Source organism: Muscardinus avellanarius, assembly GCF_963383645.1.
Source record: "Muscardinus avellanarius genome assembly, chromosome: 21".
Taxonomy (NCBI): domain Eukaryota; kingdom Metazoa; phylum Chordata; class Mammalia; order Rodentia; family Gliridae; genus Muscardinus; species Muscardinus avellanarius.
Window position 1 is genome coordinate 21,884,848 of NC_137807.1, and position 71,527 is coordinate 21,956,374.

The 71,527-nt window shown below is 49.5% G+C and overlaps 1 protein-coding gene across 2 annotated transcripts; it reads left to right on the plus strand.

Moving 5' to 3' along the window:
• Positions 1 to 3,968: 3,968 nt before the first annotated feature.
• Positions 3,969 to 51,609, plus strand: WSCD2 (WSC domain containing 2; the record flags this gene model as incomplete). 2 transcript variants are annotated; one of them, XM_080717378.1, is made up of 8 exons in its annotated part: positions 3,969 to 4,338; positions 12,037 to 12,181; positions 16,148 to 16,332; positions 28,028 to 28,149; positions 31,184 to 31,358; positions 39,981 to 40,145; positions 43,648 to 43,848; positions 51,257 to 51,609. In XM_080717378.1, the coding sequence occupies 8 exons, from the start codon at positions 3,969 to 3,971 to the stop codon at positions 51,607 to 51,609; spliced, it is 1,716 nt and encodes a 571-aa protein (XP_080573504.1). The 2 variants fall into 2 exon arrangements, with proteins under 2 accessions (XP_080573504.1, XP_080573505.1); XM_080717379.1 differs by having other exon boundaries at positions 12,067 to 12,181.
• Positions 51,610 to 71,527: the final 19,918 nt, after the last annotated feature.

Sequence of the window (71,527 nt, forward strand, 5' to 3'; positions counted from 1 at the left end):
ATTAGTCTATTGATTGATATTATTATAGCTACCATGCTAAATATAACTATATTCTTATTCTATAACTATATATTATATACCATATTTAAGTTTTTATAGGTGTTCCACATCTGGGATGATGGGACCAAACAGGTTAGGTCAGAATGTGCGTTGTGTAGAAAGAACAGTGTATGTTCAAGGATATTATTAATATTAGTTGCCGTTCTGTGTCATGTGTGACTATGTGCACACACACACACACACACACACACACACACACACAGCGCCAACTACTGTGGGATTTGTTCTTGTCCATGTAACATAGTTATCATTATTTAAATTGCTTTCTTCTTGGTGGACTCTGAATTCTCTGGAAACAGACTCCGAGTGACTTACTCCTGCATTCCCCGCATGTACATGGTAGGCAATCAGATATGTTTTCAAATGAATAGAAAATAGATTGATGCCTGGATGTACAGCAAGATGGATGGATGGATGGATGGATGGATGAGTGGGTAGGAAGGGTAGATGGATGGATGGATGGATGGATGGATGGATGGATGGATGGATGGATAGATGGAGAGATGGATGGATGGATGGATGGATGGATGGATGGATGGATGGATGGATATATGGATAGGTGAGTGGGTAGGAAGGGTGGATGGATGGATAGATGGATGGATGGATGGATGGATGGATGGATGGATGGAGAGATGGAGAGATGGATGGATGGATATATGGATAGGTGAGTGGGTAGGAAGGGTAGATGGATGGATGGAGGGATGGATGGAGGGAGGGAGGGAGGGAGGGAGGGATGGATGGATGGATGGATGGAGAGATGGATGGAGGGATGGATGGATGGATGGAGAGATGGATGGATGGAGAGATGGATGGATGGAGAGATGGATGGATGGATGGATGGATGGATGGATGGATGGATGGAGAGATGGATGGAGAGATAGATGGAGGGATGGATGGATGGATGGATGGATGGATGGATGGAGAGATGGATGGATGGATGGAGAGATGGATGGAGAGATGGATGGAGGGATGGATGGAGAGATGGATGGATGGATGGATGGATGGATGGATGGATGGAGAGATGGAGAGATGGATGGATGGATGGATGGAGAGATGGATGGATGGAGAGATGGATGGAGGGATGGATGGATGGATGGATGGAGAGATGGATGGATGGAGAGATGGATGGATGAATGATTTGCCTCAAAGTGGCATACATTTTGCTTAGTTTGCTCACTTATCTTCTCCAAATGCCTCACAGGCGACTGATACAAAGTAGGTGCTTCATGCTTAGTTCCTGAATAAATGGGATGGCCAACTCTAAACCACAAATTCCCATGCTGCTCTCTGGATTAGGAAGGGCTGTCACAATACCGACCTCCCACTGGTGGAAAATTAACTCCCATGGCATTGGCTACTTCTGTTGGTAATGTGAAACAGCACTGCCCAAACAGAATCAACCAGTTTTCTCACTTATATTCTACTTTTCCTCCTGGCTGGTGATCCCGATCATTAACCCGGAAAGCAGTGCGGTTAGCAACCCTTTGTACTCATTACCGTCATGTGAGGGCACCTTGTTATGCCTATACCTGGAGGCTCCCCCTTCAACCAGCAGCAGCGCTGGTTGGAGAGGTGAGGAGTTTACCAGGCTTCCTGGTGATTCCGGATCTGGCCGTTCTCAGTACAGACGGGCTGCTGTTTTGTGGGCTGTCTCTGAATTCTCAGCCAATGTCCAGGTGGCATGGGGAGGTGTCAGAGTCATAAAGACAGCGGTTAAGAGCTGAAATCGGGGGTTTGAACCATCCTGGCTTCAGATTTCGTTCCATTACTCATCAGATGTTTGGGCCCTGTTTCCTCATCTATAACATAAGGAGATAGTCACCTCCCGTAGGAATCGCAAGAAGAATAGATGGTAAATATGGAGTTCTTAACACCATGCTGGGCATGCAGCTGACACTTAATAAATGCTGAATGAATGGATGTGTTGCCAGATAACCTTAGTTCTCTTCTTTCTTCTTTCCATCCCTGGACAGAGGAGTGGGCCTGTGGGTTTGGCTTCTGTCACTTGAATGGGAGCCCTGTGGACGAAGGGGTTTGAGCTCTGGGCTCACACTTTTATCTCCACACCTGGGACAATACTGGGTACATTGGCATCTCATTAGATATTTGTTGGGGAAAAATAAAGAATGAATTTGGTCAGATTCTGAATCAATCAAGCCCAAATGGATTTATGAATCTCTCTCTCTCTCTCTCTCTCTCTCTCTCTCTCTCTCTCTCTCTCTCTCTCTCTCTCTCTTTCTCTCTCCCCTCTCCTTCATTTCTCCTTCCCTTCTTTCTTCTTTCCTTCCTTCCTTTATTTCTTTCTTCTTTTCTTTTCTTGTTTTTTTTTTCTTTTTTTTTAGTACTAGGGATGGAAACCTTCTACCTCCAGGCTACACCCTCAGACCTTATTTAGTTTTCATTTGGCAACAGGGTTTCACTCAATTGCTGAGAGCCTCACTAAGTTGCTGAGGCTGGTTTCAAACCAGCAATCCTCTTGTCTAAGCCTCCCAAGTACTGGTATTACAAGCTACCACCACTGTACCCGGCCCAGTGGGTACTTTAGTAGGACACTTAAGGAAACTCACAAATCAGAGTAGAAAGTATAAAGCAAAGCTCAGATAGCCCTTCACATCTGCTAGTTCTGCATTCACAGATTCAACCACGATAAAAATAAATAAATCAATGAATAAATAAACAAATACTCTAAAAACCCAGGTACAGTGGCACATGCCTAGAATCCCAGCAATTGGGAGGCTGAGACAGGAGGGTTGTAGGTTCAAGGACAGCCTCAGCCTCCGCAACTTAGTGAGACCCTGTTTCAAAATAAAAAAATTAAATCGGTCCGAAGGTGTAGCTCAGAAGTAAGAATTCCCCTGAGCTCAGACCCTAGCATCCAAAAACCAAAAAAATACTAAAAAAAATGTTTGTATTGAACATGTGCTGACTTTCTGCTTGTCATTATTTCCTACACTGCTCAGTATAACAACCACTTACGTAGCATTATGCTCCGTGGGTAATCTAGAGATCGCTTAAAGCACAAGGGAGGAAGTATGTAGGAAATACCGCACCACTTTATAGAAAAGCCTTGAGCATATGTGTATTTGGGATCCATGGGCTGGGGGTGGGGAGGTTTCCTGGAACCAATTCCCCACAGATACTGAAGGACAACTTTACATCCCAGCCCATAAGAACTAATGCTCGGCTTAGATAAAGTTTGTTCTTGGACTAGGACCCAGTAGGAATCAAGCTCTCCAATTCCCTGTATTTACTTTCTTATTTATTTATATTTGCGGTACTGGGGATGGAACCCAGGGGCATTCTACCTCTGAACTACCTCCCCAGCCCTAGTTTTTATTCTTTATTTTGAAACAGGGTCTCACTTGAGACCCCTTTAAACCGTGTGCTTCGGTGAGGGGCGTCTCTCATGCCTCTGTCTCTGCTGTTTTGCAGATGGCCCTGGGCCCTGATGCTTGAATGGACAAAGGCCCACCACTGACATTTCTCAGAAGGTGGACAGCCGAGCCTGGTCCCCAGCCAGGGAGAGAAGCCGGAGTCAAGACCCTCCGTGGATAATCCAGCTCCCACCAGCCCCCAAAATTACCTGACCATCGGAATCCCCCCAATTGCTATTTTTTAGAGTTCTCTGGGAACTCTACAGTGATGATGAAGATGTAGGGAGATGGGACCACCTCCTGTGGGTCTTCTCTCTTGGTCCCAAGAAGCCCACCTTGGTCTTGGGTGGCTGGTAAGCCGTGTCAACCTTTGGCTTGACCTTGTCCCAGACTCGCTTTCCCACTCTGGTTTTGTTGTTCCATTCAGAGGGATAAAAGCTGAAACCCTCCAGAGAAAGCTGGAGAAACCAAGCCTTCCCCATTACCTTCCCACACCCTCCGTGCCCCAGCGAGCCAGTCCGGAATGATCCCGCTATGGCCAAGCTCTGGTTCAAATTCCAGCGCTACTTCCGCCGGAAACCTGTGCGTTTCTTCACCTTCCTGGCCCTCTACCTGACCGCCGGGAGCCTCGTCTTCCTGCACTCTGGCTTTGCCGGCCAGCCTGCTGTCTCCCAGAACCAGGCCAACCCTGCTGTCGCCGCCGCCGGAGGCCCAGCTGAAGGCGCAGAGATGGCCTTCGCAGGCAAGGGCTTCCGGGATGGCGAGGCCTCGAGCATCGCCCGCAGGTTGGGACCCTCGTTCAAGAACAAGGACTCCAGCAAGAGAATCAAGCTGGGTGACTACGGCGGAGCCTGGAGCCGAGCGCTCAAGGGGAGAGTCATCAGAGAGAAGGAAGAGGAGCGAGGTAAGAGCAGAGGACCCAGGCATGGAGGGGAATCGCGGAGACGTGCCGGCATCCTGTATCAGTATTTAATAGGAACCAGTAGGCCTAGACCCATAGCTGCACACACGTAGTAGGTTTCATTATCCACCTCATTTCACAGAAGAAAAATAGAAGCCCAGAGGGATTCTGCAGCTCGGGCAAGATCACACAGCTCGTCAGTAGTGAAGTTTGGATTTGAACCCCATGTCCCTCAGGACTCCCAGCTGGACCCCCACCCCAGGGAAGCCTTTGGTAAATAGGCCTGAAAATAAAATGAGCTAGAATGTAATGAGTATTTCAGTCCCAGGTACCGTGGTGAGCACTTTGCAGGTATCGGATGGTTACCCCCAAACTGTATGTGTTGCTGATTTTTTTTTAAACATGCACCAGGGGCCAACGTCGCCCAGCTGCTAAGCAGCAGAGCTTGGGCTACACTGCCTTGCCCCTGGCCCACCATCTTTTGGCCGTGGTGCCTCGTAGGACATCATTGACCTCGGCCTGTTTTGTCTCACTGTCTCAGCCTGTCGCCATCAAAAAAACAGCTTTTCTTTGATTTTCACTCAATTCCCCGGGCTTGAGTAAGGAACCTACAATCCTGTGCCCAGTTAACAGAGGTGAAACCGAGGCTTGGAGAAATAAAGATACTGGCTGCAGCTCAGTCAACAGTAGATTGGAAGTTCAAGGCCACCTGGCCTGAGCACGTGTCTCCCTTGGCCCTCTCCCCGAGTTGGCTGGCATTTGCCCTTCAGCCCAGCATGCTGGGTCAGGACCCACGACCCTGGAAACATGAGCTGATCGTGGTGAATGTTTCAGGAACCCAAGCCAGGTGCTTTGGGAGAATAAACCTCCAGTCACTACAGAAGGGAAAACTCACTAGTCTGTGAACCGCACTGCAATCCGGCCCTCAGAAAAGCCATGTCCCACCATGGAGAGCAGCGGGGCAATAGCAGGACATCCAAGGAGCCCATCCCCTGCCCAGTTCTACTCTGTGCCTGGCTCCGAGCCATCCGGAAATGCCACCCTCCGGCCATGCATGGTGGTGCAGCACCTGCAATCCCAGGATTTGGAAGGCTGAGGCAGGAGGATTGCAGGTTTGAGGACAGCCTCAGCAACTTAGTAAGACCCTGTTTCAAATTATAAATAAATAAATAAATTATGGGGGGTGTATGCTCAGAGAGAATGCCCCTGGGTTCAATCCCTAGTGCCACAAGAAAAGGAGAGAGAGAGAGAGAGAGAGAGAGAGAGAGAGAGAAAGAAGAAGAAGAAGAAGAAGAAGAAGAAGAAGAAGAAGGAGGAGGAGGAGGAGGAGGAGGAGGAGGAGGAGGAGGAGGAGGAGGAGGAGAGGAGAGAGAGAAAGAGAGAGAAAGAAGGAGGAGGAGGAGGAGGAGGAGGAGGAGGGGAGGAGGAGGAGAGAGAAGAAGAAGAAGAAGAAGAAGAAGAAGAAGAAGAAGAAGAAGAAGAAGAAGAAGAAGAAGAAGGAGGAGGAGGAGGAGGAGGAGGAGGAGGAGGAGGAGGAGGAGGAGGAGGAGGAGGAGGAGGAGAGAGAGAGAGAGAGAGAGAGAGAGAGAGAGAGAGAGAGAGAGAGAGCGCCACCCTTGGGCATTCTCCAGGCTTCTGCCTCTTCGAGACCCCGATGTCGATGGGGACAGGAGGAGGGGCCACTCGGGTTCCTGTTCCAGCTCCTCCCCAAGGCAAGGGGCGTCAGCTCCTCATGTCTCTCATTTGGAACCTGGGAACAGAAACAACAGCGGCTCCCTTGCTGGCAACCTGAGAGCTCAGTAAGATGTGCTCCCAAGAGTACACAGCCTGATGCCTGGCCGGGGTTAGTAAAGATGTTCAGAGTAAAGATGGGCCCTAGCTGGGGAGCCCATCTTGGAGGTATAGTTGAAGCCTGAGATCTGCATGGAGTGAGGGAAATCATGATAGGGCTCTCTCCTCTTTCTCTTTCTTCTCCTTCTTCTTCTTCTTCTTCTTCTTCTTCTTCTTCTTCTTCTTCTTCTTCTTCTCTCTCTCTCTCTCTCTCTCTCTCTCTCTCTCTCTCTCTCTCCCCCCCCCCAGGAGTTGAGCCCAGAGTACGTACTCTACCTCTAAGATACACCCCAGCCTTGTGTTTTAAATTATTTTTAAAACAAGGTCTCACTAAGTTGCCAAAGGTCTCACTAAGTTGCTAAAGGTCTCACTAAGTTGCTGAGGCTGGCTTCAAACCCGTGATCCTCCTGTCTCAGCCTCCCAAGCTGTGTGCCACCACACCCAGCTGATGGTGTCTCTTTCTATTCTCCACACATCAAGCTCCCTCTCACCCTGACCACTCCACACTCCCAAAGTCCCTTGAAAGCCCTAAAGTTTCACAGCCTGCACCTTAAGAAATGCTCCCCATCGTCCTTAGGACAGACCCTAGACTCCTGTGCTCAGCTCCTTCCCAACCTCATCTTGTAACAGTCCCCGTCCCTCACCACAGTCCGCCCACTGTACTCCCGCTGTCCATCAAACACCCACGCCTGTTCTGACACCAGGATCCCTGTAGAGGCCTTCGCTTCCCAGGGAATGCCCTAGATCTTTGGATGGCTCCCCTCTTCCCTTCCTTTGGGTCTCCATTCAAACCCTGCCTCCCCATAGGCGCTTCCCAGAGTATCCTACCTGGTCAAACCTGCACCGCCCAGCTTCATCTCCATCTCAGCTCACCACCACTGGGTGACATCTGTGTTCATCATCTGCCTCCCCCCGGGAGAGAGGGAGTGCCGCCCGTCCTCCTTGGTCTGCCCGTCAGCACCTGGGACAGAGCCTGGTGCAAGCCTGGGGGCTCTGCTCCTGCTTGTTGAATGGACGCGCAGATGTAAGAATAAGTAGCCCTCCGCTTGGAGAGCCTGTGCGGGGTCGTCTCCCCCTTCTGCATCAGCTCCGCTCAGCTCCGGGCCCCGCCCCTCCCAACGTGGCCCTGTCTTAACAGAAATTGCTAATGCTTGCTAGATCCTCTGTAGAGAATAAATGTGTGTGGCACGGTTGAGATGTCAACAATAATGCCCCTCATTTGTTAGGAAAATTAAATACAGTCAGTAATCTGTATCTGGAATTCCACTAACCATAGCTCGAAAATATGCAGACAAAAATATGTCAGTACTGAGCATGTACGTTTGTTTTCTTGTCTTTATTCTCCACACAGTGCAGTATGACAACTACTCACATGCTATTTACCTTGTAAGAAGTATTGTAAGTGATCCGGAAATGATTTAAGGTACACAGGAGGGCGTGCCTAGGTTCTACGCAGATGCTACGCCATTTTACAGATGGGACTTGAGCATCTACGGATGCTGGTATCCTGAAGTTCCTGGATCCAGTCCCCAAAGATACCAGGGGACCACCATACTGCTGCTGCCACTGTTACCATGACTACTAACTACCCTTTCTTAAGCATCTATTTCATGCCACTCGCTTTTTTTTTTTTCCTTTGCCGTACTGAGGATGGAACCCAGGGGCATTCTACATCTGAGCTACACGCCAGCCCTATTTTTCATCCTTTATCTTGAAACAGGGTCTCACTGAGTTGAAAAGGGCCTCACTAAGTAGTAGCTGAAGCTGTCCTCAAACCGCGATTCTCCTATCTCAGCCTCCCAAGTGCTGGGATTACAAGCATGTGCCACTACGCCCAGCTCCATATGTTTTTTTTTTTTTGGTTTTTTTGGGGGTTTTTTTGTTGTTTTTTGGTGGTACTCTGGTTCCTGGAAGCCCTTCTACCTCCGGGCTACACTCCCAGACCTATTTTATATTTTTTTATTTGGAAACAGGGTCTCTTAAAGCCAGCACGACTGGCTTCGAACCTGCGCGATCCTCCTGTCTCTGCCTCCAAGCGCGGGGATGACAAGCGTGCGCCACCACGCCCGGCTTCCATATGTTATCTTAATGGAAAGATGTACATCAAATACTTAGCCCATTTATTATAATAGGTTGCTTAGGAGTTGCTGTCAGTATTTTTAGTAGCTAATCTATCGATCACCCACAATGGGCTAGATCATGTGTGTTTCTTTCCTTATCGATCCATAACAGCTCGAGGTAGAGGCTACTATTACCCCCATTTCACAGGCAATAAAACTGAGGCTCAGAGAGAAATCGCTTGCACAGGTAGCTATTGGGTAAACTGAATTCTTAAACAAGGTCTGAAGCCGGGCGTGGTGGTACACGCCTGGGATCCCAGTATTTGGGAGGCTGAAGACAAGAGGATCACAGTTTTGAGGCCAGCTTCAGAAACTAGTGAGGCTCTCATCAACCTAGGGAGACTCTGTTTTAAAATTAAAAATAATAATGATACTACAAAAAAACAAAATTAAATTAAAAATAAAATAGGACTGGAGGTATAACTTGGAAGTAGAATGGCCCCTGGATCCCATCTGGATGCCTGGGTGCAGTGGGTACCTACGATGCGCCAGTCACCTGGCCGGGCCCTCCCTCTCACTCATCCCTGCCAGAGCCTGAGCTGGAAAGAGATCAGCCTTCCAATCCCAGTGCTACAACTTGCTGGCTGTGTAGCCTGGGGCCGGCCCCTTCCCCTCTCTGAGACTCGGTTTCCCCTTAGGGATAAAGGTGCTTAACATCAGGTGGCCGCCATGATGTTTCCAGAACAAGTCCAGTGTGGACTCTCTTAATGCCAGCCCCTGCTCAGAGGACTGTACGCCCATCGCTTCCCAGAATCCTTATAGCAACCAAAAGAGGAAGGCTCCCTATAACAGGGAGGAAACTCAGGCAGAGGTGTCGAGTAATTTGCCCAGGTTTCCCCAGCTGAGGGTAAAGCTGTATTTGAACCCAGGTGCTTTGAGTCATAACTCTATCCCTGAACCACCTCATCGCCTTGCTTCTAAGGGCACAAAAGCCATTTGCGCAGTCTGGCACACAGGAAGAGCTTAATGTGTTATATTGCTAGTACCCAGCTTTTGCAGAAGAAAGCAGGTAGAGGAGGTATCGTGACGTATGGAAGGTAAAGTCTGAGGCAGAGGCAGAGGCAGAATAAAAAACGACCTGGTTAGCCGGGCGCGGTGGCGCACGCTTGTCATCCCCGCGCTTGGGAGGCGGAGACAGGAGGATCGCGCGGGTTCGAAGCCAGCCGTGCGCGCTGGCTTAGGAGACCCTGTTTCCAAATAAAAATGTAAAAATAGGTCTGGGAGTGTAACCCGGAAGTAGAAGGGCTTCCAGGAACCCCAGGACCACCAAAAAAAAAAAAAAAACCGACCTGGTTTCCAAGCCTGTGATACCTTCATAGCCCTCACATCAGAGGGGCTCAGGCTGGGCGGGAAGAAGGACGCAGGCAAACTTAGTCTGCTACTCCGGAAGGGACACCGGGGGCACCCACTCCCCGCCTCCTCCAGCTCTGTGTCAGGGACTGCATCCACACTCGATCTCCAGCCTCCCTCGGATATGGATGCCTCACTTAGTCGGTGAAGAAACAGCGGCTCCGAGAGGTTAAACCACATGCCCAAGCTCACACAGCTGCTCAGAGGCAGAGCTGACGCCAGCGCACTTCTGAGCCCAAAGCCCTTATTTTAACCACAGAGCTACATGTCTCCTGCTTCAAAAAGATAGTGTCCAGCTCCATCTAGTCCTTCATTCTGTATTTTAATGCATATATATATATATATATATATATATATATATATATATAGTGTTTTATCCTCTGAAGAATATTCATAGCCCCTTAGAGGAAAAATATATAAATTTCACTTTAACAAATAAACCTTTCTCCCAATTATTAAAATCATATGCGCCCTTTGTAGAAAAATTGGAATATATTAAAGGTCTGGAAGTATGATTTTCCCACAGGTTAGAGGACAGCCTCAGCAAGTAGTGAGATTCTTATCAACCTAGTGAGACCCTGTTTCAAAAAATAAAATAAAATAGGGCTAGGGATGTAACTCGGAGGTAGAAGGCCCCTGGGTTCAATCCCTAGTACCACAAAAAAATAAAAAAATAATTTAATGAGATGTGCAGTGACCCTATTTCAAACAAGGCATCATTCTGAGATACTGGGGATTAAGACTTCCCTATATCTTTTTTTGTGTGTGGGGGGGTGGGGGTTTAGATGGCAAGGGAGACACAGTTCAACTCATAGCACCCCTAGAAGAATTTTTGTTTCTACTTTTCCGGTGGGAAAACCATACTTCCAGAGCTTGCGTGACATTTGGGGGCCCCTGTCTTGCTGTACCTGGGATTTGAACCCAGAACCGACTGACTGCAGTAGAGATGCTTCCGATGGCAGATCTATTCACAATCACTAAGAGGGGTACACAGGCCGGGAACAGCGGCGCACGCCTGTAATCCCAGTATCTGGGAGGCTGAGACAGGACAATCACGGGATCAGGGCTAGACTTAGCATTTTAGCCAGACCCTGTTTCCAAATAAAAAAGGCTGGGGGTGTAACTCGGAGAAAGAATGTCCCTGGAGTCCATCCCCAGTACCATAAAAAGGGGGGGCACATCGGTTTGTGTTTAGCCTTTAACGAATTGCCTTTATCAGAAAAAATTAACTACAATGAGAGAGAGAGAGAGAGAGAGAGAGAGAGAGAGAGAGAGAGAGAGAGAGAGAGAGAGAGAGAGAGCGCCTTATTACTAGGAGCGTTCATTTTTGTTTTGCTGAGGACCTCATTAAGTTGCTGAGGCTAGCCTCAAACCTGTGATCCTCCTGTCTCAGCCTCTCAAGTACTGGGTCTCCCATCCTCTTCCTGCAGGGTGAGTCCAGGGGGTGGAGATGCCTCCTTTCAAGCCGTGGCTAGTGCCGTGTGTGTGCGTGGGAAGGGGCAGCTTTGGCGTGGACAGGCTCACCTTGGATTTGGTCTGAGGTCCCCCCACTCCCACTCTGGGTGGATTCTGGCAAGTTACTGAGCTTGAGTATCTGATGTGTGTTGACCGGTGTCCCCCCTCTCCCCAAGGCAACAGGAAAAACACCTAGCCAGAGCTGGCTGACATTGAAGAACTTCGTCAGATCATGTCAAACTGCAGAAGGATCTCTGCTGGGCTGGATGTTATTGTTTTGTTTTGTTTTTTGTGGTACTGAGGGTGGAGCCCAGGGATGAGAGCTAGATCTGAAATTGTTCTTTGAATGGAAGCGTTTCCCTTGCCCCACCATAGAGACGAGCTGTAAAGCACCCCAGCCAGCACTGTGAGTGGCCAGGCTGGACACTATGGTACAGACATGTACACAGAGTGCCCCCTTCGGACCTTATTTTTTTACCCCACTAGAAAGAAAACTAGGTCTCCGATAGGTTCCCCAGGCCAGAGCTAAGGGTAGCCAAAGTAAACTGAGAAGTTAGGCCCTGAGATGCCTAAGCCTGGAGCCCTCTCACAAAAGGAGACCTTGAGGCAGGCTGGACCGTCGAGATGGCCCAAAGCTGCTACCTTTCAGGACACAGAAGTCCCCTTTATTGCTTGGGGAATGGCTGGGTCTTGGGTTCTGGGTGCCCCGTTGAGACCCCAGGGCTTGGCTGCAGCCCTTGCACAGAAGCCCGTCCTGCTGGTGTCCAAGAATGCAGCCCCCTCACTGCCCTCCACTGCCCTGAATGGCCCAGGTTCAGCCCAGGCCTGTGACCTTCAGCCTCTCGTTTCTGCCGAGAGGGAGGAATTGGAACGAGCGCTCACCAAGGCCACGCAGCCTGCAGCGCATGGCCATTTCCTGCGGTCACCCTTGGGTCTCCGTCCACAGCCACATCTGACTCTTCTCCTTTCTCCAAAGCCAAGTACATCGGCTGCTACCTGGATGACACCCAGAGTCGGGCACTTCGAGGTGTGTCCTTTTTCGACTACAAAAAGATGACCATCTTCCGTTGCCAAGACAACTGTGCTGAACGGTAGGGCCCCGACATCCCCAGACATAAACACGTCAACCCTTCCTTCTGATTCCTGCAGGGGAGAGTGTGTCGGGGGGTGAATATGTGACCACCGGGGTAGGGGCATACAAGATGTGTGTGCGTGTGTGTGTGCCTGTTTGCACATGCGTGTGTGGACACATGCATTCACGTGGACAAGCAGGATTGCTCAAGAGTTGGCCCATGGGGGCTTGTGACTGTGAGGTTGTGTCCAGGAGTGAGTGAGTTAGTAGTGCACATTGGGTAAAGTCAGCTGGCTTTTGGGGCGAGCTTAAAATCCACAAATATCTATAAATAATAGTGTGTGTGTGTGTGTGTGTGTGTGTGTGTGTGTGTGTGTGCTGGAGTCTCTGTGAGTGTGTGCAAGGTCTAGAACGGTATCTGTGCATGCTGGCAGCTGGCTGTATCATAGAACATGCGGCTCCATTTAAGAGTACACAAGGTTTTCAGGAATCACCCACGACTTGGACATGCACAACTGGATGTGCGTATGCCCAAGGGAGCAAGTGTACCAGCCTGGGGCTCCTGAGATGCCCTGTGGAGGGTGAGACAGGGCTTGGGCATCAGGGTATCTATGGTTTCTCAGCATAGGCGCCCATTGCTCTTCTTCCCAGGAGACCCTCACCTGTCATGTACAGAGAATGATGCTTTTGTTTGTGACAGGCACTGAGGGTAGGAGGTGGCTTTTCAAGAGCAGATGACTCCCCAAAAGGCCAGTGAGCAGGAACAGGACCTCCGGGGTGCCTTGGGGCTGGGCTGGCCTGCTCCTCCTCTTGTCCCCTGGGCCCTTTGACCGTATCCTGGCTCCAGAGGAGACCTCTAAGCCGCTCACCTCCAGACTCCAGCTGGCTGGCTCTGACGGTCATAAGCTCCACTGAACACATCAGCATGGTTAGTGCAGAAAGCGGTCAAAGGGCTGGCCATGGAAGAGACTCTTCCCGCCATGCCTGATGAGGAAACACTATTCCCTTTAAAATTAGCTGCCCAAGAAGCCTGGCATTGAAGCCATGAGCCCTGGATCCTGCCCCAACTTGGGACAGACAGCAAGTTCCAGATGGTGGGGATTTATTAGCAAAGGTGGATTCCACAGGGCCCTGCCTGTCCTCACGGAGCTAACAGCTTGGAAAGGAAGGCTGGTACAGCCAGGGTGGTGCAATCAGGTGAGGATTGCAGTGGCATTGCTGCAGGCAGCTGGAAGTGCCAGGTGTCGGGAAAGGATTTGTTGGCTGTCCACGTGTGCTGGTGATGTTGGGGCGAGGCAGCCACAGCCCTGCCTGCAGGGGCTCCCCAGCTGCTTGGGGAGATAGAGGCATAAGCAGGCTTGAGCTGTAAGACAACACTGACACCTAGGAATTCTTGCTTTGTGCCAAGCACTGTTCTAAAGTACTGTGCAGTTAGGATTAATTCTTTAATGGCACGGGCCCCTGTGAGCAGGGACGTTATAAAGCACATTCCACAGTAGAAGAGACATGAAGGACGATGGGTGCTGAGCTAAGGATGCCACACAAGGTTCAAGGGCTCCCCAAAGGAGGCGCGCATGGAGTTCTCAGGACAAATCACAGCGGTGAGACCGGGACCTGGGTTTTGAAGGATAAATAGAAGTTTTCTAAGTAGTTTTCTAGTTAGAGTAGTGCAGTGTAGAAGGGGAAAATTGTTTCTTGACCAGGAAAGAGAGAGAAGAGAAGAGAAGAGAAGAGAAGAGAAGAGAAGAGAAGAGAAGAGAAGAGAGAGAGAGAGAGAGAGAGAGAGAATCCAGGAGGGAGGGAGGGAGGGAGGGAGGGAGGGAGAGAGAGGAAAGACAGAGAGAGGAAAGACAGAGAGACAGAGAAAGGAGAGAGAGGGGGAGAGGGAGAGAGGGAGGGGGAGAGAGAGAGAGACAGTCCAGGAAAGCTGCTTTTATAATAGCCTTCTCATAGTTACTAGCAAGGGTCACATGAGAACTACCTGATGACCCTCTTAGTGGGCCCCAGTTCTTCCAGGTTCTACGACCTCCCAATACCTCCACCCTGGAGACCATGCCTTGAACACATGACCCTTGAGGGACATACAAGCTGTATTCAAATCGGAGCACCTTGGAAGGTACATACATCTGTGCTAGTCAGCTTCCTGTTGTTGTAGCAAAAGACCCAAGATGATTAACTTACAGAGAGGAAAGGTTTAGCTGGGCTCTCAGTTTGGGAAGTTCTAGCCCATGGTTGATTGGACACATTTCTTTGGCCCATCGTGATGGGAGCAGGTGATAAAGCAGACACATTCACCTCCTGGCCAAAAAAACAAGAGAGGAAGAGAAAGAAAATGGAGGTCCCACAATCCCCTTCCAGGCCATATCCCCAGCGTCCTAAGGTCTTCCCACTAGGCTCCCCCTCTTCAAGGGTCTGCCCCTTCTCAGCAATGACACCCTGGGACTAAGCCCTCTGGGGGACACTCGAAATCCAAATTATAGCACCAGCTGCGTCCCCACCTTCTATTCACCAGGAGCCACTAAGTCCAGTCCAAATTCCAGAGGAAGTGAGCTTAGCCCTAGCTCTTAAAGAAAGGCATATCTAAGAACCTGTGAACGCATTTTGGAACATTTAGAAGGCATATCCAAGAACCCGTGAATGCATTTTAGCTCCGGGCCTGGGAGCTCTCCTGACAGATCGCTCCTTCCTTGGCCCGGCAGCTATTAGGCTCTCTCCCACATGGGTCTCCTCACACCTCAGTTCTCCTCCACCCTGGGCTCCAGCCTCTCCACCCCTGAGGGATGGGCTGCCTCTTGCTTTGGAAGAGAAACACCTGCTGGACCCTTTCCTGGGGAAATACACCTCTATCAGCAGGTGCCATCACAGGAGAGGGGACCCAGGGGCACCCAAGAACCAGAGAGGGACTGAGGCGGGTAAAACCGGGAAGCTGGCATGACCCCAGGGTTTTTCTGGGGATTAAGCATCAAGATGCTCAGTGTGCATGAGTTTCTCCTGCCTCGTCTTCCCAGGTGAGCAGGTGGCCTGGGTCTGACTCTCCAGCCAGCACCCTGTGATCCAGAGAGACAGAGCAGCCGTGGCTCCCTGCGCAGCCCTCTGGCTCTGGAGAGCATCTCCGTGACCATACAGAGAGAAGAGACTGGGCAGGGTCCTCTTGTCCCCCTCCTTCACCCCCATCTCCTAAACCTGAGCCAGCACTGCTAGCTGAGTGTCCTTTTTAGGAAAAGATTCCATGAATGTGGAAAAAAAAAAAAAAAACAGTTGAAAATCTCGCAGTGCTCGGATTGTTCTGTTTAGGGGAAGGAATTTTTTCCTTGGCAGGATATGGAGCTTGGTTTTGCCAACTTCCAAAGGAGAGTGAATGTCCCTGCCTCCTCCCCTGGCGCCCACTCCTCTTCAGGGACAGAATGATGTCATTCCTGGGGGACATTTCCTGGAATAAAGGGGCTGGGCTCTGGAGAGATGACGTCTCATGTCTCTGGACCAGCAGGAGCAAGGCAGCTTTTGGAGTGGAGACCACAGGATCAGGGGCAGGTGTGTGCTAGGTGTGCCGTGTGCTGCAGGTGTGTGTGTGTGTGTGTGTGTGTGTGTGTGTGTGATTATGAGTGTGTTGTGTCTCTGTGAGTAGATAAAAATATAGCAGAGATGAGGACAGTCGGCTGGGTCTCCCCTGGGCTGTCTCAGCTCCTGGAGGACCCCTCCTTGGGGCTCCTGTCTCCCGCTCCTCCTCCCAGGCTCTCCAACTCCAGAGCCTCCCTGACTCCCCTGGAGTCCAGAGCCCCTCCCTTGGAGCATGCCTCTCCCCCAAATTCACCCCTGTACTCCCCTCCTCCTCTTAAGCTCCCCCTGTGCACCACCCACTGGGGCTCCCTTCTCCTATCCTTGGGCTCTCCCAAAGGCGCTTGTCTACGCGGTCTCTACACGGGGTGGGCACCCTGTCCCCGGGGTCCTGGTGGCAGCTGCCCCACCTGACGGCAGCCTCCCGCAGGGGTTACCTGTACGCCGGGCTGGAGTTCGGCGCTGAATGCTACTGCGGCCACAAGATCCAGGCCGCAAACGTGAGCGAGGCCGAATGTGACATGCACTGCAAAGGCGAGCGGGGCAGCGTGTGCGGGGGCGCCAACCGCCTCTCCGTCTACCGGCTGCAGCTGGCCCAGGAGTCCGCCCGCAGGTGTACGTGAGTCGGCCCCTCTCTGCAGCTCCTCTCCAGGCCTCAGCCCTCCTCGCCCGCCCAGCCCAAGAAGCTGATGCAGGTCTCATCCCCAGGGGTCTGCCCTGCACCTCCCATGGCTCCCCAGCACTCCAGGGCCACTACCGTCCTCCCGCAGCCCTGCATCCCACAGCAGTCTGGGCAGGGCCCTCTTGTTCCAGCGAGCTCAAACATTCTCTCACACACCCTGCTCCCACCCTGCCCACCTGCCCACCTGTCTTCCTCCTAATGAATCTGAGCCCACGTCTGAACTCCACCTGAGCTTCTCAGAGCAGATGGTAATGGTGACAAGAGTGAACCCTGGGTCTTTTTTTTTTCTTTCTTTTGCAATACTGGGGATGGAACTCAGGGGCATTCTACCTCTGCGCTACACCCCCAGCCCTATTTTTTTTATTATTCTTTATTTAGAAACAGGATCTCACTGAGTTGCAAAGGGACCTCACTAAGTAGCTGCGACTGCCGTGAACCGCAATCCTCCTGCCTCAGCCTCCCGAGTGCTGGGATTACAAGCGTGCGCCACCACGCCCGGCTTAACCCTGGCTCTTTTCCTGAGCCCCTTATGTGGTGGAGCACAGCTAATCTTCACGATGACCCTTGAAATAAATGTGCATGCGTGTCTACCTGTCCCTGGCGTGCAGATGAGGAAACGGAGCCTCAGACCTTGCAAGCAGCAGAGATTTAAATCAGCTCCAGGGCCTTCAGTGCTATTGTAGGATTCATGGGTTGGTGGGATGGCGGTGCTTCCAGTTTGAGGCTTATTGGAAAAAATACTTCCAGTTTCTAACGCAAGGAGAAGAGGAGATGGATAGGAGAGGACCCTCTTCTGTAGCCCTGTCCTGATACGGCCCCATGGTGTAGAGAGGAGGGTGCTTAATAACAGTCAATAACTGTCCACCAAGCATCTGCTGGTGTCAGGCACTGTACTCAGCCAAGTACCTTCCCTGCGACCCTTCCAGCTCATTGCCATGGTCAGTTACCCCCATTTATGGTTAGAAAGCTGAACTTTAAAGAACTTAAGCCCGACATGGTGGTGCAGATGTGTAATCCCAGGACTTGGGAGGCTGAGACAGAAGGATCGCGGTTTGTGGTCAGCCTCAGCTACTTAGGCCCTTTGCAATTTAGTAAAACCCTGTTTCAAAACAAAGAATAAAAAATAGGTCTGGGGTGTAGCTTGTAGGTAGAATCCCCCTGGATTAAACCCCCAGTTCTTCCCCGGGGGAAAGAACTTACGCAAACTTGCTTAAGGTCACAGTGGCTAACGCCAGATCACCTTCCAGTCCTTGAAAATGAGCTAATGGGCTTGATGTGGGGTGAGCGTTGGGCTTTCTGGATGTTATCCCTTCTACACGGTGGACCTAGAGGCAGCAACAGAAACTCATAACACTAGCCCGGCACAGTGGTGCATACCAGTAATCCCAGTACTTGGGAGACTAAGACAGAAGGATGACGGGTTCAAGGCCAGCCTCAGCAACTTATTGAGACCCTGTTTCAAAATTAAAAGAGGACAACTAGATGTGTAGCCCAGAGGCATAATGTCCCTGCGTTCAATTCTCAGTACCAAAAAAGAAACAAAAGGTAAAAAAAAAAAAAAAAAGCATCTTTGCAGTTCAGTACAAGAAGAACCCACAGCAGCTCTCAAACCCTTTGGCCCACGTTTGACCAAATTGAGTGTGCTGAGATTGCCCCAGGAGATCCGGTTAAAATGTATAATCTGATTCAGCCAGTTCATGAGTGTCTGCATTTTGTAAGTGCTCCAGGTAACGCTGGGCTGCTGATCTATGGACCAAATTTGGAATAAATAAGTCTAGATCTCAGTATATCTCGCCTAGAATATAATTCTGCCTGGATGGGTGAGCAGAAAGCTAATCCTTCTCTGTTTGCAGAGAAGGGCCTGTTCTGTATGAATTTCGTTTTTTCAAAAATGCATTGCTTGATCGTGTGTTCAGTGTTTTACATCCCATATTTTGGAAGCCCCATTCGAGCTTTGCTGTGCAATAAATAGATGTGCAAGCATGCTGGTTTCTACAAATTGATGACACCACCCGCCTTCCCTCAGTTATCCCATTTCGGGCCTGAAGGCCTGGCTGGCAGAGGGCCGAGGTGCGATGTGAAGTCCGGGCTGGAGGATGTCCACCTGGTGGGTGTCTGGTTATCATCCTCACAGTTACCCTGTTTGTGCCAATATTTGTTGATTTGATGGTAGCACTTTGACCATCTGAAGATGTAGCCTCAAAAGCCAGAGGTATTTAAAAAGGAAGCTGCTACCTCCATTAGTTTATGCTAATGGATGAGGCCAGACAGATAACAGGATTTGGCTTGTGCATATCACCAGCCGGATATAAGCCAGACTTCCCTTGGTTAATGTTCAATGTTCAATTCATTCTCTCTCCCTCTCTCTCTCTCTCTCTCTCTCTCTCTCTCTCTCTCTCTCTCTCTCTCTCCTCCCTCCCTCCCTCTCTCTCTCTCTCTCTTTCTCAAATACCCACACACTTATCATTATGATTAATACTTTCATGGGCCATCAAAGACTTTTCAATAGCTTAAATATAAAAGCCTCAGCACACGTAGATTACTAGACTCTATTACAGGAAGGTGTGTTGGCCCCTACAGCAGTAGGGGCGGGGTGGGTCTGGGTGGTGGTGGGACCGCACAGTTGCTGGACTGGCCGGTTGCTGTAAAGCTGGGGGGCTGCTGGGGAGCAGCCCTGGAGACTAGAAGGGATGCTGCCGCACCCCTTGGATGACTGGAATTGCCCTGAATGGGGTTTTGTGCCATCTGAGAAAACCATCTCTGCGTTCAGTACAAGAGGGGGAGTCTCAGTCATTTCTGGTGAGAGTAGAGTCCTGCATTCTCTAAGTCTACCATGGTTGCTCTAAGTTGGCACTATGCAAGGCTTGAAGCCTGGCACTTTCAGCTGGAGACTAAAGGAAAAGTCCAAGTCCTATGAACCTCGGGACTGTTGTGCCTGAGACGAGAATGGAGGTCGATGAATAAGAAGACAAACGTCGATGATGTGTGCTCTTGGGACTCCTCGTGAGCTCCCAGTTTATAGACAGAGTACTAGAACCTTTTATTTAACTTGAACACTTGATGAGCTCAGTGTGGGGTAGGCACAGTCCCTGCCTTCAAGGAGTTCACCACTTCCTGGGGCGGTAGACCCACTGCCAGCCAGATGAGTTCATCCACGGAGGGTGTGTGCAGAGGACTGCAGGGCACTGGCCTGCAGGAGCCATGGGAACACCATTTGAGCTGAAGGTTACTCTAAAGAGATTGCAAGTGAATGGGGAAGCCATGTTAAGTCTAGAGTCAGAAAAGATCATGCTCTGAGTACCATGTTGGAATCACCTTCCTCCCTGGGTGTTTCCAGTTCGTGCTTGTAGAAGCTGAGGCACGGGAAGCAGAGGTGACTCGACTGAATAGCCCTGGGGGAGGCACCGGAGAGGAGGGAGCACTTACCAAGGGCTTTGAAGGATGCGTATGTCTTTGTCTGGAGGAGAAGCGGCAGACACCCAGGCTCAAGACACTTCACCAAACGATGAGAGAGGAATCTAAGCAAAGCGGTTTGATCATGCTAAAGAGTAACAGGCAATTTCAGGAGACAATTGGCAAGAGTGACTTTCCCAAGGCTACATTGACTCTCAGGGCTTGAGCATAGGCTGGGCGCCAGGTCTCAGACTCTCAGCTGAGATGTCCACTCTCAACAGTAGTGTAGACACCCTGACTCCTTGAATGGGATTCAGGACCCCATCTCCTCTTTTTTATGTGGGGTAGCTCCTTAGCCCCAGATTAACTCCCTTTGTCCCAGTCCCTTGATCCTTTCTTCTGTGTTTTCTGCCTCTAAGCAATATGTCTTCTCTCCAACTCAGTGGTATCCTTGGTTTTCCATGCCAGGGATCTGTTTTATACATAAACAAATCAGAAAGGGATACCTTCCAAGTAACTGGCACATGTCTCTACCATACATTATATCTATTACATCAGGCAGGAAAGTGAATAAAGACTCCAGGAATCAGGTGTGGCAGAAGCCAGATTCCCTTCATAGAGACACTATTTGGAATTGATACTATTTCTAATATTATTCCCCTGCGTATGGGTACAGAACTCATTCTGATTGGGAAGATCCAAAGGGGACTTATTATAAGTGCTATAGTGATTGGGTCTCTGCTTTGGGTGGGGAGCCAGCCTATATGTCTCTGAGGTGATGGAAATGCTTCCATAGTAGCAAATGCATTAAAAGGTTGGCAGAGCCAACATATGCAGGCACCCTGCTATTCTGCCTTGATACAGACTCTTGGGCATGTAGATTCTTTGCCTTTGATATAAAAGAACCAAGAAATGGACTTCCTTCTTGGCTGGATGACATTTTTCACAGTTGTTTGCTAAATGTGTCAGCAAGGATAGCTCTCCTCCCAGAGGGAGGGACCCTATGGTGATATGAGAACATTACAACTTCATAGGAGATTGCAATATTCATAGGAGCCTTGCAAGATTCAGGTCACCAGGCTCACTAGAACTACGCTGACCTGCAAGTGGGCCCAATGGGTGGCTGTCCGTGGTTCTGAATCACACTTAAGTGAGACTCAACTCCAGATGACTGCAAATCCCAGGGTTCAGTACTTCCTTTTGGTTCTTGTTTTTGTTTCTGTTTTCATTCTACCCCGATAAAAAGCATTATGAATCCCATTTACCACTGGAAAAAATAGATTCCTGATGTGTGCCTTGCAACTTTTAAATAGATCACTGATGTGTGCTTTGCAACGTTCACAGTGGATTTTGTGCATTCTTGCCCATATCGGTGATTTTTTTCTTTTTATCTTGGAAAGTTAGGAGGATTTTGTGCAGTATTTGAGCTTATGTTCTCCTCTGCTAAGGGGAGCCTCAGATGATACAGGAAAATCTCATTTCCTTGGAAAGACCATATCTGGTTCCTTCTTTCCCAGGTCTCTACTTTTCCTCAATACATGTATGCAACTCCTGAATTTTATAATTTATGCAAGCTTCATGAGTTCCTCTGTGTAGGGCCAAAGAGTAATGGGAAAAGAAATTTCCTTCTGTATCATGATAGGGTACACACTTGATTTTCTCTTCTTCCCTAACCAAAATGCTGAAAGACAGGAAATTTTGGATGCAGTGTAGATTTAGGAATGAGATAGAGCTCATCCTTGCCTCAGCTCTCCCGCTGCCTTGCTGTGTTGACTGAGCAAGCCGCTGAGTCCCTCAGCCCCTTGGATGCTGCACTGGTAACGTGTGACGTTTCCAGCGCTTTGCTATTGCCGTGATCGCCAAGTGAGAGAAAGTCTAGAAAACACCCAGCATCGTGCCTGTTAGAGCGGGGCACCCCTTCTTCCTACTGTAGTCTCCCCTGTTTACTCTGAAAATCACCCAGTTGAAGCAATTTGAATTTCCAACAGCCCTCTAGAGCCTTTGCTGATGTCTAAAAATAGCTGGTGTGAATTCTCCTGCAACAGTTAGGCTCTTTGTGTAATTCAGTCTCCCTCTGATTATAGGTAGCTAGGCAGCCGCAAATGGCTTCCAGCTCACCGCTGTTTCTTCTCTCCAGCATCTTTAGTGCAGTGGACCTTGGCCTAATTACCCAGGGGGTGGTGGTCTCTTTCAAACCTAGGAGGACTCTTCCAAGCCTGCCTCTAAATGGATGCCTGGTGACATTTACCCCTCTTTTTTGTGAAGCCCCAGAACAAAGAGACGATAGGACTTCAGAGGCACTTGCGGCTGGTTCCGGGCTGGTCTTCGTCTGCCCCCAGCAAAGAAAGTCGATGAACAGCTGCTTTATGTGCCTCTTGCTAGTAAAGAGCCCAAGCTGCTGAGGTCAGGCACCATCCCAGCAATGAACAGCTGGCATTGTCAGAACATGGAGCATGGATGTCGGCAATCCTCGGGCTCCTACCCTGGAGGATTTCTGGAAAATGTGCGTGGCTGGCATTGGGTCTCTGGAGCCCTGCCATGTTAGAATTATACTGGCCTCCCATAAGTAGTAGTGAGGTAAAGAACTAGGTTGTGCTGTCAGATCCCAGCAAGGTGGGGGCCAAGTCCCAACTCTGCTCCCCACTGGCTGTGCAGGATTGGCTAAGTGTCAGGTTTTCTGCCTGTAAGACAGGATCACAGTGCTCATAGACTGTGGCAAGGATTAACTGAGATAGTATAAGTGCAACACATGTGATGTAGCTGTTATTATTATCACCACCATTCTTTTTTTTAAGGTACTGGAGATTAAATTTAGGAGCATTCTACCTTTGAACCACATTCCAAGCCCCTTTCTTTTTATTTCTTTTTTTTTTTTTTTTTTTTTGCGGGTCTGGGGATGGAACCCAGGGGCATTTTACCTCCGAGCTACAGCCCCTGCCCTATTTTTTATTCTTTATTTTGAAACCGGGTCTCATTGAGTTGCAAAGGGCCTCACTAAGTAGCTGGGGTTGTCCGTGAACTGCGATCCTCCGGTCTCACCCTCCCAAATGCTGGGATTACAAGCGTGCCCACCACGCCCGGCTTATTTCTTATTTTAAAGCAAGGTCTTACTAAGTTGCCAAGGATCTTGCTCAATTGCTGAGGCTGGCCTCAAACTTAGAATTCTCCTGTCTCAAGTTCCCAAGCACTGGGATTTCCAGTGTGTGGCCCCTGCTGGGCCTGTTGTTGTTCTTTGGCAGTGCTGACCACTGGGAAGATGCCTCAGGGCAGCTGACTGTGGAATCATGCATGACCCCAGGGATCAGTCACATGGTCTGTGAGCTGGGGAGTCAGTGACCCTGAACTTCATGAATTATTTTCCTTATGAATCAAAAATCCTCACCAGTCCAAGATGCTTTAAGTTGCATTTCCCTCAATACGAGGATGGGATGGTTGACTCGGGAGATGGTTCCAAGAGGCACTTGTAGAGGTGGAGAAATGAGAAAGGGAGGGGCCCTTAACAAAGCAGGTGACCACCGAGCCACCCAGAGCCTTAGTCCGCTGCGGAACTCTACAAAGTGGCACAGAATCAGGCTCAGTGGCATTGATGTGCAGGGCCAGGAAGCTGCGGTATTTGGTCACCACCTCAGGCTGTCTCTTGAAGAGCTTAACAGAGTGGCAGGTCCACCCTGTCCCTCACAAGCCCTGAAGCAAAGAAACATGGTCACCATCAGCCTGTCTTGATATGGAGCACGCACGTTAAAAAGCATCGACAGAATCTCCTCCAAAGCTCCTGGCCACTCTTCATGCACCATACACAAGGGATGGAGAAAGAAGCAGGAAGTGCCATTGAGCTTCTGTTATGCTTCAGTGGTTACCAATGCCATCCCCTGGCCTTCGACCCCAACGGTGCTGGATACATATAAAGATTCGTATTTACAGATAAGGGGAACTGAGACTCAGGGGAGTGAAGACGCCTGCCCAAGGGCACACAGCTAAGTGCAACCGGCTTAAGTTTTCTCTCCCTGCTGGATGCCACTGCATTCTTGCAGCAGGAAGGCAGCGCCTCGACTCTGGAATTCTTCATGGCATGACAGAGCAGCAAGAAGGTCAAGAGATTCGCCGGCCACTTCACTTTTAATTTTCAGATGGAAAGGCCGAGAAAGCTTCTTATCACTCCACCAGGTGGCCCAGATCACAGACAGAGCAAAGGAGAAAAGCGGGAAGAGCAGACGCCTTAGTCGCCATTTGTAATCTTGACTCTCGGATCACCAAGGCGTAGTAGAGAGAACTCGCAGAGAGAGATGGCCTCCAAAGGCTTTCTCAGATTCCTGGGAGTGGAGCGGAACCCTTCCCTTGATAGTTTAGAAAGTTCTCCAACTGCTGACCGAACAATGTCCTCCATCCAAGATAGGCTAGTCCTGGAAATGTATTCCAGATCTGTTCCCCACCACCACCACCATACCTGCAACTCCAGCACACTGCTTGACCAAAAAGAGACCACGGCAAACAGAGATCAGTCACTTCCGGTCACCATGAGCCCTCTGAGGCCTCAGAGAATCTCACCTTATTTGGTATTCAGGACATTCAATTTAGCCCTCCTCTCTGAGCTGAGACTCGGGGACTCATTAGCAGCTGTTTAAATGTCAAAGAGTGACCGATCTGAGCAGAGATGATGTCATTCTTTCTCCTCCGATGCATGCAGGGTGCAGGAAAACACATGGAGAAACATCAGGGGAGGGATGCCACATCCTTCCCCTTATTTCCTGTGGAAGGACAGCAAGCCAGGAGGCAGCCTCTGTCTCTTCCTCAGTGCCTAAGTTAACAAAGCTCATCCGTGTCCATCTCTGAATGGTCCACCCGGTTCTCAGGCCCCCATTTGAGAGATGAGAGCCTTGAGGCTCTGAAATGCAGGGAAACACCCCGTTCAAAGACAAGGGCAGATGCTGTTGCCCGTGGGTGCCACAGGAAGAGAACTGCTCATTTTAGAGGTGACTCTGCAGAGTTGCAGCAAGAAGCAGAGTCAGGGCTAGAACCCATGTCTCCTAACCACGAGTTCCCTGTGGCTCAGCCAAGGGCCTGTCCTGATCCTGTTGGTTCAGGGAAGCACTATAGCTTTCTGGTGCAGTGCCACCCAGGGGGCCCCTTCCAGAGCCCTGAGGTGGGTCTGGACCCTTCAAGGTCATCTGGCAATGTTAATGTGGCCCTGTCAGACTGAGCCCAAGAAACGGGTGCTAGGCTCGGGATGGCGGGGAGGGCAGCACACTTGGCCATCATGGCCCAATGTCTCAGTTACTAGAGGTCACAGCTGCGAGAAGGACCCTAACTGTCTGAAGCAAGCATGACCCCTAATAGCAAGCAATCTCTAACAGCAAGGGCGGCCCAACAGTAGGGGACCACAGGGACCCCTGAACTCTCCTCAGCTTTCACACTCCCAGAGGCACAATCACTCCTGCCCAGACTCCTGTGTGAGTTCTGCTGTGACACAGCCACCTGTAGACACCTGCTGTATTCCTGGCCGCGGCACCAGGCGTGAGAGTCCCGGTGCGCTTGGATTCCTGGGGTGGACACCAGCAGCATCCCACCCCTGTTGCTCTCCATGTGGCGTGTCAACTTGCACTGCGGAAATAAACATTTCATTCCAAGCAGGTGCCAGCTGCTGGGGGATTGTTGGGAAATGTCAAACTCCTGGAGGCCGGGAGCCGAGCGCAGCCTTGCCCTGTGCTAGGAAAGAGGATTCCTCTAGTCAGCTGACTACTTCCAGGCAACCCAGGAAGAGCCCTGGGGTTATTGTCTCCACGTGCAGAAACACCCTGAGTGAGACTCACGCTTTTGCAGGTCTGATGCCCACTGTTATCACAGAAGCCCTGTGCTCATAATACAGCTGTCGCCCATCTTCGGGAAGCCGGCCAGGCAGATGGGCATGCATCTGCCCACAGAGCCCACAGGGTCCCACTTACATCCTCAGAGTTTGACATTCTCATGTCCAAACAGGTGGATGGAAGCTCACATTGCCACGCAATATCACACACACGATGCGTGCACGGGATGTACACACTGGCACATACTCTTTTTTTTCACAGCCAGACGCACACCACACAGTGATCAACACCTTCTGTCTCATGTCCCAAACCCCTAGGAAGATGCCCTCTATAAATCAGGTCTTCAATGTGTCTATTACCTGCTGCCCATATTGGTGCTCTGACAGATACTCCCTCCCACCCTGCCCAAACATCCTTCAGCTACCACTTGGTCCTGTTCCTGGAGGGGGGCATCTCAGATCCCGACAGGATGGCAGGAGGGGCTAGGGAAGGATTCTCCTTCAAGGTTAAAAGTTGTGGACCATACCCTTGCCTCCGATGGCTGCTAAGAAGATGGAATGGATCCTAGGGACCCCGCATGGAGCCTGGCATCCAGGACAGTTTAGCAGATGCTGGTGGTGTCGAGAAGGAAAGCAGGAGGCCTTCCTGCCTCGTTGCCCTAAACATTCAGCTTCAGTCTTACTGCTCCCCCTGAACTCAGCTTGCACAGGACATCCTGTGAGCGTCAAAAAACATCCTCTGGCCAGGCGTGGTGGCGCACGCTTGTAATCCCCGCGCTTGGGAGGCGGAGACAGGAGGATCGCGCAGGTTGGAAGCCAGCCGCGCTGGCGTAAGAGACCCTGTTTCAAAAATATAAAAATAGGTCTGGGAGTGTAGCCCGGAGGTAGAAGGGACCCCAGTACCACCAAAAAAAAAAACAAAAAAAAAAAACGTCCTCCGGCCAGGCGTGATGGCACATGCTTGTAATCCCAGCATTCGGGAGGCTGAGACAGGAGGATCGCAGTTCGCGGACAGCCTCAGCTACTTAGGCCCTCTGCAACTCAGTGAGACCTGGTTTCAAAATAAAGAATAAAAAATAGGGCAGGGGGTGTAGCTCGGAGGTCAAATGCCCCTGGGTTCCATCCCCAGACCCACACACACACACACACACACACACACAAAAAAAAAACCATCTTCCGGATGGCCTCACGGGGCTTCCCTCTAAGCACTGCACACCAGAGAATGGTGTCTCTCCACCGGGTGCTAGGGGCATTTGTGCTTGGTGGCTTCATCTCTGGGGAGTGGGGGGCTTACCTACACAGAGCACATGCGTCCCTATGCCAGCGCTCCAAGTTCCAGTACAACCCCAAGACACTGAGACAAGCAAAGGTGGCTCCACGCTTCTTGATGTCCCTTTGATAGCAGGCATGAGAGTCCCTGAGTGGGCCAATCCCTGCTCCCCATTTGTAGGAGGGGAAACTAAGGCTGGGGTTCATCACAGCTCCTCTCCCCAGGCCAGGGCCAGAGAAACGGAAAGTTATGTAGTACTCGATGGTGTGAGCCGGCAGCATGTGCCAGAAATTAGCCATTTAGCCAAAATCAGACGTCCTTAGTTTGAGTTGGAACCACAGGGAAAGCTTCAGGCTGCCAGGTGTCGGGTGGTAAGGAATACTCTCAAGGGTGTCTTTGTCAGCTCAAATGTAAAAGTATCGCTCATAAACATCCCCCATCCTTCTGCTCAGGGGAGTAATTTCATGTCCTTTACTCTGCACATAAATATAAATATATGTGTATATGCTAAAAGTGTCAAGCTTCATATTATAGATATACCATATCTTATATAGACAGAGGCATATGGTTTTTGCAAACTTGATTTGCTTTTTCCACGGGCTCACATTTTGTTTCTGAGATGAACCTCGGTACATTCTTGCCAACAGCAGGTCCTCGGTTTCGTCTCTGTCTTGGTCTTGCTTCTCTCATCTGTGAAATGAGTTTGCATGAGTTCTGCAGGCTTCTCGGGTAGGCAGGATGCACCGACGTTTCCTCAAGAGCTCGGCGGAGTGGGTGACACACAGCAGGGACTTACTAAGTGGCACCTACTGCACTTGTAGTTTTGCTCCGCGTGGCGTCCACACCATCCCATGTCTTACGATGATGGTGTTCCTGGGACGAGACATTCAACTCAAGACCTGAGAACCCACTGAGCTCAATTTTATAGGCACACCAGGAGCTGGATGTGGTGGTGCTCACCTGTAATCCCAGTACTCCGGAGGCTGAGACAGGAAAGGGCCGACAGCCCTTTCAGCCTCTGCCTTGGCTCACCGTGGGACCTTGGGTGGGACTCTTGCCTTCTCTGGGCATTGACTTCTAGGAGCTTCCTTCGGAAGGTGTTTCTCCCAACTAGAGCTGACTAACCTTCTCGATCTGACTGTGCCTTTTCTCTCTGGCTCTTCAGATGGGAGCGCCGTATTCCGAGGCTGCTTCCGCAGGCCCAACAACCTCTCCTTGGCCTTACCTGTGACAGCCGCCATGCCGAACATGTCTGTGGACAAGTGTGTGGACCTCTGCACAGAGAAAGTGAGCACGGGGTCCCATTCCCAGCACCTGGGGTTGGGAAGAGAATGGTGAGGAAGGACTGAAGGGCGGATGAGGTCGGGAACTGTGCTGTTAGAGGCAATTTGGTCATTCATGGATCCAGGGAGAGAGGAGAGCCGTCCTGGGGAATATTTCTATCCCTCTGAGGGAACCTGTGGATGAAGAAATGAGGGTGACATTCAAACTAGGTTTAGAGTCAGAGTAATAGATCACCCTGGGACAGAGTGAGTCCTCCATCACTGCAGATATCCAAGCACAGACAGGGGGGACCTGGTGTCCGAACTTTGCACTAGGCGGAGTTGGACTGGATGACCCATGGGTCCTTTTCTCAGCCTGAGACCCTCGGTGGCTACCTGCTTATCCTCCTTCCAGCCAGACTGATCAGAGGTAGAATCTGTCTTTCTCACAGTGTGTTCAATACAGAGCTGAGCATATAACTGGCACCAAGGGATATCCAAGGAGTTCCAACCTTCCCTTCCCTCAAAATGAGCTAATTAAGCCAGTATTTAAAAAAATAATAACATCCCCTCCCCTGCCACCAAAAAGTTAACTTCATCCATCTACTCTGCAAATTTATCATGAGAACCCATGTCCCAGGCCCTATGCTCGGTGCAAGGGATGCCCCCGGGAAGAGATGGTCTCCATTCTCCAGGATTCTGGCATGTGCGGAGGGTCTGAGCACTCCTGCTCCCTGCCCAGACCCTCCACCCAAGTCATCCTGCTAGGATACTCCTTTCCCCGGGCTCCAAGTCCTGGAAGCATCTCTCAGGAAGGCTGAAGGGCTGAAGAGGCCACTGGGTGCTCAGAGAGCCCTCCTGTAGCCCCCACGACTCACAGTGCCTGTCTCACCACAGCCACGGGGGCCACATTTCTACCGCCCTCTCACAGGCAAGAAGACCAGCCCAAGCTCCCAGCACTAGAGAGTTACAGAGCTCAGACTGACACCAAAACAAAACTCTGAACTCCCCAACTACCCTGGCAACCCTGCAGAGAGACCTCCAAGAACCATTTGGGAGCAGCCAGAGGCTCCCAGTTGTCTTCTGTCCTGGGCAGGAAACCCCACCCACATAGCTTGCCCTCAGGTGGACCTTGCTCCTACAGGGAGGGCCCTGGAGGATTCTGCAGGCCAGCCAGAGTTGGGGACACACGCCGTGTCCCCAACAGTGGAATCAAGCCAGACCGCCCACAGGACTAGCAGAAAGCAGAAGCAAAGGGGTAGACAGGAGTCTCTTCTACAGCCCTCTCGCAGCCTCTTTGACAGTTCTCCTTAGGGGATCGGGGGGCAGGGACACAGAGCTGTGGGTCTCAGATTTAGGGTGACAGAGGAGGAGGCTCCAATATGTTGTCACTAGTTAGAAAGTGACATCCACTGTGGCCCGGGGCGACCTGCCTACATTTCAGCACCTGCCTCTCTCTGCTCTTCAGGTAGGGGCTGCCTTTCCTGGTGACTCGCTGTCAGGAAAGGAGCCAGGTGGAGCTCACTGGGTGCCGCCACTTGGGTGTGACGTTGGTTTGTAACCAGGTTATCCCTGGACCAGTTGCCGGGGAGGGCTCAGCACCGCGTGCCCGGTTTAGAAGCAAATTAGGCAAGGTCAGACTCTTGTTCTCCAAATCTCAGATCCATCCTGCCCTGCCTGAACTGCTCCATAAGACAAACAAATTAACCCAAAGCAGCTCTTCCAACAGAGGCACTGGATACTCCTAAGTATCATGATCCCTTTTGACTTTAAAGGTCAGATTCAGACGGCATGCCCAGAGCAAGCACGCATATCACTCTGAGACCAAGAAGACATTTACTGTGGTGTACCGCATGACAGAAACACACACACACACACACACACACACACACACACACTCCTTTCTCAGTTCTCTTTCAAGTCCTCTAGGAGAAAGCTCCATCTCCATGCAAAAGTGTCTTTAATATGTCCCTCCACTAATCTCTCTTTTGCAGGAGAAATAGAGCTGACCCCAGGTTCACCGTCTTGGCAGGCGAGCGTGCCCAGGTGGAATTTAATTACAGTCACTCCCCAGTGTCCGCAGGGCATTGGCTCCAGGATGCCCGGCAGACCCCGCAATCCTCAGATGCTCAGGCCCTGCATATAAAGCAGCGGAGTGTTTGCATAGAATCTACCCACATCCACCTCTCTGTACTTTGAATCATCTCCATGTTACCTATAGTTGTACTTTGAATCATCTCCATGTTACCTATAGTACCGATATTTTTTTTTTTTTTTTGCAGTACTGGGGATGGAACCCAGGGGCATTTTACTTCCAAGCTACACTCCCAGCCCTAGTTTTTAGTCCTTTTATTTTGAAACAGGGTCTCACTGAGTTGCAGAGGCCTCACTAACTAGCTGAGGCTGTCCACGAACCACAATCCTCCAGTCTCCAGCTCCTGAATGCTGGGATGACAAGTGTGTGCCACCACGCCTGGCTTGCTGGGTTTTTTTTTTTTTTTTTTTCTGAACATTTCTTTTTTTTTTTTTTTTTTTTTTTGCGGGTCTGGGATGGAACCCAGGGGCATTCGACCTCCGAGCCACACCCCCTGCCCTATTTTTTATTCTTTATTTTGAAACCGGGTCTCACTGAGTTGTAGAGGCCTCGCTAAGTAGCTGAGGCTGTCCGCAAACCGCGATCCTCCGGTCTCAGCCTCCCAAATGCTGGGATGACAAGCGTGCGCCACCACGCCCGGCTTTTCTGAGCATTTCAATCCACAGTTTTGGATTGATCCCTGGATACAGAACCCACAGGGACAGGGGGACCAACCGCACAGTGTTTTGTTTCTGTGCTATTTGGTATCTGCATTTTTAGTATAGACAGAAGTGCTATTCCTGCACAAGTGCCCTCTCTAATAGTGATACAGTTCCTTCAAAATTCAAATAAAGGAATCGGGCAAACAGACAATAATTACGGGTGCACGCACAGGCAAAGTTTCAAGGCTGGGGTTCACCGTGAGATTGGGTGACCCTCAAATGAGTGAGGCCGGAACCATCTTCTTTTTCCAATTCATCCCCAGGAGTACCCGCTGGCGGCTCTCGCGGGCACCGCCTGCCACTGTGGGTTTCCCACCACACGATTCCCCCTCCACGAGAGAGAGGACGAGCAGCTCTGTGCCCAGAAGTGCAGCGCTGAGGAGTTTGAGAGCTGCGGGACCCCCAGCCACTTCATAGTGTACCAGACGCAGGTCCAAGGTAAGGTGGGCTCCCTGCAGACCCGGTGCCCTCCCGATGCCCCCTCCATTCCCACACCTACAGCAAGAGGAGAACCGTGCAGGCCAGAGGGCAGAAGGCGAGGCTTAGCGTTCCTGGGATGGGCAGTCCCTAGGGGGAAGGTTCCAAGACCCATTTCTATCCCTCGGGAGGCTGGTGGCCCTTTCCTTATAGTATGGGCAGTGAGACCAAACAGGAAGAGAGGCCCGCTCTCCACCGGCTCTGGCACAGACACGCTGTGTGATTCTGGACAGCTCGTTTCCCCCCTTGCCTCAGTTTCTCCGTCTGTGTAATGAAGCTATAGATTTTTAACCTCCAAAATCTGTTCCATTTCTAAAATGCTGTACATTTATCTATCTGTTCTTCATTCTCTCCTCCCTTCTTTTTCCCTGTCTCACTTATCTTTTCCACTTCTATCTTTTTTATTTTGCTAGTGGAACCTCCACTTACTATTTATTTCCTTCTCTGCCTCTTGGGGGTACCAGGGTGGTGATGATGAAGAGGATGGTGTTGATGGATAGTGACTATGGTAGTGGTAGTGATGATGGCGATGATGGCGGTGACGATGGTGACGGTGATGATGATGGTAATGATGGTGCAATGGTGGTGGCGGTGATGGTGGTGATGGTGATGATGATGGTAATGATGGTGCGATGGTGGTGGTGATGATGGTGTTGATGATAGTGACTATGGTAGTGGTAGTGATGATGGCGATGGCGGTGATGATGATGGTGGTGACGGTGATGATGGTAATGATGGTGATGGTGGTGGCGGTGGTGATGGTGGTGATGGTGATGATGATGGTAATGATGGTGCGATGGTGGTGGTGATGATGATGTTGATGATAGTGATCGTGATGATGGTACTTGTAGTAATGATGGTGATGATGGTGATGATGAAGATGGTGTGATGATGGTGGTAATAGTGATGATGGTGATGATGTTGGTGATGATGGAGGTGATGATGGTGGTGATGACAGTGATTGTGATGGTGGTAGTTGTAGTAACAATGGTGATGGTAATGATGAAGATGGTGTGATGATGATGGTAATAGTGATGATAGTGATGATGGAGGTGATGATGGTGGTGATGACAGTGATTGTGATGATGGTAGTTGTAATAACAATGGTGATAATGATGGTGATGATGGAGGTGATGAAGATGGTGTTGATAGTGACTGTGATGATGGTCGTTGTAGTGATGATGGTGATGGCGACGGTACAGTGATGATGGTGGTGGCAGTGATGGTGATGATGGTGGTGATCATGATGATGAGAGTTGTAATAATGATGGTAATGGTGGTGATGATGGTGGTAATAGTGAGATGGTGATGATGGTGATGATAATGATCATGACAATGAGTTGTAGTAACGATGGTGATGGTGGTGGTGATGATGAAGATGGTGATGATGATGGTGGCAATGATGGTGCTGATGATAGTGATTGTAATGATGATGGTCGTAATAACAATGGTGATAGTGGTGATGATGGTGACGGTGGTGGTGATGGTGGTGGTGGTGGTGGTGGTGATGATGATAATGATGGTGACGATGATGGTGTTGATGATAGTGATCGTGATGATGATAGTTGTAGTGACGATGGTGATGCGGTGATGATGGAGGTGGTGATGATGATCATGATGATGGTAGTTGTAGTGACGATGGTGAGGGTGGTGATGATGGTGATGGTGATGAGGATGGTGGTAATGGTGGTGGTGGTTATAGTGATGGTGGTGATGGTGATGATAATGGTAGTGATAATGATTGTGATGGTGATGATGTGATGGTGGTGATAATGGTGGTGATAACAATGGTGATGATGTGATGGTGGTGGTGGTGGTGGTGGTGATGTTGTAGGCAATGAGGCAGCAGCCCTAGGAGTTTCTTGAGGTCTCACTCTGCTTCAAATTCAGTATTGAGTCCTTTGCATGCATTTTCTCAATGCATCCTTCTAGCTTCCCTATTAGGTGGAGACAGACATTGTGACCACATCACAGGAAAGGAAACTCAGACCCAGAGCCACCGAGGGACTTTCTTAAAGTCATCTACTTATAAACCTCTTATCCTGATGGAGGCTGCACACATGGCAGTTCGCACTTGGTAGGGGGGCATCCCTTGTGGAACACAGAGGAAGGCCTTGCAAGAGACCCTAGCATCTGAACACACTGACCGCAGATGGCACACCAGTCCTTGTGCAAAGCCTCATCTCACCCAGTGATGTGACTTACACAGTAGCCAACAGCCAGGGCAGATCATCCCCATTAAGACTCAGAGGGGTTGAAAACGAACACAGTTACACATCTATGAAAGCAATTTGCTTTCAGGACTCCAGCGCCCCTGCTAGAATCCTTTCCCCATCCTCTAAAAGAAAATACTCCTATACCCTCCAAATAGGGCGCAGAGACAATAAAATACACCCAGGCCAGACCCCTCTGGCTCATCTCCCAGTTACGAGGCCACCATATATGGGTGGGCAGGTTGGGCACTGCACAGTCATAGCCCACAGGAAAGATGGTGTCTGAAAGCCAACCTGTGTGCTGTCTGTGACACCACGAGCCCCAGACAGCGATGCATTGGCCAGAAGAAGGGCACTGTGCCACTTTTGGACTTGTACAAAATTGTCTTCTGAGATGGTGGCAGTCCCGCCAATACCCTGTCCTGTTTGGCTTGAGGAGTACCAGTGTGGCCATGAGGTCCTGCTCTGAGCCTAGAGACCGAGTGCAGGTCTTGGCTCCATCTACACCCTAAAGAGGAAGGATGAGTGTTTGTTAGTTTGGCTGGATGTGCTGGTTGTCTAAGCAGAACTGTGCTACCTCTGCCAGAAGGGGAGAGTTATACACAGATTAATTGCGCTGTGACCATGACCGGCTTTGATGTAGCCCAGATAGATGCTGGAGTCTTTTCAAGAGCAGATAAAGAGTCTCTAATTGATGACTTTACCCATTCCCTGAGTCTGCCCCCATCCCCAGGCCATCACTATTCAATTTTTCCCTGTCATCCTGGGAAGGTTGGAGTACCACATGACTTACCAGGCTGCCAAGAGCCCGGTCCAGCATGGCTTCCATTATTGAGCACCTCGGTGTACTAAGACCTGAGGTTTCTGATGAGAACTAAGTATATACCACACACTTATCATAATTATAACAAGCATTGTGGAAGCTTCTTGCTTGGCCTCACCATCTAATCCTCTCAACAATCCAATGATATAAATACTGCAATGACCATTGGGCAGATAAAATAACTCAACGCAGGTTGAACGGCTCAGCCAGAGCCACACAGCTACAACAGAGCAGAGCTGGGATTCAAACCCAGGCGATCTGGGTTTGAATATACTCTTTTTTGGGGGGAGTGTGGATTGAACCCAGAGGCATTATACCTCCAAACTACACCTCCAGCCCTTTTCATGTTTTTATTTTGAAGCAGGGTCTTGCTAAGTTGCTGAGGCTGGCCTGGAACCTGTGATCCCCCTGTCTCAGCCTCTCAAGTACTGGGATTACAGGCATAAGCCACCAGGCCTGGCTCCAGAACTATACTCTTAGCCACAGCTTCTCGACAGGCATTGAGAATACTTCCCATTTCAGTCCTGTGCGGCTTGCTAGCTCTGTTCATAACTGAGAAAACAAAGGCTCAGACGATTATTCAAAGTCATGACAGTCCAGGAGAGGAACTCAGGTCTATCTTCCTCTAAAGCTCAACACAACACTGCCTGAAGCCTCTACTTGGATTTATGGGGCTTAAGAACCAAATACACCCTTCTTAGCGCCGGGAACAGCAGCCGCTTTATCTCCAGGCAGTATTTGAATGGAAACTCCTTTTCTCAGAATTTTTTCCTGCCCCCACATCCATCCCCCTATTTTGAAAAAGGACCAAATGTAGAGATAAATCAAAAGGATTACATACAGAAACAGCCTCATGCTCACTGCATAGATTTTGAAATTGTTAAATTTTTGCTGTGTTTACGCACACATCTCTCCATTTCTTTATCTGTTGGTCCCCCTTTTTTTGTGATACCCAGAGGCATTCTACCTTCAAGATACACCCCCCCAGCCCCATTTTATTTCTTATTTGGAAACAGGATCTCACTAGGTTGATGAGTCTCACTTCTTTGTGAGGCTGTCCTCGAACCTGCACTCTTCCTGTCTTAGCCTCCCGAGTGCAAAAATTATAAGTATGCCACCACACCCGGCCCTTCTTATCTTTTGATACCTTTTGAAGTAAGTTGCAAACATCATTGTACTGCAATATGTTTACCTTTTTTTTTTTTTTTTTTTTGGTGGTACTGGGGTTCCTGGAAGCCCTTCTACCTCTGGGCTACACTCCCAGACCTATTTTATATATTTTTTGAAACAGGGTCTCTTAAGCCAGCCCGGCTGACTTCGAACCTGCGCGATCCTCCTGTCTCCGCCTCCCAAGCGCGGGGATGACAAGCGTGCGCCACCACGCCCGGCTATGTTTACCATTATGTAGTACTCAGTACTTACTTGGGACTTTTATTTTTTACCGTGCTGAGAATTGAACCCAGCATCTCATGCATTCTAGGCAAGCGCCCAGTCACTAAATTGCAACCCCAGCTCTGCTTGGTGGTTTTTGAAGTCACATTTCCACGGGTGAAATGCACAGATTTTAAGCGTAGTAGTCAATGGCCACCTGCCAATCCACAACACTATCAAAATGTAGAAAAATTATACTCTGGAAAGTGCTCAGCTCTAGGTTCCCCCGCAGAACGTCCTCATAAGACCCCCTCTCCGCCAGCTACATGGCTTCTGCACAGACGTTCTTGGCTCACTCTCCTTGGCACAAGTGGATTCAGCATGGCTGGAGGAGTCGGCAGAGCCTTTGGCCAGTAGAAGCAGAGCTAAGAGCTTTAATCGATGAGACCTTAACATCATGGCGGCACCATGTTAATATACTGCATTCTCTCTCCTGTTCAACCTCCCTGACACCCTGGGGCCATCCTCAGAGCCCAGCGGTTACAGGTGGAGAAACTGAGGTTCAGATAAATCATTTCTTCAAGGTCACCCAGGAAATAGGTGGCAGAATTATCATTCAAATCGAGGGCCGTGGACTTGTCCTTGGAAGGACCATTGACCAAATCGAGGAGGTTCTTGGCAGGACTTTGGTAAATGTCAGGAAGTGGGGAGAAGAAAGGGGCCCAGACAAACTCTTGGGAAGAAACTCTCAGAGAGCAGAGGGTCTGCTGCCGCCGCCAAGCGGTCCTGGCAGGCGAGCTTGGCCCGGATTTAGTGCCAGCCAGTGGGGCAGAAGGGTTGATATGGAGCGGAGGGCACGGATGTGGGGCTGTGACTGGGTGAAGGACAGAGGAAGACGGCAGTCACTGCAGGGGGATGGTTTCTAAATGGCGAAGCTTTCTTTGAAGAGCGCCGTTGGTATTTTGGTGGGGTTTGCATTAAATCTATAGGTCACTTGTGGTAGTACGGCCACTTTAACCATGTTAATTCTGCCTTTCTATGAACGTGGGAGGGGGTCTTTCCACTTTCCAGTATCTTTTTTAATCTCTTTCTTGGGTGGTCTGTCATTTTCATCGTAGAGATCTTCCACCTCCCCAGTTAAATTTATTCCTAGTGTTTTTTTTTAACTTTGATTAATGCACTGTGATTATACATCATAGTGGGACTGGCAGTGGGTAAATGTATCTGCACACGGCACTTGGTCTTTCCTTCTGGATCCCAGCCTGCTCCTCCCTCCCTATGCATGAGAGAATGGTAGCGATGCCTTGATACATTGCTATAGCACTGTCTGAACGGTTCCCTTCTGCAGACTTCCTTTTCTTCATCCCAGCTCTCTTTCTAGCTTCCACATATGAGTGAGAAGCTACAACCCTGGACTAAGTGACACCGGCTGGTCCCACTTAACATAATGTTCTCTAGTTCCATCCATTTTCCTGCAAATGACAAAATTCTGCTCCTCTTTGTGGCTGAGTAGAATTCCATTGTATGTATTGATTTGGCTCCTGTGAACTGTGCTGCTATACAATTCACAATAGCCAATTACAGCACCAGCCTAGGTGTCCGTCAGCAGATGAATGGATAACCAAAATGTGGTCTATTCTTTTAGACTACCATGAATGGAACTGTTTTTCTAATTTCCTTTTTAGCAGATTCATGAGTGGAATATAGGAAAACTATTTTTTTTTCTATGTTGATTCTGTAGCCTTCTGTGTTGCTGAAAATGTTTATCAGCTTTAGGAGTCCTCTGGAGTAGCTTTTGGGATCTTCTGAGTATAGGATTATATCACCTGCAAACAGTGATCATCTGACTTGTTCCTTTTCTATTTGCATTTTTTAATTTCTTCTCTTGCCTAATTGCTCTGGCTAGAATTTCAAGTTCATGTTTGCATGCTGATGTGATTGAGCCGGGAGAGAGAGCGAGAGAGAGCAAGAGCGAAAGAGAGAGAGAGACAGAGGGAGAGAGAGACAGAGGGAGAGAGAGACAGAGGGAGAGAGAGACAGAGGGAGAGAGAGAGAGAGAGAGAGAGAGAGAGAGAGAGAGAGAAAAGAAGAAGAAGAAGAAGAAGAAGAAGAAGAAGAAGAAGAAGAAGAGGAGGAGGAGGAGGAGGAAGAGGAGGAGGAGGAGGAGGAAGAGAGGAGAGAGAGAGAGAGAGAGAGAGAGAGAGAGAGAGAGAGAGAGAGAGAGAGAGAAGGGAGAGGAAATATAGTGGCCATAGATGAAGCAAGATGCTGGGGAAAGATGGTGGGAGTGGGATTCAGGCCCTGGGCAGAGGTCAACTGCTTCCCTGGTCAAGGGAGGGAAGGAAAGTCCAGATGAGCTAGGGTAGTTGAGAAAGATCTACCTGTCTTCCCCCAGATAAGGTTTGAGGTCACCCACCCAGAATGAAGAAGGCAGGATCCAGGTATAAGTGCCACGCTGGTATTTGGGGTTCCCTCCTCTTCCTTCCCTACCCCAGATCCCCCATACTAGGCCCTCCTTCAGCCTCCCGTAAAGCTGTAGGGGCCAAAAGACACCAGTCTGTCTTCATGGCCGCAGCAGGAGACGGCAGCGGTAGGTGCTGGATCTGTGTGCTCCCTGACTCTGTTGGAAAGCATCCTGAGGTGTCTGAAAAGACAGAATCATACACATCGGAACGGTACTCACCTGACCCATTTTACAAAGGAGGAGATTAAGGGCTGGAGAAAAATAATAACTGCTCCTTTTGGTGCACTTTAGAGTCTTACCATGTTACATGCATTATTGCACTTAATTTTTACAAAAGCCCTAGGCAGCAAAGATTATTAGCATCCCCTTATTCATCTACCCTTCCATCCGATCCCCCTTGTGTCCTTATATCCAGCCCTCTGCCAAGCCATTCATCCGCCCAACTGCAAAGCCTCTCACCTACCCATCTATCTAAAACAGTTTATGCAAAGTAGTGGGAACTCAGCGAAGCACAATACAGAGAGGGTTTCTGACAGATCCTATTTGTAATGGCAGTCCCATGAAATAAATGTCGAGCTGAATGCCAAGCACGGGAGTACATGCTTGTAATCCCAGTACTTGAGAGGCTGACATAGGAGGATCACAGATTTGGTGCCAGTGCATGGTAACCCTGTTGCAAAATTAAAAAATAAAAAGGGTCGGTGTATAGTTCAGTGGTAGAACACTCCTGGGCTTTAATCCCCAGCAACACACACACACACACACACCGTGAAACTGAAAATTTTCTGTTGCCTAGTATTTGTACAATACCTTTCCTGTGCATAGACATGTTTAGATACACACATACTTAATATCGTGTGACACTCGCCCGCTGTATTCAGGACAGTAACATGGCCTACAGGCGTGCAGTCTACGCCAGGTAGCTAGGTGTGCAGCAGGCTGTACCACCTAGGTTTGTTTAAGTGCATACCGTGCCATTGGCACGACGAACAGCCACCTGGCAATGGATTTCTTTGTAAGGCAGCTCACATCTGTAACTCCCTGAGCTACAGTAGTTATGAGTGACAGGGAGGAGCTGGACATAGTCACGTAGTGATGGTTCTGCACAGAGTCGGGGGGAGAGAGGGAGGAAGTACCCAGTCAGCCAGGAGAGTCGGAAGTAGAGAGGACAGGAGGGAATGGGGAGGGACCAGAGTGCGTGCGGTGGGGTCCCGGGGAGAAGCGAGGCAGGAGCGGGTGGCAGGTGAGAGGGATGAGCCTGGAACCATGCACAGCCTGGCCACATGGGACATATGGCCAAGGCCAGAGCTGTTGTCCAGATCCCTTGCAGATAGGTGGGATCCTAGGTAGCTGGACGCCATTGAGGCCTTCCATCTGGAGTAAAGTGCAGGGGCAAATATGAACAGCTTGCTGGGCTTGGGGGTGGTGTAGGGAGAGAAGTTCCAATCTCCTAGTTTGCTATTCTTGAATCCCTACTTCGTGCTGATAAGCTCTGTGCCTAACCCTCTTCCTACAGTTTCTCTCCTTTTACAGATGGAGACACTGAAGCCTGCAGAAGGTTTATTATTATTATTATTATTATTATTATTATTATTATTATTATTTTCATTGGTGTACTGGGTCACACCGCAGTAGGTAGCAGGTGAGGGTGAGATTCTGGAAGGTTCTCCCTGCCATCGCCCTTGACCCTTGTCTGTGTTCCATCTCTGCAGACAACCGCTGCATGGACAGAAGGTTCCTTCCAGCCAAGTCCAAGCAGCTGGTGGCCCTGGCCAGCTTCCCGGGCGCGGGCAACACGTGGGCGCGCCACCTCATCGAGCTGGCCACCGGCTTCTACACGGGCAGCTACTATTTCGATGGCTCCCTGTATAACAAAGGTGAGGAGCTGGAGAGAGGAGGGGGAAAGCAAGAGACCCTCCGGGCTGGGACAGGTCCCCTCCACGAGGGCACAGGAAGACTGAGCACCTACTATGTGCCGCTCGGTTTGACGGAGCCCTTTTATCCACAACTACTGTGCGCTCGGTGTTTGCATGCCAACCCCCTGCCTCGGTTATCTTTTCACTGAGTAGGGCAGGGATGTGTGGGGGTCACAGGCCCTTCCGCTGTGGTTAGCAATGCTTCCCAGGGCCTGAGCCCGTGCAGTTGCCAAGAGCTCTGCCCGGGATGGAGCTCGGGGCAGCCCCTGGGTGCAGGCAAAGGGCCACCCCGGTCACCCAACAATGTTAGTCTGTCTGGCTGCAGCTGTAAGATGCCAATCTGAATAGACTGCTTATAATATAACCCTCGAGGCAGGAAGGAGCCAGAGGGAGGGACTGCTGTCCTAATCACCCCCAGTGGACAGCCCTGTTCAGACACTACACAAGACTCCTCGGGGCGACTGAGCTCTCTGCAGGTTAGAGATTTGCAGGGCTTCCCCCTAGGACATCAGCCCTGACAACCTCAACCTCACCCTGGCTCGGGGCCTGGGAACCTGCCTCCAGCTGCGGGTGAGCCGGGCCTTTGCATATCTCTAATTCTCCCTGTCCCAGGGCCACTCCACTGTATCCATCACTATTAATATATTCATGTCACTGCAAATAATATGAACCCCCAGGACACTCTCTGAGTATCTACGGCGGGCCCTGCACTGGGATGGGTATTTTCCTTTTTTTTTCTCACTCAGTCTTGGAGTACAGAGGATGGACAGGTTAAAAAGAAATAGAGGAGCCAGGCATGGTGGCCCACGCATGTCATCCCTGCGCTTGGGGGGAGGAGATAGGAGGATCGCGCAGGTTTGAAGCCAGCTGTGCTGGCTTAAGAGACCCTGTTTCCAATTAAAAAAAATTACATATATATATATGTATATATATATATATATATATATACATATATATATATTAGGTCTGGGAGTGTAGCCCGGAGGTAGAAGGGTTTCCAGGAACACCAGTAGCGGGGGGGAGGGGGGGGAGAAGAGAGAGAGAAAAGGAAGAGGAGGAGGAGGAGGGAGGAGAGGAGGGAAAGAAAGAAAGAAAGAAAGAAAGAAAGAAAGAAAGAAAGAAAGAATAAAAAATTGGGTAGGGATTGTAGCTCAGAGGTCAAATGCCTCTGGGTTCCAGCCCCAGACCCGCAAAAAAAAAAAAAAAAAAAAGGAATAGTATTTGTGTGTGTGTGGTACTGGGGATGGAACCCAGGGGCTTTCTACCTCCAGGATACACTCCCAGATATAAATTTTATACTCCCAAATATAAATTTTATATTTTATTTGGAAATAGAGTCTCACTATGTTGTTGGGAGTCTCCGTTACTAAGTAGCTGAGGCTGGCTTCGAACCTGCGTGATCCTCCTGTCTCAGCCTCCCAAGTACTAGAATTACAAACACACACCACCATTCCCGGCTAAAGTAATAGGATTTTTTTAAGCCAAGAATACTTGAATTTATATTTTTTTCTGGTATGATCTCACTTTTTTTTTAATTTTATTTATATGTGGAACATATTGAAAATGGTATACATTTAGCTTGTGCTTGGTGCCCTCTCCCCCAATAATAGGATTTAAGCAGGCCGCATTTTGAAGGTCTTCTGTCAAAGCGGGATGGGGAGGGGCCCCCTGGTGGTGGTGTTCAGCTTTTCTGCTCAGCTTGCGTCTGAGTCCCCTCAACCACCTGCCCCCTATACCTTAGAGATCACTCAGGAGAACTTGTGGGTTCACAACAGCCCCTTTCTAGACCTAGATAGAATGCTTCTCTTTCTGGAAGACATTCTGCTAAATGGAATTCTATATATCTGGGGCTTGCTGCAGAATAACTCTCAGAAACCCTAGTCTGGGTTCCAAAGATGTTTCCCAGTGCCCCTCGTTTTCGTGTGTGTGTGTGTGTGTGTGTGTGTGTGTGTGTGTGTGTGTGTGTGTTGATTTTGCTTGTCTGTGTGTGGTACTGGGGATTGAACCCAGGGTCATCCTGCCTCTGAGCTACACTCAGAGCCCTATTTTATTTTTATTTGGAAACAGATTCTCACTAAGTTTGCAGAGGGCCTTGCTAAGTAGCGGAGGCTGTCCTTGAACCCGAAATCCTCCTGTCCCAGCCTCCCAAATACATGATTACAAGCATGTGCCACCACACCTAGCCGTTTTTAATCTCCATAAATACCATGCTAGGGTGGGCCTCATCGCGAACACAGAGAAATGTGACCGTGCGTGGGGCTGGTTGAAAACGGCTTGGCTTTTATGCCCTGTCTCTGATGACAGATCTTCCTGGGGAAGCCGCGTGGGGCCTCGCACATCCCCTGCCGTGTCCTTCTGTGACCCAGTGGATTTCAATGAATATCAAACAAAGTCACAAGGGGCTGAACCCCTTTAAACATGTCAGTTAGGGTCGCACCAATAGAATGCAGGACGCGAAACTGAATCCTGTGTGCGGCCCCAGGGTAGACTTCTGGTTGTGTTTGTGGCTGTTGTTATTTGTTTGTGGTTGTTGTTATTTGTTTGTGGTTCTGGGGATGGAACCCAGGGGCATTCTACCTCCAAGCTACACCCCTAGTCCTGTTTTTTAGTCATTTATTTATTTATTTATTTATTTATTTATTTATTTATTTATTTTTGCAGTACTGGGGATGGAACCCAGGGGCAGTCTACCTCTGAGCTACACCTCCAGCCCTATATTTATTTTAGTCTTTTTATTTTTTGAAACAAGATCTCACTGAGCTGCAAAGGGCCTCACTAGGTAGCTGAGGCTGGGGGGAGGGGGGAGACCATAATCCTCTGGCCTCTGCTTCCCTAATGCTGGGATTACAACACCTGGCTGTTTTTGTTTCTGTTTGTTTTGTTTTGTTTTTATGTCCCACACTGTCTCCACCTTTCAGGAGGTAATTTTTGCCTTTGTCTGGGCCTCTCTTCTTTTACCATGGGAGCAAGCCCCCCGCTGGCTGGCAAGGCTAGTCTAATCCCTGCAAGTCCCAGATGGAACCTGACTCAGGAGGTTCACTCCGTCCTGGCTCTCCTGCACAAACACGCCATGCGCCCTGGAACTTTGGTGAACACCCGCCCCCACCTCCTTCCATGAACCAAACAGGACACCTGGGCTGCTGGCCGGTCCAAGCCCGCCTCTAGCGCCCAGGTGTCAACACGCCCCCTGTGCAGACCGAACCCACTTCACACTCCTTTGGGTCACCAATAATCCAACGATCTGATTCTCAAGAAGCTCTAAACTTCGGGGATATTTTTGCAAACGTTTTGGGCCTGGGCTCCTACGACAAAACCCAGCACATAGTAGGCCCAGGGAAAGACTGAGTGGACGAGTAAATGTGAATGTCAGGATGCTCGCAGGAGCGCGGGAGGGGGCTGCAGGGGGTCTTCTTCCCCAACCCCCCAGCTCACCTGCCTGCTCCCCAACCTTCCGGACGCACAGGGTTCAAAGGGGAGAGGGACCACTGGCGCAGCGGGCGGACCATTTGCATCAAGACCCACGAGAGCGGTCAGAAGGAGATCCAGGCCTTCGACGCCGCCATCCTCGTCATCCGCAACCCCTACAAGGCCCTGATGGCGGAGTTTAATCGCAAATACGGGGGTCACATCGGCTTCGCGGCCCACGCGCACTGGAGGGGCAAAGGTACGGGCTGGGAGGGGCTCTGGGTGCCGGGGTGTGTGCAAAGGGCCTGTGTTGTGTGGACCAGGGTGGTGAAGAGGGCGGTCCCTCACGTGGGGGGCCCAGAAGGGGATCCCCAGAGCATGTGTGTCCCCTAATGCGCCTGCTCAGCTGCAGAGGTTTGAGTCCCTCTACCCAGGTCAGCATCAGCCTCCAGGCTCTGGCTGTGACCTAGCAGAGTGGAGAAGGACCTCGGCTCCTGATCCAGACGCACCCCGGTTCAAGTCCCAGCTCTGTGGCTGTCTGAAAAAGCTCCTTAAGTGCTCTGAACTTAGGTTGTTGCATTTTGTGACAGTGACGGTGTCATTGCTGTGGGCTTGTTTGAGGCAGGTTAAGGAGCCTTTGCCTGGGAGTCAGGAGACCTGAGCCTCCCGTGATTGGTTCTTCCCAGCTCATGTACATCTAATGGGCTCAGAGAGGTTCAGTGAACCACCTGCATCACACAGCTGGGGAATGACCGTGTTGGCCCCCAAGATGACCTGGGTTTATTAGATGCAGCTCATGTACATCTAATGGGCTCAGAGAGGTTCAGTGAACCACCCGCATCACACAGCTGGGGAATGACCGTGTTGGCCCCCAAGATGACCTGGGTTTATTAGGTGCAAGCTTTTGCATCTTGACTGTGTATCCCAGTAACGCTGAGGGGGGCTGAGAGTTGAGCCCCAGGAGTCTTGGTCTGAGCCCTTCCTCCTGTGCACCACTCTGAAGCAGCAGACTGTCAATGGGCCCCAACTTATGATGGTTCAACTTAACAATGGTGTAATTTCACAGTAGTGCAAGAGCGTATCCACGCAACGTTCTGATTTTCAGTACAGTATTTAATAAATGATGTGAGCTATTCACCCAACACGGCATTATAAAATAGGCTTTGTGTTCGATGATGATCCAGCCCGACTGTAGGCTACTGGAAGGGTTCTGAGCACATTTAAAGGCCCTCCAGATAACGCAGGCTGCTTGGTAGGTGAGGCGTTTGAAATGTGTTCCGTGTTTGCAACTTCTGCTGGGTTGGTGGGGGCATGACCCTCGTAAGCACTTGTCAGGAAACTGCGGATGTTATGAGTCACCTGGTCCGGGGCCACTGACACCCAGCAGGTACTCTGTAAATGAGAGCTGCCACCTGGTCCAGCCTCCAAAGCCCCAGCCCCTCCACGGAGAAGACCCGGGCAGCAGGAAGATGTGAACTCCACCCCTAGGCTTATATCTCTGGTGCAGACCATGGGGCCCGCCTGACAGCCATGTCCCAGGTTCCCAGCTCACTCAGGGGCTCTTGGGTCCCTTCCTGTGCCTCGCTCCTCCTCTCAGTGAGATGAGGGAGCTAGTGCTCCTGGTAACATCTGCTCACTGTTCCTGAGAGCAATGAGGCCTTGGAACTATTTCTCTCTGGAATAATCAAAAGTGGACACTGGTCAGAGGGGAGCTGAGCTGCCTATGCGTGTGAATCACGACAACGCGTCTGGGAGCACAGAACTTGCTCACCCTGGGAGACCACTTAACCCTCCGGTCCCCACGTCCTGTTTCAAGCCCCAGAGGGACCTGGGGGAGACCCCGTGCTGGAGCTGCACCCCTGGCCATCACTGGGATGGAGCTGGGACACCAGGATCGGATCTTTTCAAAGCTTTGCAGTTCCTTTCAAGATGCAGGCAAAGCTGAAGCCCCTGAATTCCCTGTTTATTTATGGGGAAACTGAGGTCCAGGTCACTGGGCCATGTCGTGGCAGGACTGACCCGGAACACAGCGCTTCCAGCTCCTTGGCTCCCGGCTGCCCGTGAGCACGTGCTATCTTATTTAAACCACGCTTCAGTACCCAGGTATCGGTTTAAATGAGAGGTGTCCCAAAGAGCCCCCACCCCAGGCTAGGTGCGGATGCTCCCCCAGCTCCCAGACCACCGGCCTCTTTTTCTTTATTCATGACAAACGGAGGCTTTAACCTGCTGAGAGAGGAGGCAGGACAGGCTGGGCCAAGAGGTGGCAGAGGGCTCCTGGGGGAAAGTTACAGGCATCTCATGGTGCCCCCTCATGAGTTCCCTCCCTGGCTTGGCAAAGACCAAAGCCCCCAGCCTCCACCCTGCCTAATCCTCTAGTCCCTGCAAACACCGCGCTCAGAGACCCCACCCTTGCTTTCCAGCGGTCCCTGAACCATCATGTGGGTACCACAGGAGAGCGTATAAGATATGGATTCCCAGGCTCCTCCCCAGACCTGCCGAAGGGGAACCCTCTTTGGAGTGGCCCCCTGTGGATCCGCGACACAGCAGGGCGTGGAAGAGTTTTAGACCAGCAAATCAGAGGCAGACCCCAGCCCCAGCTTCTAGAAACAGAATCTGCCTTTTAATGAAATGTCCCAGGTGCTCTCAGGGTACCAGAAAGCCGGAGCGACGCTGCGTTAAAATGCTGGTGGCACACGCCTGTAATCTTAGTACTTGGGAGGCTGAGACAGGAGGATCTCAGGCTTGAGGCCAGTCTCAGCAACTTAGCAAGATTTTATTTCTAAATATATAAATGTAAGTCTGAGGGGTATCGTTTGGAGGTAGAAGGCCCCTGAGTTAAATCCCCAGTACCAAAAAAAAAAAAAAAAAATAGATGCTCTTGGTATGGAATAGGAGAGTCACCCTTTTGAAGCAGATCAGTGCTAAGCATGTCCGCCCCACCTGTCCCTTGCCCCCTCCTCAATCACAGCTGAGCTGAGGCTCCTGCGCCCCCCCCACACGCCCTTTTTTGGTTCCATAACATTAATTTTACAATCTCCCTGGAGTGAGTCCAAAGCAAAATTTTATGTGATATGATTACACAAGGTGAATTGGCCTGGATCTGTGTAATGAAACAGATACCGTGTTTAATGATTCCATGGGGAGCTAAGTACAGTTAAGCCATTAATCAGGCCCTGGTTCCTCCTGTCACAAAATGCGGAGCAGAGACTGGCCGGCCCGGGCCCAGGGGACACATCTGTGAGCTGGTTCTGGAGGAACCGGTGATTGATACCCATGTACCAGGGCTCGGCACGCCTTTATTACCAGATTTCCAGGCAGTGAGCCATTATCAGAAATCCCAAGGTAATCAGGGTTTTCTGGTTATTATTTGTTTGTTTGTTTGTTTGTTTGTTTGTTCAGTTCTGGGGATGGAATCCAGGAGCACTGTACCTCCAAGCTACACCCCCAGCCCCATTTTTGGCCTTTTTAAATTTTGAAACAGGGTCTCACTGAGTTGCAAAGGGCCTCTCTCGAAGTAGCTGAGGCTGTCTGCGCACCACGATCCTCCCGTCTCAGCCTCCCAAATGCTGGGAGTACAAGTGTGTGTCACCACGCCTGGCAGGGGTTTCTGTTTTTAATCTTTATTCTTTGTTCCACGGAAATAATTGAGGAGCTTTGTTACAGGAGGGGGTGGAGTAGACAAAGATCCCTGCTGTGCTTCGGGAAAGTTCAGCTCAATAAACTGAGACGTGCGGGGTATCTCAGGAGACGCTGGTGGGGATAGAGGTCAGACTGGCACAAAAAATCATAACAGTAACTAATATTTGTGGAGGGCCTCCTGGGCCCCAGATCCCATGCTAGGGGCTCCGGGTGCCTTATTCCATCATCATCTGTAGGAGGTAGGTCTTATCAGGATCGCTGATTTTCAGATGGGTAAACTGAGACTCAAGGACATCCAATAACATCTCCAAGGTCACAGCACTTGTGCAGAGAGGAACTGAGTTTGGAAACCCAGCAATTTGCAAAGTCATAAAGAGACCCCATGTCTCAGACAACAGCCTGAAGGTATGTCACACGGCGACAGCTGGGCCAGACACAAAGCTTTCCAGACCAGAGCAGAGAGACCCTGGCATATCGGGTGCTCTTAAAGGCTTTGCTGGGACGGGGGAGCCAGGCTCCATCCGGGGCCCATGTGGGTTTGAATTCTGCCTTGGACGTCCACTGTGACCTTGGGCAATTTGCTGTGTGTCTCTGGGCCTGCTGTCTACAATGAGGCTAGTCTTTCCTACCCTGTGGGCTTGAGAATGCGGGATGAGATCCTGCATCAAGCCCCTGATGCCCAAGTAATATTCACTCCCAGCATGCTTGGACAGAGGAGCGCGTGTCCCATAGCATATTTATTTATTTATTTATTTATTTTGGTGGTACTGGGGTTCCTGGAAACCCTTCAACCTCTAGGCTACACTCCAGGTCTAATATATATATATATATATTTTTTTTTTTTTTTTTTTTTAAACAAACAGGGTCTCTTAAGCCAGCGCGGCTGGCTTCGAACCTGCGCCATCCTCCTGTCTCCGCCTCCCAAGTGCGGGGATGACAAGCGTGCGCCACCACGCCCGGCCCCCATAGCTATTTAAGTCAGCAAGGACACTTTGTCACCTTCATTCTCCCAGCATTTAAGACCAGGCACCTGGAGCTAGCTGAGACCCCCCCAACCACCACGCAGAACACCCCTCTTTTCTTCCAGGGCCTCCCGCAGACCTTTGCAGCACCACCCGAGATGGCCAGAGTAGCCAAACCTACAAGTCTGTCTCTGAGAGGCCCTGGGTGACAAGAGCCACCCTCATCACCTGGGCTTCTCCCATGAACACAGCAGACATCCCGGATCCCCGGGGATGCTACAAGGTGACGCAGAATGAGGCAATTCTGAAAAGGGGAAACAGACCAGGCACATGCGAGATCTATCTTTCTTAATCACCCCGATACATCTGGTCTTAACCCATTATAACAGTACGGGCCCAATTAGTCAGAGGCATTGTAAATAATCTATTTTAAGAATTAAAAAAATATATATGTATACATGTATCGTCACCAGCATAAATATTTCTCAAGCAGCCATGGGATTCCAGGAGGGGACCAGGGGAAGCGGTGTCTTGCCACAGATTCTGATGGGTTCTGCAAAGAAAAGGAGCCCTTTATCAAGTAGCAATTTCCTGGTTGGGAATTTCAATTTAGTTCAACAGCCATTCACTGCGCCCCTGCTGAGCACCAGGCAGTGAGGAGAAATGAGGCGGAGGCTGCTGGAGTCTGGGAAAGTTCAGGCCTGAATCAGGCAGGCTTGATCCAGATGGTGTGCTTCTAGGCTGTGTGACCTTGATCGAGTCCTGGCACCTCTCTCAGCCCCAGTCTTCTCTCTGGGGATGAGTCAATAATAGTTCTTTACTCACGAGACAATGAGGATCCGTCACCAGCCAGAGAGTAGGGCTTAGTTTTTGTTGTTGTATTTGTGTTGTTTTGTCTCGATACTGGGGGTTGAACCCAGGGTCCTCCTACCTCTGAGTCATACCCCCCCCCGTCCTATTTTATTTTTATTTTGAAACAAAGGCTCACTGAGTTGACGAAAGTCTCACTACCAGCTGAGGCTGTCCTGCATCCTCTGGTCTCAGCCTCCCAAGTACTAGGATTACAAACAGACACCACCACACCCAGTTTAGGATTTAGCTTTTGAGGACCAACCTGGCTTGGCGACTCACTGGTCATCATCTGTGAGTAGATGTCCGTGTCCCCCTCTGAGGGTGCTGGGTAGTGCCCTTCCTGGAGGGTACTGGGTAGTGTCCCCCCTGTAGGGTACTGGGTAGTGCCCCCCTGGAGGGTACTGGGTAGTGCCCCCCTGGAGGGTACTGGGTAGTGTCCCCCCCTGGAGGGTACTGGGTAGTGTCCCCCTGGAGGGTACTGGGTAGTGCCCCCCTGGAGGGTACTGGGTAGTGTCCCCCTTGGAGGGTACTGGGTAGTGCCCCCCTGGAGGGTACTGGGTAGTGCCCTCCCTGTAGAGTACTGGGTAGTGCCTCCCCGCTGTGAATCAGGGGTCTCAGTTCAGAGCTGCGTGGCACCTGCCCCTGCGATTTTCCATATGAACCCAGAACGAGCCCGTCCGTCTGTCCCCAGGATCCTCCAAGTCCCCATCCTGCAGTGCCCACTCTCCCGGCTTGAGTCTCAGCAGCGCCGGCCCGGCTGCCGCTCTCTCCCGAGGTCCCTGCCAGGGCTCTCTCCAAGGGAGTCCCGAATTCCTTAGAACCCATCTTCCGTTAGACAATCCGAAACACAGTCTCCCAGTGGGGCAGCCGTCCATCCTGCCCTTTCACTGCAGTGAGGTGGGGAGCGTACGTGGTACTTCAAAAAAAAGTAAAGAAAGGGAGGTGGGAAGCTGGCAGTACAAATATTCTGGCTTCAGCCCTGCCTTCAGATAGCTCGCGGTCTGTCGAGGCCACAGACCATGACGTGGGGGGTAATGGCGGGTGTACTTGGTTCTGAGGGAGGGGGAAGGAAGGAGCCGCGGAGCCCAGAGGAGGCACCTGCCTGAGCCTGGGGAGTCAACATGGCACCTTACCTGAGGATGGAAGGGCGACGGCGATCACAGCCAACCTTTAGTAAGCCCCTAGGAGGTCCCAGTGACCGTGCCAACAACTAGACAGCTTTGCGGATACCTCCGTGCCCCGGGCCTAGGGGCTCGTGCTACCCGGGATGCCTTGGGAGGTAAGTTAGTAGTTGAAGCCATTTTGCCCAAGTTCGAATCCTGGTTCTGCTGGTAATTAGTTGAGTGACTGAGCAAGCCCCCTGGTGTCCTCTCTGTTAAATGAGGATAATGATACCAACCTCATGAAGTCGTGAGGAGAGAATCGAATCAATACCTGTATGAAGAGAGAATTATAACAGTTACGCGTCTTTAATATATTAACCTACACTATAAATCCTATATACTGATGCATTTTATTAATATATACTTAATATACATCACAAATATATATGCTACACAAGCAATATATAATTTACATATTATATACCTATAATATGTGATTGGTATAATTAGTCTAAATCCTGTTATATGTTAATGTCCTTTTATATATTTGATATGCATATTTAGCATAATATTTAATGTGCATTATAATATATAATTTGCACAGAATATAATTAACATAGGTTTATATAGCAGAGCTTAATATTAAAATGATTTATTGCTTATTTATTATATATAATACAAAATTTATATACCATGTAACTATACTATAATTAATATATTAATGTGTATAATGTATTAATGTATTTTATTTACATTATAAATGTTATAAGCATTGTAAACATGCTACTCGTATATAATAACATTATTTAAAAACAAGGTATAATACAATTTTACTTACTTTTTTAAGTAGTATATGCGCCGTATGTAATTTGCGTATCATCATGAGGTTCTCGATTGTGTCATTTTTATACACTTGTATCCTACGGTTTCATATACACAGGGCCGTGCCCGGCACGTAGTGGGCCCCTAACAGGTGCTAAGGTTTCCCCCAGAGAGGGAAGGAGAGGTGAGGTGCAGGTGAGTGTGGCGCGTAGAGGGGCCACCTGGGCGGCCCCGCGCCAGCGCCCCCTGCCGGCCCCCGCCGGCGCTGACCCGCTGCTTCTCTCCGCAGAGTGGCCGGAGTTCGTGCGCAACTACGCCCCCTGGTGGGCCACTCACACGCTGGACTGGCTCAAGTTCGGCAAGAAGGTGCTGGTGGTGCATTTCGAGGACTTGAAGGCGGACCTCTTCGTGCAGCTGGGCCGCATGGTCAGCCTGCTGGGCGTGGCCGTCAGGGAGGACCGGCTGCTGTGCGTGGAGAGCCAGAAGGACGGCAACTTCAAGCGCTCGGGGCTGCGGAAGCTCGAGTACGACCCCTACACGGCCGACATGCAGAAGACCATCTCGGCCTACATCAAGATGGTGGACGCGGCCCTGCGAGCGCGCAACCTCACTGGCGTCCCCGACGACTACTACCCGAGATGATGCTGCCGAGCGCGCAGGGGAGGGCTGGGCGCGCTGCACCCCGGGGCACCCGGTGGGGGACCATCCCCTTGGCTGCTGTTGCGTTTGCTGAGTTTCCTGCATGACAGAGGAGGCTCCAGGGAAGAGATTGCCAGGCACACCTACTGCCCCGCACCACCGGAGATGGGGGACACCTGGTTGGGGAGTTCCAGCTACTTGGACCCTGTTCTGTACCCACCTTCCCCGAATCGCTGCCCCCGGCCCCCTGGGCTCTGCTGGTGGACTCCAGGTTTCATCGTTGTCATGGGGACAGCAATGCGTGGTGGAGGATCTTGATGGCCCCTGTAAAAGCCAGCTCCCTCTTGGGGAAAGGGCCCCGCCTCCTCTCTCGCACCCGGGAAGTACTGGCCTGGTCTTTAAGAAAGATTGCTGTGCACGTTTCCCAGGCCTTGGGTTTCTGACACTCTGGGTAGGGGGAGAGGAAGGCGCTCACGGTAGGAGCAGCGGCACCCCGAGCCCCCCCCCCCCCAGGCCACGCTGCACCCGAGGGAGAAGCGGGCCGCCTTTCCACCTCTGGAGCTGGAATCCCGCCTCTGCTTCTCGTGCTCTGTCTAAAAGGTGAACTTGGGGTCCTGATCCACTTCCCGAGCTCCACAGGCACCAAGAGCTGGTCTGAGAGGATGGCCAATTGTCGTGGGCAGAAAGAAAATCACAGCCCCAAGGACATATTTCTCCCTGTGGGGGGCAACACGCCCATCTTACACTGCCCTCTGACCCCTACCAGCGGGTCCTTTGCTATCCTGATGAGAGCAAGAATGCCCCAAATCAGATGCAACTATGCCCAGAAGAGCCGCCCCTGTTTTCCTAGGTCATCCCCCCCCCCACCTCGGTCTTAGCCCGGAGGGACCAGCTCCCACTGGGGGTCCTTTAAGGAACGGGGTCATTTTTACTATAACGCTGCAGTCTTGATGCTGAGACACCAAACCAAAGGATTTCGGAGGTCCTGAGTGGCTGATCGTCTGTTAAAAAGCCAGGCGAGGCGACGCATGCCTGTAATCCTAGCACTTGGGAGGCTGAGACGGGAGGATCAAGGGCTTGTGGCCAGCCTCAGCAACTTTGTGAGCCCCTCCGCACAACTTAAGTGAGACCCTGTTTCAAATTTTAAAAAAGGGCTGGGGGTGTAGCTCAGAGGCAGAACACCCCTGGATTGAACCCCTAGTAACTAACATCAGCACACACAGCCCCTGGCCCCCAGCCCCACACCCATGCCCTCTTGTTATGTAGATACAAAAGCCATAGGTCACAGCCTGTCTCTGTCCTGTCTGGAGTGGCCTCCCCAAAGCCTTCTCTGAAATCCCGTGGTGCAAGTCAGTACTCCGTCCCAAATCACAGAGGAGCTCCAGGGGAGGTGTGTGAAAGAGATCTATTTTTTTAAGAGGAATCTGACCGGTGCATTCCGCCCCCAGACGCTGGCTGTGCAAAGAGAAGGGCCCCGGGGGTCAGACCTGTGCCTCTTTTCTCGGATTCCCTCGACTCTAGGATCTGGGCCACCCCAGGGCTCAGCCAGGGGGCTCTGAATGTATTTTGTACCGTGTTTCTTTACCCTGGGCTAATTTCTAGTCTTCTTTCATGAAGCAGTAGAGGCCTCCCTATCTGCTTGGAAGTTCAGCTCTCTCTGGGAGACTCGGCCCGAGACCTGGGCTGGTTCTTGGCAGGTGGTGGCCTCTGACCCCACGCTTCTGACTGAAGATTCCTCAGGTCAACACTACCAGTAAATGCGAGTTTTGTTGATAATTCTGTCACGTGGTGGAGTATTGTCTAAGAGTGTGTGTGTGTGTGTGTGTGTGTGTGTGTGTGTGTCCATGTGCGAGAGGCAGAGGGCGTTTGTTTGTGGGGAAGGCTGCTGTAGGGTTGCGTTTGGGCCTGCCTACCTCCCTGTCTCTGGCATACCAGCCCCGAGGGACTGTGCACTTTGTGAAATTGTCCTTGTGTTGTGAGACTATATCCACAGCGGGCGGGATGATTGTCCCATTTGAACACTGTGTGTGTGTGTGTGTGTGTGTGTGTGTGTGTGTGTGTGTGATTGTGAGTGTTTGTAGAGGGCTGTGAGGCCTAAGCGTGAGGAGCTGGAGCTGCCTGTGTGTGGGAGGGTGTGCCTTCTGCACCCATCTTCTGTCTTGGTCACTGTGGGGAGGGTTGGGGGGAGCGTGGGAAGAGACTGTTGGAGTGTTGTGTAAGGGTTGCTACTTGGGTTTGTGCAAGGGTATGGGTGAGTTTATCTGTGGGAGGTGCCCCGTGTATGTGTGTGTGTGTGAGAGAGACAGAGAGACAAAAAAAAAGAAAGACAGAGAAGTCTCTCTTGTTCCCTGACAGATGGGGGTTGCATCCCAGTCTCCAAACCTCTAAATGTGAAAGAAGGAATACTCTGCCTTGTCTCCCTCACACACCAGAGGGGCTTCTGTGGAAAGGTGTGGTGCTGGGCATTGTTTCCCAGCCAGAGGGAGGAGGGAGAGTAGCGTGGATCCCAGTGGTGCTGGCTCAGGGAACATGGTTGGCTGTCACCCCGTGGTGGTCTTGCTGCGCCCCCAGGACTCCAGGACAGCCAGCGAGGCCCAGCAGGTGCTGACAGCTGAAATCCATTGCAGATTCCTCCAGTAACCCTGGGGGCAGCTGCAAAGGTCTCCAGCACAGGAGGGAGAGGAGGAGAAAGAGGCCGAGGGGAGCTGGAGGCCGGCTCTGCTCTGGGAGGCCCCGCAGCTACTCCGGCCCCTTTCCTCCCTCTGTTTTCTTTTCTCTGCATCCCTCCCCCTTTCTCACTGTTTTTTTTTTACCCTGCCCCCTGCTGTCAATGCCTCTCTTTGTGATAGCTTTGCTTTCCCCCACCTGCTCATTACACCTCTTGTCTTTCTCGCCCCCCCTTCTCCCCTCCCAGCCTCTCCATTATCTCATTATCCCGTCTCTTCCTTGAGCACGGTGTGTCTCTCCATCTCTGCCTCTTGATCTCTGCACCGTCTTTCTGTCTTCCTCTCTCCCCACCCCAGCTGGCCTCTCCCGGTCTCCTCATCCTGGAGAGCGGGGGCGACTCTGTGGGATCCAGACATAGTGAGACAAATGGTACCCAGGCTGGTAACCAAGGAAGTGGTTTCCCTAGCAACAGAATCTGCAGGCACAGGCTGCACTGCCCCATCCCTTCACTGGTGTAGTAAGACAGTAAGCAGAATGGGGGTGGGGGAAGAGGATGGATGGATGGGTGGGTGGGTGGGTGGATGGATGGATGGATGGATGGATGGATGGATGGATGGGGTGGGGGGAAAGCCCTGAGACACTCAGTAAGACACAGCTATAATGATCCTCACAAAAGAGGGTGGTGGTCTCCTACCAGCTCAGAGCCTGACGCTTTAGAGACACTCCAAAATATGAGAGACTGGGGACTGTGGTGGTCAGAAAGACGCATATAAAATGTAGGGAGTTAAGAGAAGAACCCACAGGATGTGGGGAGAGGAGGAGACCAAAAAAAAGCAAAGAGGACCTCAAGGTCCCAGCCTGCGCAGCTTGGGGACATGAGGCCTTTGGTGGAAATGGAGAACGCAGGTCAGAGGGTGGGCGAGGGAAGGGAAGCTGGTACCCTGACCTGGCTCCCCACACCCCCAGAGTTCATCTAGCCAGCAGGGGTGGGGAAACAATTCTCTCTGGGAAATTGGCGACCAGAAATGTGGAGAATGGCACATCCCTGAGGGTGGCGAGAGACTCAGAAAAGTTGAATTAAAATGCTCTGGGACACAGAAACTGGTGACAACCTTTGGACGTGACCCTGGGAACAACCCAGAGCCTTTCCGGGATGTGGAAGAGACCGAAGAGGATATGATGTGGGAAAACAACCACAGAAAGAGAAAGAGAGAGAAACAAGAGTGAGAGGGATTGAAATCATTGATCTGGCATCACCACCACCACCACCACCGCCACCGCCGCCGCCGCCGCCGGGAAAACAAAAATATGTTCAATTTTAGAAAAATGAGAAAGGCAGAGAACGGTAACAAAAGCGGCCTACTGTATGACAGCTTCTGAGGCTATAAATAACTGTCCCCAAAGAAAAACGTCTGTCAAGATGCATTTCCCTTCCGGAGAGAAGAATCCCGTCCCAGGTCCACGTTGGTATTTAAATGACTCAGAGAGGGTGTGGGAGGGACAGGGGGACGAAGTGCAGGAAGTTGATCAATGAAACACACAACCTGGCTCGCCTTTTCCAGAAAAGCAATAAAGCGTGCCGGCGGCGAGGAGGGCTGTAAATCTGGATGATAATAATATCCGTCCTCGCAAAAGCAACATGTTTATTTATCATGGGTGCAGGTTTGCTGTTTCCCCCTTAAATTTACAGTCTGCAATCTGCCGGTGTGCGGGGGTTAGGATCATGAAAATGAGGACAGACCGGCAGAACGCAGAGGAGGGAGAGATGATAAAATATTTATCCCCTCGCCCCACCCCCAACCCCGGCTGCCTTAAATCCAATTTCAAACAAAGGCGGTGATTTATCGGAGCAGGGCCTTGCAGGTCTATTTCAGGCCTCCGACGGCTTCACTGAAAGAAACCATCGCCGTGCAGTAGAAGGGGTCGCAGCCCAATGATTTCTGTGTCTCCTGGAGTAATTTGCTAAATAATTATGGGGAATGAACCATCGGTCGGAGTGACAGAGAGGGTACAGCCCTGGCTGGAGACAGGAACTTTTATGTGTTCTAAAGTGGAGGATACGAGGGAAGAGAAATTCTCCTCTGAAACATGAGTTAGGCACTCAAGCCATCATCCGAGTTACCCGGGCTTCTAGAACTTGACAGACCCTGGCTCATCTCAGACCCTCTGAATCGAATCGATTTTCTAAAGATGGGACCCAGGAATCCACCTGTATTTTCCAAAGCTTTCCAGGTATAGAAACCACTGCAGTAAGAAGGTGTGCGGCAAAGAGCCTATGGGCTTGCACAAGACAAGGTGGGTACACAGCTCACCTGTTGATGACCACTGCCCCAAGCCTGGGCCACCTCACAGCACAGAGGATAAAGGTCTGCTGCCATCACCCATGCCTCTATGCATTCTAGAGCCGGCACATAGTAGGTGCAACACCTGGCACATAGTAGGCACTGAGGAAATGCCTGTTGCCTTTCCCAGTAATTGAATCAGGAATATTAAAGGATAGTAGGAGAACTTCAGTCACCAAGCCAGGCCTGGCTGAGTTCCTTAGCTGCTTGGAAGTTTGTTTGTTTGTTTGTTTGTTTGTTTGTTTGTTTGTTTTGGTGTCTCACTTGCACCTGGATCCCTGTGAAGCCAGCGGTGCATGGTGCAGGCCACTCACCATGGTGCACAAGAGCTGGCTGAGCACATCTCTTCCAAAATTTGCACGCGTTGATGTCACCTGGGTAGCTTGAAATTGACCGCAGTAGAATGTTTCATCTTGGATACTGCCGGGATAGTTTAGCTGGTGCTACAAATCAGGAGAATCTTTTGTTGTTATTGTTTCTGAGAAACAGCTGGTAAGTATTTGCCAATATAACACTACCCAGAGCACACTGGGAAGCCTCCATTCGGCTGATGTCTGAGCCTCCTTTAGATTCGGTTCAGGGTCCTCTACTTCCAGGCAGCCTCCCCTGACTACAAAGCTCCTCTAACCACCTGATCACAGCTCTGGACATGGCAATTTCTTGTGATCACTTTAGTAACCTGGTGTGTGTGTGTGTGTGTGTGTGTGTGTGTGTGTCTTACCAGGATCTGAGTTTCATTAGTGTAAAAACCAAGTCCTCCTCCTGTCTGTATTTCCCCGAGGCTTCTTACACAGAGCAGGTGATGGGCCAAGGAGAGAATGAATACATCAATCACATTTAACTCCGCCCACTAGTGTCTTGGCTGTCTTGGGGGTCCATGGATAGGAGGATCCATCTGCCCAGATGTTGGCAAAGAAGATAGTAGCTAATTCTTATTAGCTACTGATTCTATGCTGGCACTATGCTAGGAGTTTTGCCTGTTTAATAACCAATTGCCAGAGCCCTAGGAGGCAGGGGCTCTTGTCACCCCCATTTCACATCGGGGAAACCAAGGCTCAGAGAGGTGAGACGGTGTGCCCAAGGTCTCGCCGCCTGGGAATTATGGAACTGGACTTTGAACCCCCCTCCCCTGGCAGCCTGGTTTCAAAGTCCACACATTTAACCACTAGACTTTATTTTAGAGGGAAAGATGAGTTCAGAGCCAAGGAAAATGGAGTGGGTCTAGCCAGACATCAGGGAGGGCTCCTAGCAAAAAGTGTACAGCCAGGATGAAATGCTACTGCGGAAGAGATGCGGGGAAAAAACATGTCGGGACAAGGATTGGCTTTCCTGGGAATATTTAGATGTCTTGGGACTTAAATTAGGAAATAGGAAATTATCCATTCAAACCCAGGCATGGTGGCGCATGCTTATAAGGACTGGTAAGTCCTTAGGAGGCTGAGACAGGAGGATTGCAGGTTTGAGGTCAGCCTCAGCAAGTAGTGAGACTCTCATCAACCTCGCAAGACTGTTTAAAACTCTGTTTAAAAATAAAATGTCAAAAGGGCTGGGGGTATAACTTAGGGTAGAGTGTCCCTGGGCTTAATACTCAGTCACACAAACAAAAGTGTCCAATCTGGTAGTTTATAAATTAAGGCAGCAGGGCCCTATCATCAGGCAAATCAAAATGTGGAACTCTGAATTCCAATACAGTGATTCTTGGCCAGAGATGATTTCGCATACTGGGATCTTTAGCGATGTCTGGAGGTATTTTTGTTTCTCGCCACTTAGGAAGGAGGGGCATTACTGGATCTAGGAAACAGAGGCCAGGGCTGCAATACCCACCGGGTGAAGTGAGATGGAGACTTCCCTAAGTGGATTAGTTTGGGAGATGGCGGGCCAAACACCTTTTGGCTCTCAGCTACAAAGTAGGTTCCTAAGTTCCCATGACAACCGCTGAGTGATGCTCACCTCTTCTACTGCTCTGCCTCTTGGGTCTCTACCAATCCTTTCCTTCCTGTTTCTACTCCCTCTACCCCCACCCCAGCCTGTGGAGATAAAGGAAAAATGTCTTCCCCAGGGAAGACTACACTGGGAGAAAACAGCCTAAAACCCTTCCTCTCTTTTATTTACTATTTTTTAGCACTGGGGATTAAACCTCTGAGCTAAGCCCCCAGCTCTACTTTATTTTATTTCATTTTATTTCTCTTTATTTTATTTTTGAAACAGGGTCTCACTAGGTTGATGAGAATCTTGCTCTTGCTGAAGCTGTCCTTTAACCTGCGACCCTCCTGCCTCAGCCTCCCAAGTACTGAAATTACAGGAGTGGGACACCATGCCTGGCTTAAGACCCTTTCATTATGACCATGGAAGGCAGAAATCTGGGTAGAGGCAGAAAAAAAGCAGCTTAAAAACAACAAAGATCCAGTCATCAAACTGGGAAGGGGACCGGAAGAAAAGGGGTGTTCTCAGACCAGCACAGGAGTCTAACAAAAAGCATGAATCATCTCCTCCCCCCGAAAATATGTGCATGCACATAGAATTTTATGTATAGTTCCAAAGAATATTTAGACCCCCGGGCACCTAAATTAAGAATTTATAAGTCATCTAAATCAGTGGCTCCCAAATTAGGGCAGTAGAATCCTATGAAAGCCAACGTGAAGCCCTGATCTCAAGTGTAGTGGTTCTTAATCAGGATGGCTTTGTACCCCCAAGGAATGCTTAGCAATGTCTAGAGATATTTTTGGTCTCCCTCATTGGGAGAGGGGAGATACTCCTGGCTTCTAGTGGATGGAGGCTAGGTATCTGCTCAACGCCCCACAGTGCACTCAACAACCCCCAAAGCAAAGCATCGGTGACCCAAGTCACCAATACCATCAAGAGGGACAAGCCCTGGTATCCGATAATAAGAGGGAGCCGCCCATGCATCCATTCAGAGAAGTGGGATTGGAGCAGGCATGTAGCTCCTCTAGCATGGAACAACCAAAGTGCCACAGGGACACTTTGAAGAAGCCAGAGAACTCCACATGCACACATCTAAGGTGGCATGTTTATGTAAAATCCTACCTTCAGATGTTACAGCTGTATTTTCTACTTTTACCTAATCACACCCTGATAATTCATCTTGGAGGTGAATCTTGATTTAGGAAATCTAAATTATTTTGTCTGTCTTTGATTGGCGCTCCCTGAAAGCAGAGCCCTCGGGCAAGGATTTGATGTGCGTGCAGATCATTTAATTAAGAGATGACCCCAGGGAGCTAAGACCAGGAGACAAGACAGAGAAGACGCCGCAGTGCATCACCAAGGTTGTGACCGTGAGCCACAGGAGTGTGGTTCCACCAATACCTCCTAAAAACAACCCAGTCCGTCTCCTAGGATCATCTACTAGAGGAACTGGAAGATCTATTCATTGGATCCTCACTGTCACTTATTGAAAGTTGCCTCTTCTGGGGCTGGCAACATTTTCTTGCATGGACTCCATCGAGATGGAGCAGAAAATCATGACATTAGTGAGGTCTAGGGCCAAAAGCAGGATTCATGGCACAAACGTGGGTCAAGACACAGAAGAATGCGTGAATAAGAGCCCACAGAGAACTGTCAGCATGAGCTCCAGCTGAAATTAGAGGTGCCTACAGGCACGTATTAGCACACCAGACACATAGTCTAATGGACACACCATTCTTGAGGTTCTTCCTGGCTTTGGGCCTTATCGCCACCAACCACGAAGCGCCCCAATTCTCAGCTTTCTCTTCTGTAAAGTAAAAGGCAATGGCTGCTCTCTCTCATAGCCATTGAGAGAATAGGATGAGCTCATGTTTGTAAAGTGCCTGGCAAAGAGTAGATACTCGGTGAACAGGAGCTGCCAATCTTGTACTTGAACAGCAGCCAGGGCCTGAAAGCAGCTCCACCTGGAAATGGGATCAGCTCCACTCCCATTAACATGTTTAGCGTGGCCGGTGCCAAGAACAAAACAAACCCCTAGAAAGTAAAAATTGGTAGCTGCTTTGGTCAGCTTTCCATCATTGTGGCAAAATACCTGACATAAACAACTTACAAGGAGAGAAGATTTATTGGGACCCTGGCTGCAGAGGTTTCTGCCCATGGTTGCTCGGCCCTATTGCTATGGGCCTGGAGTGGCACAGAATGTCACGGTGGGAGCATGTGATGAAGAAGGCCTGTTTACCTTGTGGTAACCAGAGAATTAAAGAGAAGCAAAGAGAGAAGTAAGAAGGGGCCAGGCTCCAATATCCCTTTCAAGGGCACACCCCTAATGACCTAACTTCCTCCACTAGGTCCCGCCTCTTGAGGGTTTTACCACCTCCCAATAGCACTATGAGCTGGGGACCAAGCCTTCAACACATGAGCCTTTGGGGGACACATTCAAACCATAGCAGTGACTCTGCGGGCCTCTGCTACAAAGGACCAAATGGACAGATGGGCATGAAGAAAGGGAAAGTCTCCAGTAGGGCTTTCAAGGCATAATGGTCTTCTAGTATAGACCTCATTAGAGTCTCCCTAGGTCCCAGTTGGTGAATCATATCCAGTGGTTCCAAGTGATATTAGTCAGCTCATACAGAGAAAAAGAAATTTCTTTACTCTTTCAAGTGGAGAAAACAGAGTAACTTAGGTAGGTCATAAGACTCAAATACCTAGACAATACAGATGATTGCCACAAGTACTGTACAAGTTAAGTGTGTTGTAGTTCCCCATCCTGAATGCAAAAGAATACCCTATATTTTTGTATCGCCCTGTAATCTTCATTGAAACACAGGGCTTCTACTGTCATACTCAAGAGGATGAGTTTTCGTAAGACTTTGTTAATGCTCATACTTTTGAAAGAGATATACAGAGAAATATCCCTCTATTATGAGATAAATATACCAGCACAGTATTAAATGACAGCTAACTCTGGATTTAAGAGGCAACAGAGAGTGGTGGAGACTGTGACTAACTGAATATTCTGTCATGGTGACATCACACACACACACACACACACACACACACACACACACACACACACACGAAGCAGAGCACTTAAGGTATAAATCCCCTGACTAAACAAAGCATAAGCTAGGTAAGACTGACAGGGCTGACTTTCTGGAACTCTGACATTTAACCCAGAATCTACAGAAAGAAAATGAAAAGTACAGTAACTGAAATGAAAAATTCACTGAAGATATTCAGCAGCGGATATGAAGAGAAAAAAAGAAAGAAGCATTGAATTTAAAGGTAGAAAACTGGAATTATCCAGTATGAGAAACAGAAATATAAAAGAAAAATGAAAAGTAAAAAATGAAAAACCAGACCCTAAGATGTCTGTAAAACACCATCAAGCATAAAACACATCAATTATTGGAGCTACAAAAGGAGAAAATAAAAAGAAAAAAGGAAGACTATTAAAAGAAATACTGGCCAAAAATTATCCCAATTTGATGAAATACACAAATTTACACATCTAAGATGCTCAATGGATTCAAGTAGAATAAATCCAAAGAAACTCGCATCATGACATTGTAATCAAATGGCCAAAAACAAACACAAAGAGAATCTTTAAGCAGCAAGATAGAAATGACTCATCACGTTCAAAGGACCCTCAATAAGACTACTAGCCTTTTCTCATTAGATATTTTAAAGACCAGAGGCACAGTCCAAGTTTTAAAATAAAAAAACAATTAAGAATTCTATATATTACATATGTGTGTTATGGCACACCCTTATAATCTCAGTACTTGGGAGGCTGAGACAGGCAGGTCTCAGGTTTGCAGCCAGCCTCAGTTACGTAGTGAGACTTAGCAACCTAGCATGACCTTGTTCCACACAAAATTAAAATAAAAAGGATGAGAGCATAGCTTGGAGGTACAGTGACATATCATCCTCATTCATTCTCTCTCTCTCTCCCTCTCCCTCTCCCTCTCCCATATCCTCTCTCCTCTCTCCTCTCTCCTCTCTCCTCTCTCCTCTCTCCTCTCTCCTCTCTCCTCTCTCCTCTCTCTTTCTCTCCTCTCTCCTCTCTCCTCTCTCCTCTCTCCTCTCTCCTCTCTCCTCTCTCCTCTCTCCTCTCTCCTCTCTCCCTCTCTCCTCTCTCCTCTCCCCTCTCTCCTCTCTCCTCTCTCCTCTCCCCTCTCCCCTCTCCCCTCTCTCCTCTCTCCTCTCTCCTCTCCCCTCTCTCCTCTCTCCTCTCCCCTCTCCCCTCTCCCCTCTCCCCTCTCTCCTCTCTCCCTCTCTCCTCTCTCCTCTCCCCTCTCCCCTCTCCCCTCTCCCCTCTCCCCTCTCCCCTCTCCCCTCTCCCCTCTCCCCTCTCCCCTCTCCCCTCTCCCCTCTCTCCTCTCCCCTCTCCCCTCTCCCCTCTCCCCTCTCCCCTCTCCCCTCTCCCCTCTCCCCTCTCCCCTCTCTCCTCTCCCCTCTCCCCTCTCCCCTCTCCCCTCTCTCCTCTCCCCTCTCTCCTCTCCCCTCTCTCCTCTCTCCTCTCTCCTCTCTCCTCTCTCCTCTCTCCTCTCCCCTCTCCCCTCTCTCCTCTCTCCTCTCTCCTCTCCCCTCTCTCCTCTCTCCTCTCTCCCTCTCTCCTCTCTCCTCTCCCCTCTCCCCTCTCCCCTCTCCCCTCTCTCCTCTCTCCTCTCTCCTCTCTCCTCTCTCCTCTCTCCTCTCTCCTCTCTCTCTTCTCTCTCTCTCTCCCTCTCCCTCTCCCTCTCCCATATCCTCTCTCCTCTCTCCTCTCTCCTCTCTCTCTCTCTCTCTCTCTCTCTCTCTCTCTCTCTCTCTCTCTCTCTCCTCTCTCCAGAAAAAGCATCTTGAAAAATGGAGAAATTAAAAAACAAAAAGAAAAAAGTAACAAAGAAAGAAAAATGGAGAAATTACAACTTCAGCAACATAGTGAGACTCTCAGCAATTGAGCAAGACTATCTTCAAACCAAAAAAAAAAAAAAATAAAAAGGGATGGGGGAATGCCCCTGTGTTCAATCCCTCGTATCACCAAAAAAAAAAAAAAAAAATAGGAGAAATTGAGACATTCTCAGATGAACAACAGGAACTGAGGAATTTCACTGTTAGTAAACCTGACCTATAAAAAATGTCAAAGGGAGTCATCCAGGCTGAAATGAAAGCATACTTGACAGAGGCTCAAAGCCAGGAATAAGAAATGAGCTGTGATGAAGGTAAATACACTGAAAAATATAAAAGCTAACATCATGAGCTTTTTGTATGACTTGTAACCACAGCATAAAGACAGGGAAGGAGGGATGGAACTCTCTAGGAAAATCTGTGTCCCTTGAAGGACGCAGCCATGACTGTCCTCATCTAGTTATTTCTACAGAAGCCACAATTTTCAGAGCTTCCAAAATTAAGTGATTTTTTAGGCTTCGTGGTACATGCCTACAATCCCAGTACTTGGGAGACTAAAACAAGAGGATTGAAGGTTTGAGGCCAGCCTTAGAAACTTCATGAGGCCCTGTTTCAAAATAAAAAAATACAAAGGGCTGGAGGTATAGCTTGAAGGGAGAGAGGCAGAGACAGAGAGAGACAGAGAGAGAGAGAGAGAAAGAGATAGAGAGACAGAGAGAGAGAGACAGAGAGAGACAGAGAGAGACAGAGAGAGAGAGACAGAGAGATAGAGAGAGAAAGAGAGACAGAGAGATAGAGAGAGAACAGACATACAAATAGACTTTTAGATAAAATGTCCTAAATTTTCATCCAACGCTGGGAAAACAAAACACTTTACAGCCAGATGGGACCATGGTCAGCTGGCTTGTGAACATATTAGAGAAAGGGTTTATTTGGGTCATGGTTCTGAAATTTTATTCTTTAAGATGTGTGACATAGCTACAATTTTTTTTTTTTTGGTGGTACTGGGGTTCCTGGAAGCCCTTCTACCTCCGGGCTACACTCCCAGACCTATTTTTACATTTTTATTTGGAAACAGGGTCTCCTAAGCCAGCGCGTGCAGCTGGCTTCGAACCTGCGCGATCCTCCTGTCTCTGCCTCCCAAGCACGGGGATTACAAGCGTGCGCCACCACGCCTGGCGTAGCTACAATCTTTTACTGTCACCTGAGAAGCTGGCCAGAACTGACCCTACAGGAGACAATGAATGGGAGTGAGGACAGTGACTTGTCTCTCGGGTAGAAGGCAACACCGTGGAAGGAAAGAATGAAGCTTTCAATCCTAGGGATAGAGCCCTCAGGTCACCCTGAACACAGCTTTGTAGATCTTTAAGCTGGAAGACAGGTCCTCCATATATGGTGGTCCATAGGCACTCTGTAAGATGCTCTTAGCCCAGTATCTTACAGATTCACAATGTATAACATATTGGGCAAACTAAAGTTTCTGGAGGAGGGGATGCCTTCTCTAGTTTGCAGATGAACACTTGTCTCAGTCAACATCCTCACTGCTATAATCCAAAAAGCCTGGCTGTGCAACTTAGAGGAAGGAAGGTTTGCCAAATATGCCAATGGTGCAGCTTCCAGGAAGAACTTGTGTAGTCTGGGCTCTAACCAACCCCCTCTTCTAGCAGGTGAGTATGTAAAATATCTCCAAAGCTAGAAAATCACAGCCAGAGAGGCTGGACCTTGGAGGTTACCAGCTTCGAAATCTTTATTTCATAGGGGAAGATTGCAGCTCCGATCATGAGAAGAACTTGCTTAGAGGAAACCGGTACCTATGATGAATAGATAGCTCTTGTTCTTTTAAAATAGAATTATTTAAGCACTCTGCTAAACATTTGTCTTAGGCGATCTAAATGAATCCACATAAGAACCCTATCTCATTTGGCAAATGGGGAAACCAAGGCTCAAGGAGGTGAGGTCACTTACCTAAAAGTTACACAGGAGATAAGTGGTAGAAGTGACTCACATCAGGGCCCCAGCCTCAGGAGCCCCAGGACTCATGGACCTACAGTTTCATCTTATCTCTGTTCCACTGGGCATCAGCAGGGAGGTGGAACTTCCTATTTTTATTCCCTCACACATCAGAGGGCTGGAACATCTGGGACTTGTCTCTCTATCCTCAAGTGATCTCCCCCATGATCTCTCCAGGATGGGAGATCCAGGGCAACACTTGCCTCAGTCAACATCCTCACTGCTATAATCCAAAAAGCCTGGCTGTGCAACCTAGAGGAATGAAGATTTGTTTGCTCACAGTTTCTTGGAGATACCAAGTACAGCCCATGTGAGGCCAGGATCTGGAGCTCTGGACATGGCAGTGGGAAGGAGAGAGGGAGAGAGGGAGGGTCTACTCTCACATCATGAAGGCCAAATGCAGAGAGAGCAAGCAAGCAAGGAGATTCAAAGGCACAGCACAATCCCTAAGACCACAAACCCAGGCATCCACCTTCTGGAGCCACACTCCATCGGTCTAGGTAAAACCCCCCAAAATCCATTACCTAGATTCATCTGCTGATGAGATTACAACTCTCAAAACTTAACCATATCAACCTTGAGCTTAATACATGGGCTTTTCAGGGGGCATTGCTAACAGTGGTGGCCAAGACTCCCGAGGTATATCTCCCAAGACAGAGAAAAACGGGAAAGCTGTACTGATCTTTAAGACCTGACCTCTGGCACCACAGAGTCACTGGCCCACCCAGATTCAGGGGAGGGAAGGTAACTCTGCCTCTTTATGGGGACTGTCAACATCTTAAAACAAAAACAATATGTCAGCTAACAGTGTAGTGTCTTCAGGCAGTCTAATCTGTCATGTTGGTTTGGGGGGGTCGGGGCTTTGAAGACAACTGACTTCAAAGACAAGGTCGTCTTGACTTACCATGGTCTGCTTCCAGGGTCCTCAATGGGATGGGCATGGGAATCAAAGACTTGAAATTGATGGCCAGTTTTCAGAAGGTACTGCGGGTGACCCCCAGATGCCCCTCTAGATAATCTCTCCTGACTCTCCTCCATGCCCTCTGTGCAGAGGCTGACCAGTGTGGGCTATAGCAGAGCCCTCCCTGTCCAGGTTTAAGCAAAGGGAAGAGCTGGAAGGAAACCAGGAGGGGAGACAGCAAGGGAACTCATTCCTTGGTCCTTTCCTTAAGGTAGTTCTGAATAACTCTCTTCTTTCAGGTTGTAGAAACTGCAAGTCAGTACTGTTGGGTACTTACTAGTTGTCTCTCTGATGCTACTCACCCATAAGACCATTCATTCACCTATTATTCATTCAATTGCTTATGTATCCATCGCTTGGCAACCCACTGGCTCACAGGGATACTCGTCAGTAGGCCCTCCTTCCCTCACTGCTAAGTTCTATTCCCCCAAAACACTGCACAGCAGGTTCACACTGAGTCCTGTGCCTCCAGCGCAGGCTGCAGTATGACTATTTTAGCAACTCCTCCTTCATCCTAAATCCATTTATTCTGCTCTCTCTACTCATGTGACAGCTCCATGTCTTATGGGTACTGCACCTAAGCCAAGCCTCACTCTCTCCAGATGACTGTAAAGCCAGGTTCTTGAACTGGGTGACCCCCCTGTCTCAGTCTATGTTCTCATTGATGTAATCCAAAAAGCCCGATCACAAAACTTAGAGGTAATAAGATTTATTTGCTCACAGTTTTGGAGATTTCAGGGTTCAGTCCATGTGAAGCCAGGGGTCTGAAGCTCGGGCTTGGCGGTGGGAAGAGAAGAAAGAGAGTACACACAAAGCTCTGTTCTCACCTCATGAAGGCTGAAAACAGAGAGAGCCAGCAAGCAAGGGGATTCAAAGATACAAACACAATCCCAAAGGCCACACCCCCCCAAAACATCCACTTTCTCCAGCCATTCCCTACCAGCCTAGGTTACAACCTAGATAAATCCAATCTCCTTATGCAGTTACGACCCTCATGATTTAACTATATCAACCCTGAGCTCTCCAGGGCACATTCCATGTCTGACTATAACACCCCCTAAGGATTCAGTTCATCTGTGCAACAGGAATACTAGGGGTATGTGCAGGAGGTGGAATTGCGCAAACCAACCCACTAAGGAAGTCAAAGAGCCAGAGAGGGCAAGAGCGATGTCTAAGGGCGTGTCCTCCTTCACACCTACTTTCTCAGTCACTGTATTTAGGATTCAACAGCCATCAGCAACTGGTGCCCTTTCTCTGTGTGTTGAAGAGCTGAATACACTGGCTCCTAGCCTGGGGCCAGTAGGAACCTGACGCGGGAAGAACCCCACCTGCTTCTGCACCTCTGATGGCTTTCCTGGAAAGCCCGCCTCCCACTGTCCTGTCTTCCCAGGGCTGTGAAAAGTATTTAATTAAGAAACACGCCTTTAAAGCAAGCTGATGTTAAAGAGCCATGTTTAAGTGCTAATTATTGTTATCATAGGCAGCTTTTCACCTAATTAAATGCATGGATTCGGTAATTGTTAGCTAATCCCCAAAGAGATACCAGGGACCTCTGTGTTAGGATTGCTCCTTTCTCCAGCAATTGACCTAATTCTCAAGTCATAGCAGACAGGCTGGTTGGTCTGGGGACCTGACTCAGGAGTCCTGTGGAAAGCAAATGGGCTTTGTCTTCATCTCTCTGGTTTCAAGTCCCAGCCCTTTTTCTTCCCAGGGGTGCAGCTAGAGGAAAGTGGCTCCATGTCCTTGAACTACAGTTTCCTAGTCTTGAAAAGGAGATGTTTGTGGAGTGCTTGCACCCATTAAATGCATTTAATTATTCTCTTGTCAGTAGTAGTATGTCCTTCAAAGATAACTTAGCATTTTATTTACTTATTTTTGTCAGCTTTATTGAAGTATATTTTCTATATAACACATATTAGTCAGCTTCACATTGCAATAACAAAAATCCCTGAGGTAACTAACTTATAAAGAGAAAAAGGCTAGCCGGGTGTGGTGGCACACACTTGTAATCCCTGCACTTGGGAGGCGGAGACAGGAGGATCGCATTGGTTCGAAACTAGCCTTGCTGGCTTAAGAGACCCTGTTTCCAAATAAAATATAAAATATGTCTGGGAGTGTAACCCAGAGATAGAAGGGTTTCCAGGAACCCCAGTACCACAGAGAGAGAGAGAGAGAGAGAGAGAGAGAGGAGGAGGAGGAGGAGGAGGAGGAAGAGAGGAGAGAGAGAGAGAGAGAGAGAGAGAGAGAGAGAGAGAGAGAGAGAGAGGGAGGAAGGCTATTTCAGCTCATGGTTCTGGAGTTTCCAGTTCAATCATGGGCAGCCCGTTGCTTTAAGTCCCTGCCACATCATGGCGGAGAAAACTGCTTACTTCATGAGCCAGGAAGCACAGAGAGACTGAGGGGCTGGGTCCCATCTCCCCTTCAAGGACGCACCCTCAGTGGTCTAAGGACCTCTCACTAGGCTCCACCTCTTAAAGGTCCCACCATCTCTCAATAGCACCACCCTAGGGACCAAGCTTTTAATTTAACACATGGGCCTTCAATATCTGAACTGTAACAACAAAAAACTGCCACTTTTAGAAATACAATTTGATGAGTTTTAGCAGTCATGTAAACAGTCGTGTGACCTGCATCACTATCATGCTATAGAACATTTTCAATTATTTCCCAAATTCTCTCATAATCTCTGCCGTCAATCCCTTCTCTCCACCCTGTGGAAACTGGTAACCACCAATCTGCTTTCTACCATGATACTTTTACCTTTTCTAGAATTTCATATAGACAAAAGCATACGACGAGCCTTGCTTCTTTCAATTAATATAAAGCCTTTGTGATTTATGTATGTGGCTCCACATATGAGTAGTTCTTTTCTGTTGCTGAGTTGTACTCTTCTTATATGGACATACTACGTTTTTAAGCCATTCACCAATGGTGATTTGAGTTCTTTCTAGGTTTAGGTTATTACCAATAAAGCTGCTATGGTCATCTACGTGTTTTCATTCTCTTGAGTCAACATCTAAGAGCAAAATTGCTGGGTCACAAATTCAGTGTATATTTAACCCTATAAAATAACTTCCAAAAAAAATAAGTTCCAAAATGTTTTCCAAAGAGACTCTTTGCATTCTCACCTGCTCTAAATGAGAGCTCGGTTGCTCTGCATCCTTACCCATACTGGTACTGTGGGTCTTCTCATTCTCTATAATGTAGTGGGTGTGAGTGACACCTTTCTATGGCTTAGATTAGCATCTCTTTAACAACGAACGGTGGTGCACATTTCTAATCTTTCTATGTGCTTTCATTCTAACTCCTTTGGCGAGGAGTCCATTCAAATATTCTGCTTGTTCCCTCACTGGGTTGTCTTCTTAGACATGAGCTGAGCAGCATACAGAGACTGAGAGGTTCCACATCCCCTTCAAGGACACACTCTCAATGACCTAAGGTCCTCTCCTTAGGCTCCACCTCTTAAAGGTCCCATAATCTCTTAGCAGCACCACCTCGGAGACCAAGACTTTAACACATGGGCCTTCAGTATGGAAACTATGACAATGAAACTGTCTATTTAAGAAATCTTTATTTAAATTTCTCATGTTAAAGTAATTAATTCAACCTTTAATAAAATTAACCTGTAGTTAGGAACTATTAAAGAATATAAAAAATAAACTTAATATGTTCTTTTGAGCCCAGGTATATAGTTGCCTTCTAATTCCTAGTGCCCACCAAGGACACCAGCGTTTCCTGGCACCCTTGCCCACTCTCCCAGGCTCCTGATCCTATCCCTGGCTTCCTGATTTCCATCCCTCCACCCTTCCTCATCCCCACCACCAAAACACATCTGTCCTGTGTGTCATCCTTTCTCTCAGTTGGTGGAAAGCTTGCCAGTCTGATGCTGTAAAGCTTCTCTTTTCCTTGGTAACTTAGATTCCTTTTCAGAGTCCAGCAGGGTCCAGCTTCTTACCCCCCAAAGAACAGTGTCTGTGGATACTTTCCCTGGGCATTGTAACAGCTGGGTGGGAGCCACTTGGATCTTCCGGTGCCGAAATACCCCACACTTGTGAATACCTCTGGGTTAGGCCAGACTCCATCTGGGAATTAGCAGAAGGCATAGTGCTGACAGTTGAATAGTAGATGCTGGTCTGTACGCCTGTTGTTCCTCTGTGGCACTGCTGTGTCTCCAGACTAGACTCCCCAACACAAGTGTTGGTTCTGACCCATCCGATGTGCTAGGTGCACCTCATCACACTGTCTTCACTGTGGACCAGCCTATAGTTTCAAAACAGTTACAGGTCCATTTCTCCTTTGCTGAGTTCAGACACACACACACACACACACACACACACACACACACACACACAGAAGAGGTCTTCCTAGTTTTGTATAGGAGGAAAATTAGTAATACCATTGTGGTTAAATAACTTGCCTAGGGTTAGATGGCCAGATCTTAGAAACACAACACTGATCTTTATGCATGAGCCTAATAATGATACCCTCGGAGCCAAATTTGATGATGTACCTACACACTCGTTTTTGGTACTGGAGATTCTATCTCTGACCTACACATCCCCCCAGCCCTCTTATTTTATTTTTATTTTGAAACAGGGTCTCACTAAGCTGTTGGGTTATCACCAAATTGCTGAGGCTGGCCTTCAACCTGCAATCTTCTTATCTCAGCCTCCCAAGTACTGGGATTACAGGCATGCACCACCACGCACAGCTCACATAGGTGCTTTTAAGATGTTTTCTATATTCTGTTCCATTTTTACACTGAGCTATTGCCTCAGTGCTGCTACACAGCCAACCACCCCACAGCCAGTGATTCAAAATAGCCATCATGGATTCTTGCAGGTCTAAGTGCTTGAAGCTGGACTTTAAACTTTCTATTGTAGGCTGGAGATGGAGCTCAACTTTGTCCCATGTAGCTTGGCTCTAGAGACTGACCCAAAGAGACAGCAGCTGACCAGGGGAAGCTTATTTCATGATAGCGATGGAACCACTATCACGGTGCCTTTTCAAGAACCTTTACAGTCCATCTGCTAACATCCCCCAGGCTGAATAATTCACATGGTCAATTCCAAAGTCAAGAGTAGGAACGATGATTCTGGCTCTGGCTTCCAAATCCATGGCTGTG